Source organism: Chiroxiphia lanceolata, chromosome 30 (genome assembly GCF_009829145.1).
Source record: "Chiroxiphia lanceolata isolate bChiLan1 chromosome 30, bChiLan1.pri, whole genome shotgun sequence".
Lineage (NCBI taxonomy): Eukaryota > Metazoa > Chordata > Aves > Passeriformes > Pipridae > Chiroxiphia > Chiroxiphia lanceolata.
In genome coordinates this window covers 911,403-980,008 of record NC_045666.1, presented here as the reverse complement: position 1 = coordinate 980,008, position 68,606 = coordinate 911,403, and the positions used below count along the sequence as shown (strand labels likewise).

General features: G+C 52.7%; 3 protein-coding genes and 1 long non-coding RNA gene across 5 annotated transcripts; all 4 read left to right on the top strand.

The window, feature by feature from the left end:
• The first annotated feature begins 18,212 nt into the window (after positions 1-18,212).
• HOXC6 (homeobox C6) lies at positions 18,213-19,869 on the top strand. Of its 2 annotated transcripts, none has more exons than XM_032713622.1 (2): positions 18,213-18,748; positions 19,532-19,869. In XM_032713622.1, the coding sequence occupies exons 1-2, from the start codon at positions 18,349-18,351 to the stop codon at positions 19,867-19,869; spliced, it is 738 nt and encodes a 245-aa protein (XP_032569513.1). In that variant the 5' UTR covers positions 18,213-18,348. The 2 variants fall into 2 exon arrangements, with proteins under 2 accessions (XP_032569513.1, XP_032569514.1); XM_032713623.1 differs by having other exon boundaries at positions 18,349-18,748; positions 19,556-19,869.
• A 4,128-nt stretch (positions 19,870-23,997) lies between these two features.
• On the top strand, positions 23,998-25,791 carry HOXC5 (homeobox C5). The gene is made up of 2 exons (XM_032713626.1): positions 23,998-24,457; positions 25,577-25,791. Exons 1-2 carry the CDS (start codon positions 23,998-24,000, stop codon positions 25,789-25,791), a joined length of 675 nt encoding a protein of 224 aa, XP_032569517.1.
• A 5,413-nt stretch (positions 25,792-31,204) lies between these two features.
• LOC116800072 lies at positions 31,205-33,446 on the top strand. The gene is made up of 3 exons (XR_004361171.1): positions 31,205-31,217; positions 33,196-33,254; positions 33,430-33,446. It is a non-coding gene; the product is annotated as an uncharacterized LOC116800072 (long non-coding RNA).
• A 17,266-nt stretch (positions 33,447-50,712) lies between these two features.
• HOXC4 (homeobox C4) lies at positions 50,713-57,349 on the top strand. Its single transcript, XM_032713382.1, is given in 8 exon segments — positions 50,713-50,812; positions 50,815-50,856; positions 50,859-51,104; positions 51,107-51,154; positions 51,842-51,868; positions 51,871-51,950; positions 51,952-52,185; positions 57,290-57,349. Coding segments are annotated over 8 exon segments (837 nt in total).
• The last annotated feature ends 11,257 nt before the right edge of the window (positions 57,350-68,606 follow it).

The following is a 68,606-nucleotide window of genomic DNA, read 5'->3' as shown; positions in this document are numbered from 1 at the left end:
GGAGCGCATCACCTCAGCGCAGGGATGCGGCGGGACTCGGGATGTGGAGCCCGATACCTCGGGGGAGGCTGAGCGGGCTCCGGAGCCTCCTCCGGGGTGGTTCAGACCTTCGGAACCCAAAAAAGCCCCCCCCCCCCGAGTTGAAAGGGTTTAAAACGCCCCAGGGCTCGAAGTCGCTGGACTCTCTGCCCAGGAGGTCTGGGGAAGGGAGAGGAGTTGAAAAAAAATAAGAATTTAAAAAGAGAAAAAGGGGGGGAAACGGCGAAGTTTTGCGGCGCGGGGACTCGAGACTCGGGTGGGCGCCCCCCAAAGCCACTTTTTTTGCCCCTTCCAGCCCCAAATTTGCAGCCCCCTCCTCTGAAACGGGGCTGGGGAGGGGGGCAAGGAGCCGAAAATGGCACGAGCGGGGGCGGCTCCGGCCCGGGGACGAGCGGGCGCAGCTCCCGGGGGTTCCCCACTCCCAAATCCCCAAACCCCCAAATCCCCAAATCCCCAAATCCCCAAATCCCCAACTCCGGGAGGTTTCCCTCGGCTCAGGAGCCGCTCTCGTCCCCGGGAACCCGCCTCAATGTCCCAATAAACGCATAAACCCCGCAGCAATAAGGCTTATTCGAGACTTTTCCGTGTCGAGGGGCAGGCAGGGAAGGTAAGGGGGTTTATTAGTCAGAAACCGCTGCTTTATGCTGAAAAAAGTGTATTGGTTTTTATTTATTTATTTATTTATTTATTTTCTTGGGGGATATTTATGCGGCGTTTCCAACAAGGGATGTTTTCTCCCTCTGGTTTGCCGTCGCAGGAGCGATTCGTGCTCGCTCGTCCCAGAAAAAAAAAAAAAACCCGCAGAAATCAGTGAAAATAAAATATTTGCTGCTCCGTTACTTAAAAAAAAAAAAAAAAAAAAATTAAAAAATAAATGTATATATATATAAAGGTTGGTATAGACAATATCCTCCCAGCGAGGGGGTGAGGAGACGGAGAACTTATCAAAGTGTTTAAAAATAATAATAATAAAACCAGAAGAAGCTGTATCCGCACTCTATCCATCATATTTAAATCCACAAATCTAAGTAGTTTTTATCCCAACGAATATTACGGCGTGACATTTATCTATCAAAAGAGTCTGGAGTTAAATTATTGAAACCACAGCCGCAGCAGTTCGTTTTGGGGTAAATGTTTATGTTCTGTAGTCAACACAAGAGAGTCGCATCTTCAGATGACATCCAGTTATTTCTGTAATCACTCCATCATTTCAGGAGAAAAAGAGAAGAGACCATTTTATGGGGGAAAGTAATTTGAGAGAAGATTCGCTCCTCGCAAAGTGGCTTATTCCGAAATGATCATAGCTTCGGTATTACCGAAATTAGACTCATCTCCCCGCCTGAAGTAAGAAATATCGTCCTATTCCAGGCTTTTTATTAGCCAATCAAATTTCCTTCGGATCTCCGTCCGTGATTTGTGAAAAATATAATTCCTCGAAAAGCTGAGTTCGAGCATATTGCTTATTTTCCCTTAATTTATTATTCTAATCACAGCCGCCGCCGCGCGATAATGCGGCCATTAGGCGAAAAAATTCGTTTAGGTTTTATACTCGGAAATGGGCGCGGGTTCGATTTGGGAGACAACGAATTTCTCGGGCGTTAAATTTTTTGTCGCGCGCGGATCGAGGCGAGGGGAGAGGGGAGGGGAGGAAGATGCGCGGGGGCGGGAAGGGGGGGGGGGGAAACTTTGAGAGCTGGATTTGTTAAAAAAAAAAAAGAAAAAAGAAAAAAAAAAAAGGCGGTTCTGCCCCATTATTTGTTTTAGCTCGTCCTATTCTTTTTTTTCCTTCTCCCAGACTTACCCCCCTCAAATTCGCAGCTCTTTTATCCTCCCCCCCCTCCCTCCCAAAATCCCCTCGCTGAGACGGGGAGGTTTTACAGAGGAGGGAGGGGGACGAGGGTCCGAACCCTCCGCAGCAAACGCGCGCCCAGGTTACTTTTCCTGCCCGCCAGGAGCAAAAATTTCCCCTTTCCCCATTATGGAATTTATTATCTTGTCTGCCCGCTGGAAAACGGGATCTCCATTGTGCTCGGGAAGCTGTTGTGGTCGTAGCTTCCCCCCTCGTAACTTTTAACTACCTGTTATAAAATTTATTGGTGGTTTGTAAAGTGAATAAAGTAATTTCCCTTCCATCCGGTTGTATTGCAACCTTTGTGTCGGTCGGGCCAGCCAGACACGCAGCCAGCCAGGGGCAGGCAAAAATAAATCCGAGAGGGAGCTGCGAGGGAGACCCGACCCCCCCCCCCCCCCCCGCCGCCCTCTCCGCACCCCCACTCGGCTGATTTTCACCCGCTAAAATTAAATTAATGCGCGGAAATACCGGGGGGGGGGGGATAAATAAATAATAAAATTAAATAAATAAATAAATAAATAAAAAATAAAAATAAAAAGAATCGTTCCTGGAAATGTGCGGCCAGAGAGGAAAGTGGACGGGGAAAAAGCCGCCAAAATATTTGACATTTTTACGTGTTTTGTTTTGTTTTCTTTTGGTTTGTTTTTTTTTTTTTTTTCCCCGGTTGTATTTGTTTTGGCGCTCGCGGCCCCGAGAGTTGAGAGTTGGGGTCGAGGTGGGGGGAAAAAAAAAAAAAAAAAATCGAATAAGCGGCCTCGTCTCTGAGGAGACGAGGAGCAGAAAGGCGGCTCCGTTCGGGGTTTGCTGAGGAGGGAACCCGTCCGAGCCGGGCCGGGCTTGGCGGTCGCCTTTTTTTCCCCCGGTTGTGGTTCGTGGGGTGCCGCCGAGCAGGCCTCGACACGGCCAAAAAATGTCCTTCCCTTTCCACATCCCACATTTGCCAGCCCTCTACACGGCCCTCCCCTGGCTGGGGGGAAATAATAATAATAAAAAAAAAAAGGATAGCGAAAGGCTCCGTCATAATAATAATAATAATAGTAATAATAGTAATAATAATAATAATAATTCCGCCTTAAAAGCGTCGCAGCCCCGACTCGGTGCGGGGAAAACAAAAGGCTGGGGGGGGGCTGGGGGAGGTTTGCTGGAGGAAAGAAATGATTTTAAGTGCTTTCCAAACGCGCCCGGGGGTGTCCCGCCAGCAAACCCTGAAGCTGGGGTGGGCTCGGGGAACTCGGGAAAAGGGGGGCGAGAGTTTCTGGGTCAATATCGCGCCTTCGCCTCAAGTTTTGGGCGGAATTTGGGCACTTCCCGGGGGGCTGCGATGGGCAGAGCGGGGCGAGGGGGCGGCCGGGGGGAGTCCGGGGGGGAGAAAAGGTGCGGAGGGACTTTTTTTTTTTTTGACCCTGGGCAGGTTTCATTGGCAGCGGACACACCCTTGGCGGGGTCTGTCTGGCAGGGAATTCCGGGGGGGGGGGGGCTCGGAAAGAACCTTTTTCCTCTATTATTTGGTTGGTTTTTTTTTTTCTCCCCTCGAGCTTATTGTCCTCGACTCTTAATTAAGCGCTTCGAAAATTAACGCGCGCGCGGCGTTTAATGTGTTTATTTTTCGAACCCGCCGCCCTCCGGTTTTACCTCCTCTGCTTTTCCTCCTTCCCACCCCCCCAAAAAATAATTACCAAAACGGAAATTAATAACGACGCTCAAAGGCCAAAGCTCGAGAAACGCCGAGACGATAACGAGCGTCAAATTAAAACCGAATCTACGTTTAAAAGGGAAAAAAAAAACCCAACAAAAAAAAAAATAAAATTAAAACCCACCCTTAGATTAACGCGGAGGCTTAAAAGATTTAAAAATAAAAAAAAAGGGGGGGGAGACAATGGCGGGGGGGGCGCAGGGGGGGGGGAAAATCCTAATATTAGAGCGGAATTGTATAAACATGGCGACAGACGAGAGCATTTGCACTCGTCACAAAAAAATGCAACGCATTCCTGGTTGTTTGCAGAAAATTTACAGCTGAGCAATAAAAGTTTACGACTGAATCACAAGTTGGATTGGCCACAGGAAGTCATGTGGACTCCATCCATGAACGTGAACTTTTTATTGTGGTTTCTCTTATGACTCTTTCGCAGTAGTCTTTCCTTTAACAGTCCAAGCAGTGCCAGGGGTAGGATGGTATTTTTACCCCCCCCCCCTTTCATTATTAGCGTGATGATGATGATTTTTTTTTTTTTTTGCTTTTTCGCTTCAGATTTAAAAAAAAAAATCTCTTTTTTTTTTTTTTTTACCCCCCCCCCCCTTCCCCCCCCCCTCCCGCCTCCTCCTTCCCCGTCTCCTTGGGGTTGGAATTCTTGGTTGCTTTGGGCATTTTGGCATTAATGAGTTTACTGCTGCGTCTGGTTGCCGCCTCCTATTCCCCACCCCTAGGGGCAAAACGCAATGCATTTCCTTTGCAGGATGCGATGATGAGGGGGCACAACCAGTTGTAAATACCTTTTTTTTTTTTTTTTAAGCCCAAAAAAAAAACCCTAGAGAGAGGCAGATTCCTCCTTCAGCTTCCCCCATCCTTTCCCCAACCAGAGAAGAACTGTTTTGCTTTTGTTTCCGTCCTTTTTTTCTTTTTTTTAAATCGTTTTTTTTTTTTTTTTTTTGGCGTCTTTTTTTTTTTTTTTTTTTAATGTTTCTGTGGAGCTGAGCTGCAGCGTCAGTGGATCAGAAAGAGGGAGAGACAGAGAAAAAAGAGAGAGAGAGTGAGAGAGAGGGAGAGGGGGAGACAGGAGCCTCTGGTAAGTGTTCCCTTATTGGTTAAAATGTGTAACTAATGATCCATAGCCCGGGTGTTAAGGATAATGATGCATCGTTGTGCGAGCGAGGGGTGTAGCTTGGATATGAGGGAAAGCTGCTGCGGGGCGGCAGAAACGCGGTTAATTCGGGGTTAAAAAAAAAAAAAACGGCGAAAAAGAGGAGGAAAAAAAAAAAAAGAGAGGGGAAAAAAATCAGATTTGCTGTTGCTGATGTCACATTCGGGGGGCGCGGGGAGGAAGGGTCGGGGGGCGCCGGGGGGGGGGGGGGGGAAAGAGGGAGGGGGGGGTCTCGGGGGCTCGTCGGAGGGAGGGGGAGGAAGGTTAAAAAAAAAAATAAATAAAGGGAAGGTTTAAAGATGGGAAAACGAAGGCGAACTTTTTTCCTCGGAAAATAAATAAATAAGTGGGGGGGGGGACGCGCATGCGCCGAGGGGCGGCCCCGTCGCAGCGCGGGTGGGGCTCCGGCGGGGCCGTAATTAATGAGCTGCGCCGCTAATTGTGTGCGCCGCCATTCGCACGCCCCCTTCCATCCCCCCCCCCTTCCAAATCCGGCATCCTACCCCCCCAACCCATCCCTCTATCCCCCCAACCCATCCCTCTATCCCCCCAATCCCAGCCCCCCAACTCACCCCTCCAGCCCCCCAACCCATCCCTCCATCCCCCCAATTCATCCTTCCATCCCCCCAACCCATCCCTTCAGCCCCCAACCCATCCCTTCATCCCCCCAACTCACCCCTCCATCCCCCCAACCCATCCCTCCATCCCCCCAATCCCAGCCCCCCAACTCACCCCTCCAGCCCCCCAACCCATCCCTCCATCCCCCCAACTCATCTCTCCATCCCCCCAACTCATCTCTCCACCCCCCAACCCATCCCTCCAGCCCCCCAACCCATCCCTCCATCCCCCCAACTCATCTCTCCATCCCCCCAACCCATCCCTCCAGCCCCCCAACCCATCCCTCCATCCCCCCAACTCATCTCTCCATCCCCCCAACCCATCCCTCCATCCCCCCAACTCATCTCTCCATCCCCCCAACCCATCCCTCCATCCCCCCAACTCATCTCTCCAGCCTCCCAACTCATCCCTCCACCCCCAACCCATCCCTCCATCCCCCCAACTCATCCCTCCAGACCCCCAACCCATCCCTCCAGACCCCCAACCCATCCCTCCATCCCCCCAATCCCCCCAATCCATCCCCCCAACTCATCCCTCCATCCCCCCAACCCATCTCTCCATCTCCCCAGTCCCCCCAAATCCATCCCCCAATCCATCCCTCCGTCCCCCCAACCCACCCCTTCATCTCCCCAGTCCATCCCTCCACCCCCCAACCCCCCCAATCCATCCCCCTATCCCCCCATTCCCCCCAATCCATCCCCCCAACCCATCCTTCCATCCCCCCAACCCATCCCTCCATCCTCCCATTCCCCCCAATCCATCCCCCCCTCCACCCCCCTGGGCCGCCGCTCGCGGCCTTTTCCGCGCCTCTTCCCCCCCCCCAGTTAAATAATTAATATTAAACTGATTAACCATCGACTCTTTGCGCCCCAAGGGCTCCTCCTTTCCTACTTTTTTTTTTTTTAATTTTTTTTTTTAATTTATTTTTTTGTGGGGGCAAAAAACCGGGTTGGTAAAATTCCCCAAAAAGGGCAAAGGGGGCTTTTCTCAGATTCTCCCGAGTTTTACACATTTTATTGAGTTTTCTGCAATCGTGTCCCCCCCCCCCTTCTCGCCGAGGGGCGATTGAAACCAGCCCCGCGTCGTAAAAAACCAACACCAATAACAACTTCCAGGAGCTCTCAGCCCTTCCCGCGAGGCGCTTTCCCAGCGGCGTTGCCTTTTTAGATTTTTGTTTGCGTGCCAGTCCCCTCCCCCCCTTTCCCTTTAATTCTATTTTTTAAATTATCATTATTATTATTATTATTATTATTATTATTATTATTATTATTATTATTTTTATTTTTATTATTATTCTCCCCCCTCCCCGCTTTCAGCGACTTTACCTCGGGTTTAAGGGGCGAGATTTAGAGCTGTGCCCCTTCCCCTGTTAACCTCCCGTCTACCTACCCGGCACCTTCCTCCCCACCTCCCCATCCATCACCTGCTCCGAGCCACCTCCCGCCGCCGCGGGAGGGGCGATAGAAATATAGAGAATATACAGAAGGGAGTGACTTCATTTCCTCTCCAAAGGTCGCCTTTCTTTTCCCTTTCCTCGAGCGAATCCGGCGCGTTTTAAAAAAAAAAAAAAAAAGCCGAGTGGTGCTGCGGCCGAGCGAGGCTTTCGCTGCCCGGGGTGTCTCGATATTTAGGGGAGGACATCAAATAAATCCCGGGGGGGGGGGGGGGAGAGGCGGCAGAGGCGATTTTCTGGTTTATTATAAGCGATTTTGGGGGTTCCTCAGTGGAAGGGGGGATTCTGGGGTGAAAATGATGATTTAGAGGCCGAGGTGGGCTGGTGGGGGGTGTCCTGGTTTTCTGCCTCGGTCCTTTTTTTTTTTTTTGTCGCTGCTGTTGTTGTTGTTGTTGTCGTTGTTGTTGTGGGTTTGTGGTGGTTCGAACACAAAACTGGGCCTCCTCCGGTTTGATTTTCCCGAGGGGCGCGAGAGGGAAAGCGGTTTGTGGAATTCTGGGGGGCGGGGAGGGGAGGTGGGGGGCGAGGGGATGTTTCTGGTGGCGCTGTTTTATATTGCATTAAAAGTGGAAAAAAAAAAAAAAAAAAAGAAAAAAAAAGCCCGGGAGGGAGAGGGAAGGAGGAGGAGGGGGGTGGAGGGAAGGAGAAGAAAATAAAAGCCAAGTTTCCAAAGTTCTTTTCCCCTTCGCTTCTGAGAAAATCCGGGAAATCCTCGCGCCGGGCCCTTCGGGGTCGGGAATTATCGGCCGAACAAAACCCGGCTCTGCCCGTTCCCTTCCCCGCCGAAGGGAATTTTAAAATCCCGCCGCTGCCTCGCCGACAACGCGCCCTTCCCCATTTATTGGCATTTTCCGAGCCCGAAATAAATAGAAGGGTTTTGGGGAGGGGATGCGGAGAGGGATGGGGGGGGGGAGTTAAAAAAAAAAAGGGGGAAAGAGTCAGTTTTGCCTCGGTTTTGTTCGCTGGGAAAATCCCGTTGTGTGGAGGCTCCGCCGCAGCGAGTCGTAAAGACATTTTATGAGCAAACAATGAGTGTTTATTGGAACCACATGATTACAGAAATGGGATCTTTTATTGTTTTCAGACTGAAATGCGTCTGCTCTCCCTCCCCGAGCCCCGCTCCCACCACCGCCCGCCCTAAACCTCCCTCCGCCAGGCCCGGAACCCCCCAAAACTCCTTCCAAATATATCGATTTTCTCCTTCGCCTTGACGGGCTGTCATCCCTCAGACACTCGCGATGCTGAGAAACATTTTTAGGATGCAGGGCTGGAATAACGGAATGATTTATGTTCTCCGAGATGTCTTTGGTTTTTTTTTTTTTATTATTTTCTTTTCTTTCTTTCTTTCATTTATTTATTTATTTATTTATTTTTAATCCCGGTCCAAACCAGAGGAAATGAATCGCTGCTCGTGTCTGTAACACCAATTTATAGGAAAATCGCCACGTGTTGGCGACAAGGACTTTCAGGAAAGACCAGATTTTTCTTCGACAGCTCGGGGAGGAAAAAAAAAAAAAAAATCAAATCAAGAACCTACAGAGGGCTTAAAAAAAAAAATGTTTCAGTGGCAACTCCTTAATTTATTTACAGCGGGTTTATTCCGAGGTGTGAAGGGCGTAAATACGATTGTGCAAGGAGAGGATTTACGTTTTTATTGGAGTGCTGTACACGGATAAAGCCGCTCGATACGATCTTCCCCGCGCGTGGGCGTTTATCTCGGCTTCGGTCAAATATATCTGAATACAGAGCGAGAACGTGGGGGGGGTTTTATTATCCCAACTCCGCCGGGGTTGGAAGAGCCCGGAAAAAAAAAAAAAAACCACCCCTGTAACTACAAAGAAGCGATTAGGAAAGAAGCGATTTCCCAACTTGGCGTGTGAAGGAATTTCCGTTCGGGGAGCGAATTAACCAAAGCCACCAGAAATAAGAGATAATATTTATATATATATATATATATATCCGAGCGCGACCGCCACTGGCGTGAGGTGCGAGCGGTGGAGGTGGTGAAGCTCCGAGCGATTTGTGACGCCGGCCCTTATCTTATTTTGGGGGTTATTTCCACCATAAATACGATTTTGTGGGCGCCGTTTCTCTCCCAGGAGCTTTGTGCACCGACGGGGTTCGTTGGGTTCTTTATTTCCTGATTTTATTTTATTTTTATTTTCTTAAATTCCTTCCACCCCCAAGATAGAAATTCCCCCCGAGATGGAAATTCGCAGAACTCGGCGTGTAGAGGAGAAAAAAAACCCCCACAAAACAAAGCAAAAAGCGAGGGGAGATTAAAAAATTAGTCATAGAGGGGGGAATAGAATTTAAAAATTAGTCATAGAGGGGGGAATAGAATTTAAAAATTAGTCATAGAGGGGGGAATAGATTTTTAAAATTAGTCATAGAGGGGGAAATAGGTTTTAAAAATTAGTCATAGAGGGGGAAACACGCTTTGGGGAACGATGATGTGTAACATGGAGGATTAAATGTTTGATTTTTTGGAGGAGGTGGTTGCGGGTCTGGTTGCTGTTGTTGGCGGGGGTTTAATCCCCGCAGCGGGAAAAAAAGAATCAGGAAAAAAAAAAAAAAAGGAGGAAACCCCCCCAGTTTTTCATTGGTGGCGGTGTTTGAGGTCAGGGCTAAAAGCGAGGTTAAATTTAAAATAACGAGGCCTTTCCCAGCCCGCTTTGAGGAGGAGCCGAGGCGTGGACTGGAATAATTCGGGAATAATCCCGAGGAAACGGGGGAAGAAACCCCCTGAACACGGGGAGAAGCGGATTTCTGAGGGGGTGGGGAGCGGCCTGACCTCGGCGGGGGGAGGAAGATGCTGAGGAGGAGGAAGGAGAAAAGCGGCCCCGTCTCTCCCCCCGCCGTCACTGCCCGCGTTCCTCCCCAGACACAAACACAATAAAAGGGCGAAATCGCCGAAATTGCGGGTGTCTGGACACAGTCTGCAGGGGACAGGCTGCTCGGGGCGCCTTTGTCGCATGGGGACACACCTTGGCTGTAAAAGTCTTTGTCCCCGCGACTAAAAGGAGCCCGCGGTTCAATGGGGGGCGGGGAGGAGAGGAAAAAAAAATAATTAAAAAAAAAATAAAAGAAGGATAAAAACAACACACGCACAAAAAAAAAAAAAAAAAAAAAGGACGAGGAGAGAAGGGGGGGGGAGAGCAAGGAAAAAAAAATAAAAGGGAAAAAAAACCCCCCAAAACAACTCAACGACGACAAAACCAAACCCGAACCTCTTCAACTTTCCTGCCCTAAAATCCCGAGCGGGATTTGGGGAAGGGGGGGGGGGGGGGTTGTCCCATAAGTGGAGCCCCCCCCCCCCCCGGCATTGGGAGGGTTGAAATTTGGGCGGGTTTTTGTTTACGTGTTTTGTATACTGCCACCAAGTGACAGAAACTCGCCAGCTTGGCCCGTTTGGGGCCTTTTAGGGCTTTTTTTTTTTTTGCTTTTGGCCTCCCCCCCCCCTCTGCCCGCGTTTTATCGCGACAGAAGGGGGGGGAAAGTTTGAGGAAAGAGGGAGGAAAGAACCAAGAATTGGGGGAGGGAGAAAATTCCGCCCCCCCTCCCTGAGCGCTCAAAGCCCTGAAAAAGCTTCTCCCGCCACTCAAAAAATAATAATAATAATAATAATAATAATAAAATCACTTTCCTCGCCAAAGAAGTTTCAGCAGCTTTAACACGGAGCCCTGGGGCTCCCCCCCGGCCCTGAAACTTTCCCCAAGTTTCCCAAAGCCATTTGTAACTCCTCACTTGCACTTTTCTGCTCGTTCCAGGCGCGGATTTGGGGCTTGTCCTTCTTTCTTTCCATTCTTTTTTTTTTTTTTTTATTTTTATTTTATTATTATTATATCCCTTTCGTTCCGTCTTTACCGGCCCTTAAATCATCCCGCTGTAGGTGAACTCATAAAAATAGATAAGGCGTGTCAGCTCGGCACCGGCATTTCCCCCCCCTCGGAAAATATGAGTGTATTTAAGCAAATCCTGAAATATTAAATTGTTGCTCGATTAAAGGCGCTGTAAATGTATAAATTCACCAAAGCGCTCAAGAGGCTGCCTCCAAATATATAGTTTAATTCTGCCTAAGTGATCGCCCCTAAAAAAAAACCGTCATTAAGGCAACTATTATTGTTTCCTGGATTATATATATATATATATATTTTTTTTTTTCCCTCCCAGCCACCTCTGATTAAATTTCTTTGCCTCCGATCGGCGAAAGGATAAAGGATCAAACCTCTGGTTAATGACGACGATTTTTCACCCCCGAGTTCTCCTCGCAGGGCGGAATAACCCCCCACTCCTGCTCCTTTTTAACCCCAAAACCCCCCAGTTTCAGGGCTCGCACCCCTACACCTACAGATCCCCCCACAGACGCACCCAGAGAGCCCCGGAAAAAACCAAAAAAGTCACTTTTTTGCGAATTTTTTTGCCCCCCCCCCCAAAAAAAAGTCTCGGCCGCGGGGTCCGTGACGTCACGAGCGCCACCGTCACCTTTTCGCCCCTTTGAATTTTCCCGATTTTTTAGGGAACTTTTTCGCTTCGCCGTGACAAGAAAGTCAATTTTAAAGTAAATAAATAAAAAATCTATTTCTTCCGAGCTGGAAGGCAGGTTCTATATTGGTTTTTTGGGTTGGTTTTTTGGGTTGGTTTTTTTTGTTTTGCTGGTTTTTCTCCGGGAAGTTGTTACCTGCCACCTGAGCGGGTTTCGCTCGGGGGAAAAAAAAAAAAACCCCAAACTATTTCCCTGGCACCTCTTAAACAAAAAAACCTCCTCGTATTCATCCCTCCTTTTAGCCCGGCAGCCACCGGGAATTTTTCCCGCAGCCTCCCCTATGGACAAAGCCCCGCTCCGCCGTTTTATAGCCCTGAAAATATTAAATTTTATTTTTTTTTCCGCCCCTCTCGCTTTTTTTTTTTTTTGGGGGGGGCTCCCTTTCCTCGCGCTGCTGAGATTTCTCCCGAAGTGCGTTTAATCAGCGAATTAAATCGAATTGAGGCGGCATCGCGGGGGGAAGGGGGGGAGATTCTCCCCCCGCTTTTTTCGCCGCTCGGAACTTTTTTTTTTTTTCCTTTTTTTTTTTCCTTTTTTTTTTTTTTTTTTTCCCCTCGGTAATTTAAGACCCGGCGAAGTCCCGTTTTTTTTTTTTTTGTTTTTTGGGTTTGGTTTTTTTTTTTTCCTTTCCCGCGGGGAGATTTTCGGCGCTCGCCCTTCTTTTGTTGGGGCCGAGATTTCCCCAATAAATCTGGGGAGGAGAAAAATAATGAAATAAATCACCCCCCCTCACCCTCCCCGTTAAAATATTTGAGAACTCAAAGCCTCGTCGCGGGGGGAAAAGCTCCAAAAATTTAAGAAAAGCGGCTTAAAAGCGGCCGAAACCGCTTCGGAGGCTCGGCAGAAGGAGGAGGGAGAAATTTCAGGAGCAGGACCAGATTCATTTCTCCTCCCCGCGCACCTCCCGCTTTCCTGCTTCGCAGACATGTGTTTTGACAATTGCCAGAATTCCCTTTTTTTTTTTTTTCTTCTTTCCCTTTCCCCCACCCTCCTTCCAACCCCTGGAAATGTTTGCAGCCACCGAGAGGTTGTTTTTTTTTTTTTTATTATTATTTATTTTGTATTTTATTTTTTTTTTTACGAGCGACAGGACCCCCTTTTTCTCTCCCTCCCCCCTTCATTAATATCACGGTGATGATTATTATAATCTATATTTTGGCGCGCCGAGCGTTCCGCAACTTGAAGGGACTCGCCCTAAAACTTTTGCTGCACTTTCTCAAAGCGACTGCCGGCATAAAAATCAAAGTAACAAGAACACGTTTAAGGCCATTTCCCTCCACCACCACGCTGGAGGGAAAGCAAAAAAAAAAAAAAAAAATCAGTAGGAAAAAGCAAAGAAATGACTCGTCTGGGGTGGTAAAAACTCCCCTTTATTCACCTAGGGCGAAAAAAAAAAAAAAAACAAACCATAAAAGGGAGCTGCGGAGAGTTGAAATTTAAAAAAGAAATAAAATCAAACAGCGGGAGCGACGCAGGTTTTGGGGGGTTTTTTTTTGCGGGGGAAAAATGTGCGTTGGGGCGAATTGGGGCTCGGCGCAACTCGGGGCGGAAAAACGCCTTTTAATTAGCAAATAAAAGTGGCAAACAGGCCACCCTCTCGCCACGCGGCGTCTGCAGCGCCGAGAGCAAACTTTAAAGGAGTTTAAAATCGAGCTCGGAACAGAAGTAATTCGGGGGAAGGAGAGGTTTCATCCCTTTTTCTTTCTTTCTTTTTTTTTTTTTTTTAAATTATTATTATCGCTTTATTTTATTTCATTTTTTTAATTAAGAGCTGCTCAGCCTCTGACTCCGGGGTTGTAATTACAGAGAGCGGAGGCGGCTCCAAAACAATGCGGCCACTCCAGGCTTGGGGAGGGGGGAGAGGTAAATAAACCTCCCCCAGCGGGTTGGTTTTCTCCTATAACCCCCCCTTTTGTCTTTTTTTTTGGTGTGCTGTCATCCCCCCTTTATTTTTTTATTCATTTTCCCCAAAGCGTTATTTACAGGGAAAATCATAAAAAAAAAAAAAAATAAAAAAAAATAAAGAAGAGAGCAACACAACGTTTGACCGGGAAAACCCGGCTGGAAAAAGAGCAGGGATAAATTCGCGGTGAAAGCCTCAAATAAATAATTAGGAGCTCACGTGCGCCATAAATGTCAAGTTAGAAAAAAAAAAATAAAAAAAAAAAAAGAGAGAGAGAGAGAGGGGGAAATAAAAAAAAAAATAAATAAAAAAAAAAAAAAGGGAAAAGGGAAGAGCGGGGCGGGAGGAGGGAAAGGCCGAGATCTCAGATAGGAGGTGAAATCAGTTTAAATAAAAAGGCTTTTAATGGCATCGCTCGGATTTACCTCGAAGAGCTGCGAGGATTTAATCAGACGGGAGCGCGCGGGGCGGGGGGGGTGCGGGGGGGGGGGTTGCGCGGGCGCGCGCGCGTGTCCCGCACACGCGGGGGGTGCGCGCGTTTTTGGGGGGGGGGGGGCCCGCGGGGCGATCGCGGGGGTGCCCCCCCCCCGGCAGGATCCCCCCGAAGGGACGTTTTCCAGCAGTTGAGGCCAAAAAAAAAAAAAAACCCCAAACAACCCCTCGTTTTGCTCGGATAATTTGAATTTTAAGCAAAGGGGGGGGGGGGCAAGAAATGGCGCTTCCAGCCCCCCCCCCCGCGGGCTGGGGGGGACCCCCGTGTTTCACCCCGAGTGGGGGGACGGGTGTGGAGGGCAGAGGGACACCCCCGCCCCCCTCCCCTCCCCAAAAATCCTGCGAGGAGCCGGGCCCGGGCTCAGCGTGTCGCCAGTAGCGGGGTGTGCGGGGAGGGAGGGAGGGGCGGGGGGGACACCGATTGGGATTTGTTTCCTTTCAGTAATTACTGAGGGATAGAAAACACATGTGTTGGCATCACATCGCCACTTTTTTTTTTTATTATTATTTATTATCGTTTTTTCCCCCGTCTTTTAGCCTTTTTTATTTATTTTTTTTTTTTTCCCCCCCTCTCCCCTAAATCAGTTCATCAATTCGCTAATTATAGCTGGGAGAGGAAGGGGGGGGGAGGAGGGAAAATCTTCCGACGCGGATTTTTTTTTTTTTTTTTTTTTTTTTGGCCTCTTTCTGTTGGTTTTTCTTATTTATTTTTTTTTTTTTCCCGTCCCCCTCCTCCGTGTGAGCATCGGGGGGTGGGGGGATAAAAAGGGGTTTGGAATATGAGTGGTGAATGTTATTTCAGATTTCTATGGGCGCTTTTCTTTTCTGGGAACAAAGAGCAACTCCTATTAAAGAGCTACTCGAAGACTTGTACATATTTCTGCTGCTGTGTAGCACTTTTAATAAAACATCTGTTCTTGCTTCTGCTGATGAGTTTACATAATTGTTTGCAGACCAATTTAACCAGAAAGCGCCCCACATATTCCCTCGCCGTGTTTTCCTGGGGAGGGGTGGGGGGGGGAGGAAAAAATATAAATACCTTTTGGGTAGTGACATATCTTTGATGAAATACTTTCGAGAAATCCCCAAACTGCTAGAAAATATCAATGGTGGATCCAAAAAAAAAAAAAAAAATAAAACCCACGCGTCCAGCGCATTGAAAACGTGAGGCTGAGGAATTGCGACGAGTAAAACCCGCTTTAATGACGCCTCATTTGTGTTTGCAGGAGCTTTTGGGGTGGTTCTGCTGGATTTTTTTTCCACCCCCTCCTCCTTCTCTCCCCTTTTCTCCCCAGAAACCTGGATTTTAGCGTGGGGAGAGGATTCTATTTTAAGTTTCTTTACGGCAGCTGGTTTCTGTTCACTATAAATCGACCAGACTTTTAAGACTTGCCCTCTGTTTAGAGAAGTAATAAAACACTTAACTTTCTCGACTCCCAGTCACACGGTTATCACACAGGTCTCGATACAACAGCCCCGAGCACCTATACAAAAAAAAAAAAAAAAGACAAGAGTAGGGGGGAAGAAGAAAAAGAAAAAGAAAGAAAAGAAGAGGGAAGCAACAACAACAACAACAACAACAGCAACAAAACCCCCCAACAAAAATAATAACAAAAAAATAATAACAAAAATAACAACAAGGAGAATAACAAGGAGAACAAAAAGGAGAATAACAAGGAGGATAACAAGGAGAATAACAAGGAGAGTAACAATGAGAATAAGAAAAATAATAACAACAAAAATAAAAATAATCAATGCAAGGAAAAATAACCCCCCCGGAAGAAGCCCTTGGAGAAACTCCTCCAAACTTTGGCAAGGTTGGCGGGGTGTAAATGCCCTTCCAGAGGTGCAGCTCCCCCCGCCAATCTGCCCTAGCAAAGGTCCAACCCAGCCAGCTGGAGCTACTTTTAATTTACTCGCCAAATTACAGCGGGCCGTGAGCAATACATGAGGTGGAGACAACACGCCAATAACTGCAGAGCCCTCATCCATCCTGCCTTCCATCCATCCATCCACCCTTCCCTCCATCCATCCTTCCAGCCTCCTCTCCCCGGACCCTTTTTGAATATCTGGGAGCAGCTCTCGTGGTGCCAAAGTCACCCTGGCACGCTTGGCTTTCCCAGGAGGGACGTGTGCCCATGGGCTCCTGGCATTCCCACACTTCCAGCACGTCCCTGGCTCCCCCAAAGCCTCCTCTGCCCGGGCTGGGGGTTCCACATCCCGGCGGGGGGAGAAAATAAAAGAAATCATAAATGTGTTAATAGTATTAAATGTATTAAAGGTATTAAATGTATTTTCTTCCCCCTCCCTCCCAAATATTCGCGCTCTCCTTGATTCCAGAACCAGGAAACGGGGCGAGGGAGAAAAGGGAAACGAAAGCAAAGCGAGGTGTTGGTTTGGTTTTTTTCTTTGGGGGGGGGGGGGGGAGAGCAGGGGGTGGGAAAGGTTGGGGGAAAAATGCCTGGAATTCTTTCCCCATGGCCATGAGTGCGCTGTCCCTGCACCGGGCTGGCTCCAAGTTGGGCAGCCCAAGGTGGGACCCGGGCTCCCCACCCCAAAGGGGGGGGCTCAGCCTAAAGAAGGTGCTGCCCCGGCTCCTTTTCGCTTAGAAACTTTATTTTTTTTTTTTTTTTCTTCCCCCTAGTGACACTCAGGGGAAGCCTGAACGTTATAGAAGATGAATACACGAGGGTTTGGTCGCGTTTTTTTTTTTTTTTTTTTTTTTTTTTCAGTTGTAGTCTCGTTTATGGTTTTATTGCTACCATTGATTACTTTGCTTTGTTACACAGAGGAAAAAGAGCATAAAATCCGTTGGCATCCGGGTTCCTGTTATAGCTGGGGGGAAAAATATACACACGCACACACACACCCCTGCCCTTCTTTGTCAGCTAAAGTCTTTTAGGGATACGTCGCTAAAAAACAAAACAAAACAAAAAATAAGAAGGGATGGAGTCCATTGATGGGGAGCAAGACAAACAAATCCCCTCAGTTTGGAATGCGAGGGTGCACCCCCAGCCCTTCCTTCTCCCCAGGCCCCCGCACCCTTCACGTTTAAAATCCCAGCGTGGACACGACGGAGGTTTAACAAAAACCCACCACACGCAGACACCCAGACACCACGGAGGAGGCCGGGGCTCCCCTGCCATAATGGAATTTTTAAATAGCGAGCCTGATAAAGATGCCTCCCAATATTTACAGATCAGCAGGTATGTTTTACGTTTAAGGGGCAATTTATGGCTCCAGATTGAAATGAAAATGAGATTAGCTGCCTTCGTTTCAATTAGTCCTAGGTGCAATCTGCCCAGAGAAGGCAGAATATAATCCCCCTTCGCATCTGCCTGAATATTCGCAGCAGAAGTTTCCCAATCAGCTGGAAATATCTGCAACTCCAAATTGCTGCAAACACACACACACACACACACACACACACGAGGTTTTGTCCCCAGCTCAGGCTCCCCCTTTACAACCACAAATCTTCTTTTTCCCCCCCCTTCTTTCCTCTCCCCCCTCCCTTTCCTGCTGTTGTTGTAGTTGTTGTTGAAAATGTAAATATCCTCCAGCATTAAAAATTCGCAGGGAAACGTCTGAGGGGGGGGGGGGGGGAGAAATGTCAAACTGGAGGAGAAATCCAACTTCCAGGCTAACGTGAGTTTGCAATGTTGGGTGTTGCTCTGCTGAATGTCCTTTTTTTTTTTCCTTTCCTCCCCCCTCCCCTCCCCAAGACATACTTTGAGAAGGCTCCGAAACACGTTATCAATTCAGAAGTCGCCATGTTTTCCCCCCTCTCTCTTTATGTAATATTTTCTCATCAGGAACACAACCATTTGATTCCAGAATATTGACCAGTGCTACAGGAGAACAAGAAGGGAAGAGGGGGAAGAAAAAAAAAAAAAAAAAGGAAAAAAAAAGAAAAGGAGGGTAATTTATGGCTTAATATTCTGTGGACGTCTGAGATTTATTACTGTGAATTCTGAGCTATTTTACTACGAGATATTAAGCAAACATTTCTTTGAAACAATAATAAAGAAAACATCAACAAGCCAAACACGAGCAGCAGAAAAAAAAAAAAAACAACCCCACGCCAAAGAGCACGGCCGGTGCTCCCAAAGCCCGGCGTCCAGCAGCAGAAAAAAGGGGGTGAGAGCGGGGAAAGGAGGGGAAGGGGAGGGGGGGGGGAAGGAAAAGTTAAGCCTGGCTTAAGAAATTTGCGCCTCTCCAGCCTCCCCCCCCCTCCCCACGCCCTCCAAGAGCCCCCCGGGCAGCACCCCCAGCCCTGCCTCGGGCAGCGCTCCCCTCCCCGCCGCAGCCCCCCCGGCCCCCGGCCCCCCGGGGGTGCCGGGGGGGGGCTTTGGGGGTGCAGGACTTACTTTCCATGCCCACTTAGTTTCAACTAGGGAATCAAGAGAAGCAAAAGCAATTTTTTCCCTTTTTGACACCCGCCTCCCCATTGGCTCCCCCCGGGTCAGCTGACTGTGTCATTCTGTCTGTCCTGGAGCAGAGCCTTCCCTATAACAATCTAGTTCAGACTACAAACTGGAGACAGAAATAAATATTAAAGAAATCACACAGCCAGGTATAGAGGACGATATGAATTCCTATTTTACAAACCCATCTTTATCCTGCCATCTAACCAGTGGCCAAGAGGTGCTTCCCAACGTAGCCCTCAATTCAACTGCCTATGACCCTGTCAGGCATTTTTCTACTTATGGAGCAGCCGTTGCTCAAAACCGGATTTATTCTTCTCCTTTTTATTCACCGCAAGATAATGTTGTGTTTAGCTCCAGCCGAGGACCTTATGACTATGGATCTAATGCTTTTTACCAAGAAAAAGACATGCTTTCTAGCTGCAGGCAAAATTCTATGGGACATAATACACAGACATCAATCGCACAGGATTTTACCAGTGACCAAAACAGGAACACTTCGCAAGAACAAAAAACTAGCATTCAAATATACCCCTGGATGCAGCGTATGAACTCCCACAGTGGTAAGTTTTACAGCTCGGAGATATAAATTAAATAAACTGAACCATCTTTACGACCTTCTCCCTAGCAGAACAGGCTGAGCGACTTTTTATGGCCCCATAAAAACAATAATATAGCTCCTTCACAGTTGCAGCTACAGGCCTTTTATTTGTTAAGTTGTTGCAAGCAAATATGGCTTGTTATGCTCTTTCTAATTAAAAGACTTCGAGAGTGTAAAATATCGATAATAAAGTGCAGCGAGCTCTGCTCGGGACTTAAGCACAAAATATTACCGGGGTAAAAATAAGTTTTAATGACGGGTGCGGGAAGTGCGGTGGCGGCGGGTTCCCCGCACGAACTGGGGCCGGGGGGAAGCTGCCACTTCCCCCCCTCCCTCCTCCTGCGACCCCCGCCGCCCCTCTCCCGGCTCCCCCAGATCCCTCCGGTTGGCAGAAATAATGTGGGAAAAAGAAGTTGGGGCGGCGGTGGGGCTGGAAAGGGGGGGGCGGCGGTGGTGTAGGAAAAGCAGCAGCATCCCGGGAGAAAATGCCCCGGGAGAAAAGGCTGCGAGCAGAGGGTTCATTTAATCACCCAAAAAAAAAAAAAAAAAAAGAAATAGGGCTATTTTAATTTTTTTTTTTTTTTTTCAGTGAGGGGGGTGGTGGGGAGGGGGAGGAAGGCGGCCGGGGGTGGGTGGGGGGAGGAGGAGCGGGGCGGGCGCGGGGTTGCGCGGGGGCGGAGGGGGTTGCGCGGGGCGCGGGTGTTTTCCCCCCCCGCCGCCGTTCTCCGGGGCTGACGATTTTTAGTCTGTTTTGTCTCGGCATCCTTAGGAGTCGGTTACGGGGCCGACCGCCGGCGGGGCCGCCAGATTTATTCCCGTTATCAAACCTTGGAGCTGGAGAAGGAATTTCACTTCAACCGGTACCTGACCCGGCGGAGGCGGATCGAGATCGCCAACGCGCTCTGCCTGACGGAGCGGCAGATTAAAATCTGGTTCCAAAACCGGCGGATGAAATGGAAAAAAGAAAGCAATTTGAGTTCCACGCTCTCCGGGGCGGGAGGGGGGGCGGCCGCCGCCGCCGCCGACAGCTTGGCCAAGGAGGAGAAGCGAGAAGAGACAGAGGAGGAGAAGCAGAAGGAGTGAAGGAGTGACAGCTCGGCGGCAGGACCCCCCCCCCCCCCCCAAAAACACACACACGCGCTCCGACCCCCTCCTTCCCACCCACCCTCCCCCCGTATTTATCACTGGCACAATGTTTGGCTACTTAAAAAAAAAAAAAAAAAAGGAAAAAAAAAGAATAAATGATAATAATAATAATAATAATGAGGGGGGGAGGTGAAACAATAACGTCTGAGGTGGGTGGAAATGTGGACACCCCTCCCCAGCGCTCCACAGACCCCCCACCCCCCTCCCTGCTCTCTCCGGTGACCCCCACCCCGCACACGCATCTCCGCCATCGCCTATTTATCTAACTCGGGCTAAGAACTGTTTCCAGCCGCACACTCCCCCTTCCTTCCTCCCCCATCCCTCCGCCTCCCCCCCACCCCAAATTGGGCAGCCACCCTCCGCTCTGCCGGCTCGGACTCTGCCCAGTCGCTTCTCCTCCTCCTCCTCCCACCCCCCCCCCCCAGCCAGAGCAATTCTTCCTCCCCCCCCCCGGTGGAAAAAAAAAAATAATCTGATTTTCCCTGAGGAAAAAAAAAAAAAAAAAGGCAAAAAAAAAAAAAAAAGCTCCTTCCACCCAAATATCGCCTTTCCAAGAGCGTCCTCCTTGTATTTAAGCAGCTACCTGGGCTCATCACCGCATACTACAAACTGTGACAGTTTCTGTGTGAATATTTTTAACTGTGTTTGTGGTACCTGTATTTATATTTATGTTTAGCACTGTAATGTTCCACGGTATAAAGTGAATGGAGTTCTATAGCGGTAGAAACAAAAGAGGAAAAAAAAAACCTTTAAAAAAAAAAAAAAAAGAAATAAAAAATCTTGTGTTACACCCTCTCATGTATAAAGTCACGTCCAGAGGACTATGTCGAGTATTTAATAAAATCTGAATATTATTTTTAAAAAGTTTATAGAACGGCCTCTGAGCTTCAGTCGAAACCTTTCTCTGTGGTCGAGAACAGCCTGTTAGAAAAGTTCACTTCTCTTCTGTGTGTTGTTCCTGGAAATCAGCTCCCTCTCTCCTTTCCCTCCCTCCTGCTCCTACAAGAGTATTCCAAAAAAAAAAAAAAAAAAAAAAAAAAAATAAAAAGAAAAAAAAAAGGAAAAAAAAAAATGAGAAAAGAAGGAAAGGAAAAAAAAAAAAAGAAAAGGGAGGGGGGAATTACATTTTGCTTTGTCTCCTTGGATTAGTCTTGTTACTGTATTGTTCGGTGGCATCAGGAATCTATGCCATACCTCTCGCTTCATGATTAAAAATGGATTTCCAAAGTGCAAACCAGTATATATTTCTTATTGCTCCCTCCTCGAGCCAAAACCCCCAGGGCAAAGGTTGTGCTTGGATTTTATTTATTTATTTCTTTCTGTATTTGTTTGAAATGAGCCTTCTCGCCACGATTTTTGGTCTCGTTCGAGCTCTTCTCCAGAGCTGAGAATCCCCCGGCTCTGCGGAAGGACCCGTTTCCCCCCCCCCCCCGCCTCTCCCTCACCTCCTCCCCGACTGATTCCAACCCAATAAAACCTTTCCGGGGAATGGGGGGGGGGGGGGAGTCATTTTTTTTTTTTTTTTTTTAATCAAAGAACCTCGTCCTTAGGAGCTCGGAAATCGTGGATATAACGCTGGGAAAGCAAAGCCCGCTGCTGTGGATGGCAGGCTCGGAAAAACCTCTGCAAAGGCTGGATTAAAAAAAAAACCAAAAAAACCCCAAAAAAACCCACGCAAAACCCTGCGTTTTCCTCGTCTCTTTTGTCACTGCTCTGATATTTGCTGGGAATTCCGTAGGTAACACTGAGTCAGGGATGATAAATCCCCGGGAGCGACCCAGTCCCCTTCAAGAGCTTGGAGGAAACAGCCAGGATTCGGTGTTTGAGTGTCTATAACCAGGAAGGACAAAAAAAAGCCCCAACAAAACAGGGAAATAATAACAATTAAAAAAAAAAATAATAATAAAGCAGCCCGGGGAGGGTTTTTTTTTCCGCCCATCCTTTACTCGTCTCCAGCCTGGAAGGCGCAGGCGACTCGTGCAGAGCGCAGGAAAAGACGGCACAAAAATAATAAATCTCTCTTAAAACGAAAGAAAACAAGGCGAGCGACAACCCCGACAGCAAGAAACCACCGGCCAGGAGAAGCCCGAGAGCGTTTGGCCAGGGGGCAACGACCTGGCCGAGGGAGCAGGAGCTGGAAAACGGTTGGAATTTCGCCCCCCAGCCCCCCCCCAAAAAAAGAGGATAAAACCCCACCCCCGGCAAGCGAAAAGCAACCGAATTTCAAAGTATCTCCACCAGCACACAAACAGGAGTCGGCGCCTCTGAGGGAGGTGGAACCCCCGGAGCACTCGGGGCTTTCTCTGGCGGCTCAAAGGAGAAGGAACCGAGGGAGAAACGTGCTCAGGTCCTCTCGGAGCCCGGAGCGGCCCCGGGGGGGGGGGGGGGGGGGGGGATCGGTCCCTCTCCCACCGCCCTCCCGTCCCCCCCCAGCTCGGCGGGGCTGGAAATTGGGATTTTGGGAAGGTATTTATTTCCCCCTCCGCCTCGCCCCTTTGAAGAGCGGGGCTGGTTTGTGCAGCCGGAGGCGGACAAGGAAGATCCAGGCTCCCGCCAGCAATAAATTGCACCAAAAGAGGGAAAAAAAAAAAAACAAACCACCCCCCAAAAAAAAAAAAAAAAGAAGAAGAAAGGCGGAGGTGGGGGGAGAGAAGAAGAAGAAGGTACCAGGAATGTAAACTTTGGCGCATTGGAGGAGCTGCCACGGGAGGAGCAGCCCCCGCAGGAGCTTCCAGCGTGCCCCCCGAAACCCCCTCGGGGAACGCTGCGGGAAAGGAGATTTTTTTTTTTTAACCCCCCTCGCGGCCGGCGGGGAAAAAAAAAAAAAAAAAAAAGGAAAAGAAAAAAAAAGCAAAAGAAAAAAAAAGGAAAAGAAAAAAAAAGGAAAAAAAAAAAAACACCGGGAAAATTCAAAGTGAAATGAGAAAGAAATTTAAAAAAATGTGGCGGAGGCGAGGCGGGGGGCGGGCACACACCCACCGTCAGTCGAAAAACCAACATGTCATTTCTCCTGTCCTGGTTTTTTTTTTTTTTTTGGCGAGCGACGTTTTAATGAATTATTTTAATGACTTATTTTTAGCTTTTATTCTCCCCTCCTCGTGAGGCAGGGGGGAAAGAAGTTAAAAAAAATAAATTAAAAAAAAAATTAAAAAAAAAAATGGAATTATTGCGGGAACCACGAGCCTCTTTCCCCCCCCCCCCCGCGGAGGTTGAAGGGGGCGGAGGGGGGGGGATGTTTTGGGGTGCGGGAGGTTGCGCGGGGGGGTGCGGTGCCGCGGAGGAGCACTAGGTGCCGCTGCCGCCTCGCCGTCCCGCAGCGCGCTCCGCCCGCGCTCCCCCGCGCACCCCCCGCGGGAACCTTCCGCGGGCGCCCATCAATAACCCGGCCCGGGGTCAGCGAGGCAAATTGATGAGTGGCCGGCGCCGTTCACGTGACACCACTTAAATATCCCATATTTGGGCAGGGGGAGGAAAGGGGGAATCAAAAAAAAAAAAAATAAAAAGGGGAGAAGGATCCCCACCTATAAATTCTGCACTTTTAGGAGGGAATAAAATGCTCCCCCCTCCCCTTCCCCTCCTCGCCTCGCGCAGCCCTGAACTTCAAAAGGGCCACAAATCAACCCCCCCCCCCCCTTTAATCAAAGAGGTTTAAAAAAAAAAAAAAAGAAAAAAAAAGGAAAAGGGGAAGGAAAAACAAAACGGCAACGAAAAAAAAAAAAGGGGGGGGGATAAAGGGGAGGAAAAGGGGAAAGAGGGGGGGAAGAGGAAAAAAGAGATAAAAAGAAGAAAAAGAGGAGGATAAAAGCAGGGAGGAAAGAGGAAAAAAGAGGGGGAAAAAGAGGAAAACGGAAGAAAAAAAGGAAGAATAAAGAGGGGGAAAAGAAGAAAAAAGAAGCGGAAAGAGAGGGCAAGAAAGGAAGGGGAAAAGGGGATTAAAAAAAGAGGGGGGAAGGAAAAATATCTCCCTCTCCTAAATTTTCCTACCCCCCTTTTTTTTTCTTCTTTTCGTATTTTCTTCCCCCCTCCCTTGCCCCCCCCCCCCAAACCCCCCCCGGCTCCTCCGCCATGAGTTCTTACGTCGCCAACTCGTTTTACAAGCAAAGTCCCCCCGTTCCTGCCTATTCCATGCAAAGTTATGGAAATTATGGAAGCGCGGCCGCGGTTCCGCCGCCCGGGTGCCGCCGCCGCGGCTCGGATTTGAGCGGCCCCCTCCCCTCGGCCGCCGCGTCCTCCCCGGGCGGCTCGGCGATGTCGGGGACCCCCCGAGCCGAGGCCGAGCCGCCGCCGTGCCCGCTGCTGGGGCCCGCGGGGCATCCTCTGGCCAGGGACGAGCGGCCGGCGGGCCGAAAGCCCGGGATTTACGGCGCCAGGAGCGCGACCGCGCCGCGGGAGGAGAGAGCCAAGAGCGCGGCCGAAATCAAAGCCGAGCCCGCCGCGCCAGCGGCGCAGCAAGGAGCACCCCAACTGCAGCAGCAGCAGCCGCCGCAAATTTACCCCTGGATGACCAAACTGCACATGAGCCATGGTAAAAAAAAAAAACTTTTCGCTTCTCCTTTTTTTTTTTTTTTTTTGTTTGGCGGGATTTTTTTTTCCCCCCACCTTTTTTATTTTTCCCACTTTTTTTCCCCCCACTTTTTTATTTTTCCCACTTTTCCCCCCCCACCTTTTTTATTTTTTTCCCACCTTTTTTCCCCTCACTTTTTTCCCCCTACCTTTTTTTTCCCCCACTTTTTTCCCCCCACCTTTTTTCCCCCCACCTTTTTTTCCCCCACCTTTTTTCCCCCCCTTTTTTTTCCCCTTTTATTTTTTAATCTGGTTTCTTTTTTCCCCTTTTCTTTTTTCCCCTTTTCTTTTTTCCCCTTTTTTTCCCCTTTTTTTCCCTTTTTTTCCCTTTTTTTTTTTTTTTTTTTTTAGCCTTTGGTTTTTATAGGCCATACGGGGCAAATAATAAAAAACCTGAGGTCGTAAATTTTACGACTAAGGCATCAATTGCTCGTAAAACTGTCCACTAAAAGGCTTAGAGGCTATATACGCCCAAATTTATGACGGCATAATTGGATCATAGAAACAAAACGTGTATAAAAGGCAATATTCCATTTTTTTGGGAAGGGGGGGTTAAAAATAACTTGAAATACACATGTTCTTTGAGGGCGAGCTGGGGGAAAAAAAAAAAGACACCGGAGGCGAAGGTGGAGGGAAAACGTGGAGAGATTTTTCCCCCCTCCGCCTTCCCAGGGCTGAGAGGAGAGGGGGAAATAATAAAAAGGACAAGATTCCGCCCGGAAAGGTCTTTGCCTCCTTTGTGCACTTCCTTATTGTCCGAGAGGAAACAGGTTCACTTCTGGCTCAGCTCCATGTGTTTGATCCGGGCTTTGGGAGGGCGGGAAGGGGGAACTCGGGGGCCGAAGGTGTCGGGGAATGAAGGATTTGAGGCTCCTTCGCTCCCCGCGCGCCCAAAGCCCCGGGAAACTTCCGCACCTTCGAGAGCTGTGACGGGTTATTTTGTTCAAAAAAAAGGAAACTAGCGATGGTAATAATATTACTACTAATAAAACCAATCCAAATCCCTCCAGAGCTGCTTTGGCTCTTCGTGCGGTGTGCCTTCCCTTTTTATTGGAATTTATTTTCTTTCCCCCCCTTCCAGAGACGGATGGGAAACGCTCCCGAACCAGCTACACCCGGTACCAAACTCTGGAACTAGAGAAAGAATTTCATTTTAACAGATACCTGACGCGGCGGAGGCGCATTGAGATCGCCAACAACCTCTGCCTGAACGAGAGACAAATCAAAATCTGGTTTCAGAACCGGAGGATGAAGTGGAAGAAAGATTCCAAGTTGAAAAGCAAAGAGGCTCTTTAGGTGGGATTGCAGGAGGTCTGGGGGGGGGGCTCCCCTGCTTTTTTTTGGTTTGTTTTTAATGATTATTAATATTAATTTTTTTTTTAATTTGTATTTTCCGTCGTTTCTGGCGGAAGCGACCTCGAGGAAACTTTGATTTTGGGGTGGGCAGGGAGGGAGCTGCTGGATGGACTCTGGTCCGAACCCTTCACAAATCCCTCAGACAAAGGAAATCTCTTATTAATATGCAAAAAGGAGGGGAAAAAAACCCCCTCAGCAAACCGACAACCCCGCGGGTGTTGGCGCAGAAATTTCGTGTCTCTCTCCTCGGGCTGTTACGAAGTGTCCGAACCTGTGCGCTCTTTGGGGGGAAAACCATCAAGGCAAACAAAAACCAGGGCGGAAAAAAAAAAGGCTTAAAAGAAAAAAAAAAACCCAACCAAACCGGGTCGCGGCACCTCTAAAAATCGCGGTATTCCCAGGAAAAGCGTGAAAAAGGGGCCGGTGAAGAAGGAGGAGAGGGAGGAGGAAAAAAAAAGGGAAATAAAGTGGGGAAAAAAAAAGAAAAAGCGCCCCAAAGCCACTAAGTTTGGGGAAGTCTCAGCCTCGCGCTCCTGATGGGAGACGGGAATTGCTGCTCTGCTTGGCCGGGAATTGCCCCCGGGAAGATGCTCTGGCGCCCAAGGGGGAAAACGTTGCCCCTCTCTGGGGTTCGGGACCCTAAAAACCCCCAAACCCCCGGCGAGGGGTCGGAGTGGCCTCGGGGGTGTTGGGGGGGGGGATATTTTCATGTCTCGCTGCGTAATTTTATTATTATTTGCGTATAAAAGAAGCCGTGGGGAGGGGAGGAGGGGGAGGGCGGCGAACACCCCGTTTTTCGCGCGAATCCTCCCATCAATTTTTTTTTTTTGGGGGGGGGGGGGTCGGAAAGTGCAGCTCGGGAGGGGGAGGGGGAGGGAGAAGTCACCTCTGGGCTCGGTATCATCGCTGTGTATTTATTTGTCGCGTAACTGGTGTGGATTTGCTGAATGCTCGAATGTCTATTAAAGGCAGCCAAGGCGAACCCCAATTTGTACATCTCTGTCTAAATTCGGTCCCTGGCAGTAAATTCTTTCATTTCTCCCCCCCCTCCTTTCCCCCAGCGGTGTCCTCGGTGTATTTATTAGTTGTCGTTTCAGCCGCGAAAAGGGGCCGATGAAACTTCTATTTTGTCACATGGAATAAACAGGAAAATGACCCCAAAGTTGGCGGATATTCCTGTGCTCCTTCCCCGCCTTCGGAGCAGCTCCTGCTCCTCTTGCTACTTCGGCGAAGTATTGATTTATCGGGACGCACCGTTCTTTTTATTTGTGTTCTTAAAAAGCGGGTTTCGGGAGGGAGGAAAGGGATGATCTTAGAGCATCCTTCTCCCTAAACCCTGGAAAAGGTACGTACCGCTTTTCCTATTTCCCAGCGAATGGAAAAAAGAGGGGGAAAGGGCTTTTTTTTTTTTTTTCTCTTTTAAATTTGGTGTGGAAGCTCTGGCTGGGCCCTGAGGAAGGTGAGCTGCTCCCTGGGCCGGTTCGGACTTTTTAATCTTTATTCCTCTCAGGCTTTTCATTCCAGGCTGGTGTCCTCGCCTGGCAGATGGCATTTTAATAGGAATATGGGATTAAAATTACCTTCTCTCTCTCTCTCTCTCTCTCTGTTTCTCTCTCCTCCCCCCTCCCGTCTCCCCAACGTATACTCGGGATAAAATGGTTTTTGCCCCCAAAATCTCGGGACCGTCGCCTCTCGCTGCAGGTCGGACGTGGGAAGGAGGTCCCAGTGCCCGACTGGAGGTGACTGGGATGGGGATGGGGGCTCGGGGGGGGCTCTCGGGGGAAGTGGGGGCCCTGAGGAACCCCCTTCTCCAGAGGGGAGCGGCCCCTGGAGCGGGATGGGGGGGGAGAGGCTGCGGGGAAGGGGAGGGGCTGCGCTTCCCTCCTTGATTTTGATATGTATATTTATTTATTTATTTAAAGAAAAACAGGTTTTCTTGTCTGTCTGGGCCTAACGTGGAACACATGGGGGGGGTGGAACGCGCCTTCCATGAGGTGTCTGTCCGTCCGTCCATCCCTCCATCCCTCCCTCCATCCCCCCACCCCCCCACCCACCCATCCCGGGGGCCACCGCTCGGCTCCAGATGGACCCTCCACCACATGGAGGAGGCGCGGGGGGGGGCTCAACAAACCCCCATCGCGCCCCCTCCCCACGCAGGCGACCCCCCCCCACCCCTCCCGGGTCCTTCCCCTCCCGAACCCACTCGTGGGCAACCCGGGGGGGGCCCCGCGCCGCGTCCAAACGGTGCCGGCGGGATTTGCATAAAGGGGCTTTAAAACCTCTATTTTTGTTTTTTTTTTTTGTTGTTCCCTCCTCCCGCACCCAGACGCGCACACGCGGGGCGGCCCCGCCCGGGGGTCCTGCCGTGCTCTTTTATTTTTTTTTTTTTTTTCACAAAACAAACGCCGGGAGAGAGCCAATAAGCTCCATAAAACTTTATAGGATTTCCTTTGACACGGGGGAAAACAAGGGAACAATTTCCTGAACCTGCAAAACAAAAGTTTCCTCCTCCGGCACCTCGGGCTGCCTTGAGGGGGGGGGAGGGGGGAAATTACCTCGGGGAGGGGGGGGAGAGTTCAAATGGGGGCGGCTCCTCCTCCCCCCCGAGGGCTTTTCTTTTAATTCTTATTATTTTATTTGCTTGGCTGCCGCTCGTGGGTTGTTCCACCCGGTTATTTGGCGAGCGGCGGAGATATTTAATTTTATTGGCGTGTAACACTCGGCGGATAAAAATCCTCTTTTATTCGCCTCTCTTTCTGGCGTCTCGCCTGTCATTTCCCCGTCGGTTTGGGGTGAAATACTGCAAAGCCAAGCCGGGCTCGCCTCGCCTCGCACATTTATCTGCTGCCTCTCTCCGAGTGGCTCCCCCACTCGTGGGGCCTGCGGTGACGGCTCGGGAGCGATCGCAATCATCTCTTTTCCCTATTTCCCCCCTTTCCCTTTTCCCGGTTTTTATTCTTTCCCCACGCTGCGTAAATCTATTGACTGGTTACTCAGGCACGAAACCCTCTCGGCGTGTGCTGGTAATTGCTCGTTATTCCGTTCAATTTTCTCTTAAGCAACGTCTTCCCCTCTCTCTCACCGGGGTTATTGCGGCGTCTCCGGGTTATTCTTTTTTATTCCGATCTCATTTCGCACTCCAACAACACTTCCCCCCCCCCCCTTTTCTCTCCTCTTTAGCTGTGAAAACTGTCAGGGCAGGTCGGGCAAGGCGAGGGTTAACCCGCTCCCGGCCCACGCGCGTTTCAGCTGCCACAGCAGGAAAAAAACCACCACAACAACCCCAAACGAACTCAGAACTTCCCCCCCCCCCAAACCCCTCTTTAAATATCAAACTTTCGCCTTTCCACCCCGCGGAGCCGAGCGCGGCTACTTGTGATTAATTATCGGCGTCTCCTGCCCCGGGGAGGGGGGGAGAGGAGGGTCGGGGGGGTCTCCGCACCCCTCACCCCTCTCTTTAAGGGGCATTTTTCTGCCTCTTGGGTGGGTGTTGCTGCTGCTGCTGCTGCCGCCTGGAAGAGATTTGCCTCTTTCATTCCCCTCTCGGCCGCTCGACCCCTTCCCAAAGAACTCAAGAAGGAAATAAAAAGGACTTACCTTGCCCCGCCAGCCGTGTCAGCCCCGTGAGAACTTAAAACGGCCCAGAAACAACAAACAACCCAAAGTTCCTGGTTTGGTTTTGTTTTTTTTTTTTTTTTCCTCTCCTCCCTTTTTATATATATCTCTTAATCCAGGGCGACTTTGGCTTTGTTTAAAGAAAAAAAAAAAAAAAACAACAAACACCAAAAAAACCCAAAACCTCAAACCAAACTAAAACCAAACCAAAAAAAAAAAAAAAAAAAAAATAAAAGCAAAGCCCTTTTAGTTTCACCGCGAACATTAGGCAGAAAATACTCATGGCTTCTATGCGATTTTAGTAGTTTAAAACTTTTGAAGGTTATTTATGTGGATGGCCCTAAGCAAAAGCCCTGAATGGCTCTCAGGGAGCACGTGATGTCATTAAACTAAGTTTTATGGTTTGGGGGAGCTGACAAACCCACAATATATTTACATCATATATAATGTTAACTGTCCACCACCGCAGCTGCTCGAGCTGTTTAACGCCGGGACAGCGGGACAGGAGCTTTAGTGCGGAGCGCGGCGGCCGCGGGGCTCCCGGAGCGGCTCCGACCCGGCCACCCCAGTAAGTTTTTTGGGTTTTTTTTTTTCCTCCTCCCTCGTTGCTCTTTTCTCCTCGCGAATCTGGTTTTTGTTGGGTTTTGTTTTGGTTTTTTTTTTTTGTTTGTTTGTTTGGGTTTTTTTTTTGGCGGCTCGGGAATGGCGAAAGGGTGGGGTTTTTTTTTTATAAAACCTTTTCCCCCCCTTCCCCGGTGTCGGCGTGGGAAAAGGGGCGCTTCGTGCGCGCGCGGGGATGAGCTGGAATGTGAGTTTTCTGCAGGCGAAGGATCTTATCGGGAAGGAATCTTCCCCCCCCCTCCTCCTCTCCCGCCCCCTTTCCATCCCCGGGGCTGCCGGAGAGGAGATAAGGCCAAGGAAAGTCTCTTTATTACCGGTTCGGCAGCAAAACTCCCCCCCCAACCCCCCTTAACCCCCCCCCCAGGGGATGGACTTAAAGTTTCCCGCCCCCCCCTCAAAGGTTATTCTTTTTTGGGGAGGGGTCTGGGGGGGTTTAATTGGTGTTGGGAAAGAAGAGGTGAAAGGGAAGGAAGTAAAGGGAAAGAAAAAAGGAGGGGGGGGATCTCGGTGTGCGCTGGGAGGGGCGGGAGGGGGGCGGGGGGGGACGGGCGGGGTCGCGGCAGGTGAGAGGAGGAGGGAGGGAGGGTCCCTGCGTGACCCCACGGCACTTTTGGGGGGGGGGACACCCCACGCCGGGGGGAAAGAGGGGTTGGGAGGGGGGGGCTTTGAACCCCCCACCCCCTCCCAGGGGGTGTTTGGTGATGGGGGGGTCACGCGTGGGGGGGGAGGGATCTCCCCGGTCTTGGGGGAGCATTATGGGGGACACCACCCCCCCCCCCGGGGACGCCTCCGGGCCGTATTTTGGGGTCACAGCGAGGAGAGATGGTTGGGGTGGGACAAAGGGGGTCCAAAAAGGGGGGGGAGAGAGGTGGGCTCACTCCCACCCTGGGGTGCCCCCCCTCCCCCCCACGAGCGGTGGGTCCCGCGGGAAACAACGGGGTGCCCCCTCCCCACCCTCTCCAGGCAGTAACCGGCCCCCCCTTGTTCGCCGAGGGTGAGGAGGGGGGTGTTACTCGGCTTTAGGGGACCCCCCCTCCCCGACAAGATCCATCCTGGAGATATCCCAGGCCTGGAGTTTCGGGGGGGCCACGTCCTCGGGGGAGAGGGCGAGGGGGGGACACGTGTGTTGTGTTGGGAGGGGCAGAGGCTGCGGGTGACACGAGGGGTCTGGGGGCGTTTTGCACCCGGAGGGGGGGTATAAGGGCACCTACGCACCCCCATATACACCCCCCCCAACCCTCCCAACCCCTTCATGTACACCCCACACATGCACCCACAGACCCTCCCATACACCCACAGACCCCCTCATACACACCCATACACCCACAACCCCCCCCCACCCACATAAAACCCCACAGACCCCCCCATACACCCACAGACCCCCCCACACCCACATAAAACCCCACAGACCCCCCATACACCCACAGACCCCCCCACACCCACATAAAACCCCACAGACCCCCCATACACCCACAGACCCCCCCACACCCACATAAAACCCCACAGACCCCCCATACACTCACAGACCCCCTCATACACACCCATACACCCACAAACTCCCACCATACACCCCCAAACACCCCCAGACCCCCCATACACCCACCTACACCCACAACCCCCCATAAACCCACATAAAACCCCACAGACCCCCCCCAAACATCCCCCATATACACATAGGACCCCCTCCCCACCCATACACCCACAGACCCCCCCATACACCCACAGACCCCCCCATACACCCACAGACCACCCAATAAACCCACAGACTCCCCAATACACCCACAGACCCCCCCATACACCCACAGACCCCCCCAGTACACCTACAGACCCCCCCATACACCCACAGACCCCCCAATACACCCACAGACCCCCCCCATACACCCACAGACCACCCAATACACCCACAGACCCCCCCCATACACCCACAGACCCCCCAATACAGTCACAGACCCCCCCATACACCCACAGACCCCCTCCATACACCCACAGACCACCCAATACACCCACAGACCCCCCAATACACCCAAAGACCCCCCCCATACACCCACAGACCCCCCCATACACCCACAGACCCCCTCCATACACCCACAGACCACCCCATACACCCACAGACCCCCCAATACACCCACAGACCCCCCCATACACCCACAGACCCCCCCATACACCCACAGACCCCCCAATACACCCACAGACCCCCCCATACACCCACAGACCCCCCCATACACCCACAGACCCCCCCAATACACCCACAGACCCCTCAATACACCCACAGACCCCCCATACATCCACATACACCCACAGACCACCCCAATACACCCACAGACCCCTCAATACACCCACACCCCCCCCAATACAGCCACATACACCCCATAGATTCCCCACAGACCCCCCAATACACCCACAGACCACCCCCCATACACCCACACACCTCTCAATACAGTCACAGGCCCCCCCACACACACCCACAGACCCCCCCATACACCCACAGACCCCTCAATACTCCCACAGACCCCCCCAATACACCCACAGACCCCCCCATACACCCACAGACCACCCAATACACCCACAGACCCCCACAGACCCCCCCAATACACCCACAGACCCCTCAATACACCCACAGACCCCCCCATACACCCACAGACCCCCTCATACACCCACAGACTCCCCCAATACACCCACAGACCCCCCCAATACACCCACAGACCCCCCCATACACCCACAGACCCCTCAATACTCCCACAGACCCCCCCAATACACACACAGACACCCCAATACACCCACAGACCCCCCCATACACCCACAGACCCCTCAATACACCCACAGACCCCCCCATACACCCACAGACCACCCAATACCCCCACATACACCCCACCGACCCCCCCACAGACCCCCCAATAAACCCACAGACCCCCCAATATACCCACAGACACCCCACAGACCCCCCCTACACCCACAGACCCCCCCCGACCCCTCCACGTAGCCCCGCCCCACACCTACACCCACCCCCACGCCCCCCAGTGCCCCTCACACACCCCCACAGCCACAGACAACCCCCCAACACCCCCAGAGCCCCCCCAGCCCCTCAAAGCCCCCCAAAGTCTCCCCGAGGGCAGCTGCACACGTGTTTGGGGCTGTACACGTGTGTTTGGGGCTGTACACGTGTGTATGTGACTGTACATGTGTGTGTGTGCTGTACATGTGTGTGTTTGGGCTGTACATGTGTGTTTGGGATGGTACATGTATGTTTGGGGCCATACACATGTGTGTGTGTCTGTACACGTGTGAGGGGGGCTGTACATGTGGGGGGGTTGTACATGTGTGTGGGGCTGTACAGATGTGGAGGGGCTGTACACGTGTGTGGGGCTGTACACGTGTGGGGGAGGCTGTACATGTGTGTGGGGCTGTACACATGTGTTTGAGGCTGTACACGTGTGTGTGTGGCTATACACCTGTGTTTGGGGCTGTACACGTGTGTTTGAGGCTGTACATGTGTGTGTGTGGCTGTACACGTGTGTGTATGGGCTGTACACGTGTGTATGTGGCTGTACATGTGTGTTTGGGCTATACACGTGTGTTTGGGTTGTACATGTGTGTTTGGGACGGTACATGTATGTTTGAGGCTGTACACGTGTGTGTGTGGGCTGTACATGTGGGGGGGCTGTACACATGTGTGTGGTTGTACACGTGTGTGTGTGGCTGTACATGTGTGTGTGTGGCTGTACACATGTGTGTTTGGGCTGTACATGTGTGTTTGGGGCTGTACACATGTGTTTGGGGCTGTACACGTGTATGTGTGGCTGTACACGTGTGGGGAAGGCTGTACACGTGTGAGGGGAGGCTGTACCCGTGTTGGGGGCTGTACACATGTATGTGTGGCTGTGCACATGTGTTTGGGGCTGTACACGTGTGTGGGGGGCTGTACACTTGTGTTTGGGGCTGTACACGTGTGTGTGGGGCTGTACACGTGTGTGTGGGGGGGTGCTGTACATGTGGGGGGGGCTGTATACGTGTGGGGGGGGGGCTGTACCTGTGGGGGGGCTGTACACATGTGTGTGTGCGACCCGTGTGCACTTGCCCCTGCCCGGCTGTGTGTGCCAGCCCAGCCGTGCCTGCGTGTACACGCGTGTTCATGTGAGTTCACGTGTGTTCATGTGAGTTCATGCGTGTTCACGCCCGTGCAAGTGTGTTTGCCCAGCTGCCTGTGAGCACACGTGTGTGTGTGTGTGTGTGTGATTGGGGGGGTCTGCGTGGGGTGTATGCGGGGGGGGGTCCTGGGTGTTCGGGGGGTCTCTGTGTGGTCTGGGGGCTCTGTGGGTGCCGAAGAGGGTCTGTGGGTGCTGGGGGGGCTCTGTGTGTTCTGGGGGGCTCTGTGGGTACCGGGGGGGCTCTGTGTGTTCTGGGGGGCTCTGTGGGTACCGGGGGGGCTCTGTGTGTTCTGGGGGGCTCTGTGAGTACCGGGGGGGCTCTGTGTGTTCTGGAGGACTCTGTGGGTGCTGGGGGGGGGGGGTTCTGTGTGTTCTGGAGGACTCTGTGGGTGCTGGGGGGGGGGCTCTGTGTGTTCTAGGGGGCTCTGTGTGTTCTGGGGGGCTCTGTGTGTTCTGGGGGGCTCTGTGGGTGCTGGGGGGGCTCTGTGTGTTCTAGGGGGCTCTGTGTGTTCTGGGGGGCTCTGTGGGTGCTGGGGGGGGCACTGGGGCTGCTGGGGGGGCTCTGTGGGTGCTGAGAGGTCTCTGTGTTTCAGGGGTCTCTGTGGGTGCTGGGGAGGCTCTGAAGGTGCTGGGGGGGCTCTGTGGGTGCCCAAGAGGCTCTGTGGGTGCTGGGGGGGCTCTGTGTGTTCCGGGGGTCTCTGCGGGTGCTGGAGGGACTCTGTGGGTGTTGTAGATGCTCTGTGGGTGCTGAGGGGTCTCTGTGTGTTCTGGGGGTCTGTGTGGATGCTGAGGAGGCTCTGAGGGTGCTGGGGGGGGCTCTGTGGGCATTGAGGGGGCTCTCTGTGTTCTGAGGGGCTCTGTGGGTGCCCAAGAGGCTCTGTGGATGTTGAGAGGGCTCCGTGTGTTCTGGGGGTCTCTGTGAGTGTCAAGGGGGGTCTGTGGGCACTGTGGAGGCTCCGTGTGTTCTGAGGGGCTCTGGGGATGCTGGAGGGGTTCTGTGGGTGCTGGGGGGGCTCTGTGGGCGCTAGGGGTGCTCTGTGTGTTCTGGGGGGCTTTGTGTGTTCTGGGGGTCTCTGTGGGTGCTGGGGGGGCATTGGGGCTGCTGGGGGGACTCTATGGGTGATGGGGGGTCTCTGTGTGTTCTGAGGGGCTCTGTGTCTGCTGGGGGGGTCTCTGTGTGATCTGGGGAGCTCTGTGGGGTCTCTGTGTGTTCTGAGGGGCTCTGTGGGCGCTGCGGGGTCTCTGCGTGTTCTGGGGGGCTCTGTGAGTGCTGGGGAGGCTCTGTGTGTTCTGGGGGGCTCTGTGGGTGCCAAAGAGGCTCTGTGAGTGCTTAGGGGGGGGTCTCTGTGGGTGCTGGGGGGGTCTCTGTGTGTTCTGAGGGGCTCTGTGGGTGCTGAGAGGGGCTCTGTGGGTGCTGGGGGGGGGGCTCTGTGTGTTCCGGGGGTCTCTGTCAGTGCTGAATGGTTTCTGTATGTTCAGAAGGTCTCTATGAGTGGGGGGGGGGGGGGGGGCTCGGTGGCTGCTGAAGAAGCTCTGTGGGCATTGAGGGGGCTCTGTGTGATCTGGGGGTCTCTGTGGGTGCCCAGGGAGCTCTGTGGGTGCTGAGGGGGGGGCTCTGTGTGTTCCGAGGGTCTCTGTAGTTGCTGGGGGAGCTCCGTTGATGCTGAGGGGGCTCTGTGTGATCTGGGGGGCTCTGTGGGTGCTGAAGAGGCTCTGAGGGTGCTGGGGGGGCTCTGTGGGCATTGAGGGGTCTCTGTGTGTTCTGGAGGGTCTCTGTGATTGCTGGGGGGACTCTGTGTGTTCTGGGGGGTTCTGTGGGTGCCAAGGAGGCTCTGTGAGTGCTTGGGGGGGGTCTCTGTGGGTACTGGGGAAGTCTCTGTGTGTTCTGAGGGGCTCTGTGGGTGCTGGGGGGGGCTCTGTGTGTTCTGAGGGGTCTCTGTGTGTTCTGAGGGGCTCTGTGGGTGCTGGAGGGGGGGCTCTGTGTGTTCCGGGGGTCTCTGTCAGTGCTGAGTGGCTTCTGTATGTTCAGAAGGTCTCTATGAGTGCAGGGGGGGGGGGCTCTGTGGCTGCTGAAGAAGCTCTGTGGGCATTGAGGGGGCTCTGTGTGATCTGGGGGTCTCTGTGGGTGCCCAGGGAGCTCTGTGGGTGCTGAGGGGGGGGCTCTGTGTGTTCCGAGGGTCTCTGTAGTTGCTGGGGGAGCTCCGTTGATGCTGAGGGGGCTCTGTGTGATCTGGGGGGCTCTGTGGGTGCTGAAGAGGCTCTGAGGGTGCTGGGGGGGCTCTGTGGGCATTGAGGGGTCTCTGTGTGTTCTGGAGGGTCTCTGTGATTGCTGGGGAGTCTCTGTGTGTTCTGAGGGTCTCTGTGATTGCTGGGGGGACTCTGTGTGTTCTGGGGGGTTCTGTGGGTGCCAAAGAGGCTCTGTGAGTGCTTGGGGGGGGGTCTCTGTGGGTACTGGGGAAGTCTCTGTGTGTTCTGAGGGGCTCTGTGAGTGCTGGGGGGGCTCTGTGTGTTCTGGGGGTCTCTGTGGATGCCAAAGAGGCTCTGTGCGTGCTTGGGGGGGGTCTCTGAGGGTGCTGGGGGGGCTCTGTAGGCATTGAGGGGGCTCCGTGTGTTCTGGGAGTCTCTGTGGGTGCTGGGGGGGGCTCTATGTGTTCGGGGGGGGGGGGCTCTGTGTGTTCTGGGGGGTCTCTGTGATTGCTGGGGGGTCTCTGTGTGTTCTGAGGGTCTCTGTGATTGCTGGGGAGGCTCTGTGTGTTCTGGGGGGCTCTGTGGGTGCCAAAGAGGCTCTGTCAGTGCTTGGGGGGGGTGTCTCTGTGGGTGCTGGGGGGTCTCTGTGTGTTCTGAGGGGCTCTGTGGGTGCTGGGGGGTCTCTGTGTGTTCTGAGGGGCTCTGTGGGTGCTGGGGGGGGCTCTGTGGGCATTGAGGGGGCTCCGTGTGTTCTGGGAGTCTCTGTGGGTGCTGGGGGGGCTCTATGTGTTCGGGGGGGGGGCTCTGTGTGTTCTGGGGGGTCTCTGTGATTGCTGGGGGGTCTCTGTGTGTTCTGAGGGTCTCTGTGATTGCTGGGGAGGCTCTGTGTGTTCTGGAGGGTTCTGTGGGTGCCAAAGAGGCTCTGTCAGTGCTTGGGGGGGGTCTCTGTGGGTACTGGGGGGTCTCTGTGTGTTCTGAGGGGCTCTGTGGGTGCTGGGGGGTCTCTGTGTGTTCTGAGGGGCTCTGTGGGTGCTGGGGGGGGCTCTGTGTGTTCTGAGGGGTCTCTGTGTGTTCTGAGGGGTCTCTGTGGGTGCTGGGGGGGGGCTCTGTGTGTTCCGGGGGTCTCTGTCAGTGCTGAGTGGCTTCTCTATGTTCAGAAGGTCTCTATGAGTGCGGGATGGGGAGGGTTCTGTGGGTGTCAAAGAAGCTCTGTGGGCATTGAGGGGGCTCTGTGTGATCTGGGGGTCTCTGTGGGTGCCCAGGGAGCTCTGTGGGTGCTGGGGGTGTGTGTGACTCTGTGTGTTCTGAGGGTCTCTGTGAATGCTGGGGGGGCTCTGTGTGTTCTGGGGGGCTCTATGGGTGCTGAGCGGGGCTCTGTGTGATCTGGGGGTCTCAGTGGGTCTTAGGGGGTGCTCTGTGGGTGTTGAGGAGGCTCTGTGTGATCTAGGGGGCTCTGTGGGTGCTGGGGGGTCTCTGTGGGTGCTTGGGGGGGTCTCTGTATGTTCTGGAGGACTCTGTGTGTTCGGGGTGGGGTTGTAACTCTGTGGGTGCTGAGGATCCCGCAGTAGCTTCCCTGTAGGGGTGGGGACCCCCTTCCATCCAGGGCTAAACCCCCCTCAGCCCCCCGGGGACGCTGCTCCCCCCCGAAGGGGGGACGGGGCTGCCCCCACCCCGGGGACCCCCACCCTGCAGGTACAACCTTGGGGGCCAGAGGCAGGGACACGGGGAGCCCCAAACCATTCCTTCTCCGGAGTCCTGGGGGGGGCTCAAGCCCCCCCAAAAAGCAGGAGCAGCCCTGGAACAGCCCCCTGGGGCCCGGGATCCTTTTGGGGACAGCCGGGGGTGGGGGGGATTTGAAGCCCCTTTTCTAAGTCCCTTATCCAGGGTCCCTAATCTGGGGGGGTCCAGCGGGGGCTGAGTCCTCCCGGGGGGAGCAGTTCACTGGCCCAGGAGGGTCTTGCTGAGTTCCCGGGGGGCGTTTTAGCGATTCTTTGGGGGGGGGGTCTCCTCTTCTGCGGAGCCCTTGGGAGCCCCCCCAGCCCTCGCTGCCCCCTCTTTGCACCCCCCCTTCCCACCAGGGCCGGGGACCACCCGGACCAACGCCGAGGGGGATTTTGGGGTCGAGTTTTAATCTCCGTGATGGAGATGGAGATGAATTCCCACCCTGGATCCCACTGGAAAGGTGGAGCTCCCCCCCTCCTCCTCGGGTAGACGCAGCTCCCTAAGCCCCCCCCCCCGGCAGTGGGGACCTATAGGGGTCTATAGATCACCTATAGATGTCCCTTTGGGGGCAGGTGTGACCCCAACACGTCACCGGCGAGGATTTATCAAAATCCAGCGCCTGAAATAAGCAGCGTTTTCTTTCCATCCCCTCCCCCGAGCAGCGAGATGGTCCCACGGGGGGTGGGACAAAGGTCCCTCAGGGCTTTTCCAGGGGGGTCCCTGGGGTCCCCCCCGACCCCCACCCCGGGACGGTTCAGGTGCTGCAGGCTCGGAAAAGTCCAAAAAATGCTCCAAATCGGAGTTATTCCCTTTATCGAGCCGTCGTTAAAAGCGGGGAAAGGCACCAGAAAATTAAGAAGGTGCCAAAAATAAGCTCCAAGCCTGGGGAGGTGGGAAAACTCAGCCCCCGCGGGAGCCCCCCTGGTCCCCCCTCCATCACCCCAAAACCCCCCGGGAAGTCCTCGAGAGGCTCGTTTTGAAAAGGCGCTTTTGGGGGTAACCCGAGATCCCCCCAAACCTGGGAGCATCCAGGGGGGGAATCCAGGGACGGAATCCCAGGGGATTTGGGAGGAGCTCCCGCTTTTCAGGGACCACCAGAGCTTTTTTGGGGGGGAGAAAGGGGGACGTTTTCCCGCTCCTGTCGCGACAGGTCGGGACAGAAACACGGAGGGGCCAAGATCTGGGGAGAAAGATGAAAGTTTTTTTGCGTCTGAGGCGAAACTCGGCTCTTTTTTATTTCCCCCTTTCCTCATTTCCCGACCTCTTCCTCTGGGTGATGGACGGGGAGGGGGGCGGTCATTAAAAATAAATGCCGGCTCGGAGACATTTCTTCCGGATATTTCGGATTGTCGCTTAATTTCGAATTAATTCGCGTTTAATTGGAGCTCGAGAGCTGCTTCTCCTCTGCGCGTGAGAGCGGGAGAGGGTCCACTCGTCTGGGGGGGCGTGTGGGTGTGAATTACGGGACCCAAACAATAAGAAATCTCCCTTTGTAACAAGAAGCGAAATAAATTTCGGCGTAATTGGACAGGAGGGAAAAAATAAATAAATAAATAAATAAATAAATAAATAAATAAATAAATAAAGCGCCCGGAGAATGACTCCGGGAAATAAAATTTCCTCGTGTCCGGGGGGAAAAAAAAAAATAATAAATGAGTTATTGGAGGGTGGATGGAAAGAGGGAGGAAATCCGGCTGGAAGAGGGGCAGCAGCGCGTCCTCTGGGTGCGGGTTTTTTTTTTTGTCCCCCGAGGTGAAGGAGAGAGTTTCTAAACATCATTTTCCATCCTCCCCCACCCCGTTGCCGGGCCCCGCGCAGCCTATTGATGGATTGATTTTATTGATTTATTATCCGCTCCTCGGAGCGCGTTTCTATCAAATGAGGTTTTGATCCGGGTTTTCCCCGGTCAAGAGTTGAATCTCGAATTATCGATTTCTATTTTTATCCCTCCCCGCCCCCCCCCCCACCTTTTTCCCTTTTTTTTTTTTTACTTGGCTGGGGGGGAGAACCCGCCGCGATTTTTCTCTCTCTCTCTCCTGGCAAGACACGACGCCTTTCCCCGGCAGGGTCCGGGAATATCCATCCTCCCCGGCCGCTTTCCCTGCTTTTAGGAAGGAAAGGCTTGAAAGGGAAACAAACGCACGATTCCACTCGCAAATGGAATTATCCCGACTTTCCTCCTCCTTACTGGGGGGAAAAAAGACCCCAAAAAACAGCAACAAAAAAAGGACCAAAGCATCACGAATAAATCCCACCTTTATTCCGGCTTATACACAATTAATTCATCATTTTCTCCCCGCTCGGGCGGTGTCTGTGTCCATATTTATATTACAGGCAGCGGGACGCTGCGTATTTATGGATATACATGGATATACCAGGATATATGTGGATAAATCCGGGCATCCATAGCTGGGGGGGTGCGCACAGACACAGCGGTGTCAACAGCCGCGGAAATATTGGAATGTTTTCTTGGCACTTGGCGGATTCCTGTGATTCTCTCGGCAGTAAAATAATCACCAGCCGAGGCAGAGCGGCTCCCGTTGACCTCTGGGATTTATCCGCGGCCGGGGAGGGATTTTTATAGAGTTTGGGGGAGTTCGGGCAAGAGGAGCCGCTTTCAAAAAGCGAAACTTTGTTTCCTGTAGCGTTAAGATAAATAAATAATTAGAACTCGGAGGGAGTCAGCAGTCGGTAATACTGATCATCTTCTTCTTCCCCTCCTTCTCCTTGTCTTCTCCTTCTCCTTCTCCTTCTCCTTCTCCTTCTCCTTCTCCTTCTCCTTCTCCTTCTCCTTCTCCTTCTCCTTCTCCTTCTCCTTCTCCTTCTCCTTCTCCTTCTCCTTCTCCTTCTCCTTTTTCTCCTTCTCCTTCTCCTTCTCTTCCTTCTCCTTCATTTTAATGTTGTTTTCAAGACACCGGTTTCCCTCTCCCTCCATCCCGTGTCCCACCCTGGGACCCCCCCCGGCCCTCCAGCCCCCCCAAATCCCGGTAATTCCCGGGATCCCTTCTACCAGACTTGGGGGGTTGGCGAAGACTCTCAATCCCTTCCTTCCTTCCTCCCTCCCTCCCTCCTTTCCTTCCTTCCTTCCTTCCCTCCCTTCCCTCCCTACTTTCCATCCTTCTTTCCTTCCTCCCTCCTTTCCTTCCTTCCCTTCCTTCCTTCCCTCCCTTCCCTCCCTGCCTTCCTTCCTTCCTTCCTTCCCTTCCTTCCTTCTTTCCTTCCTCCCTCCCTGCTTTCCTTCCTTCTTTTCTTCCTCCCTCTCTCCCTCCCTCCCTTTCTTCCTTCCCTTCTTCCCTCCCATCCCTTCTTTCCCTCCCTTCCCTCCCTTCCTTTCCTCTTTCCTTCCTTTCCCTCCATTCCCTCCCTCCCTCCCTTCCTTCTCTCCTTTCCTTCCTTCCCTCCCTCCCTCCCTTTATCTCCACCACTTCCCCTTCCCATATTTCTCTCTCTCTCCCTTCCCACACATCCCACCTTCCTTCCCACCTTCTCCCTCTTCCCTTCCACCCCTTTTCCACCCCAAACCGCATCCGCTCCCCCGGGAGAACCCCCCAAAACCCCCCCCGAGCCCCCCTTTGGCAAGAACCAGCCCCTGGGGGGGTTTTCCCTCCCTGTCCCTCCCCGTTCTCTCCTTCCCGTGTTGATTTTCAGGCCTTTCCCCCCTCACTCGCCCATTCCCGACCCTCCAGCGGGTCCCTCCCGGGTACGGAAAGGGGGGGACGAAGCTTGGGGGGTGACACCCTTCTATTTTGGGGGGCTGGGGGGGGGGTCACCCCTCTGCTCAAGCCCATTAAGGGTTTTCAGGCTGAGCTTGATGAGGGTCTGTAATTAATAATGACCCCCCTCGGTGTCACCCCCCCCCCGCTCCAGCCCCCGACCCGCTTCAAAACACCCCCCGAAATTTGGGATTTGAACAAATCCCCCTCCCCAAAAGCGTCCAACACCCTCCTCCGGCGCTGAGAGAGATTTTGGGGGATCGCTGGAGGGTTTCCCTGCTGGAAGGGGGTGCTGAGCGTCTCCCCCCCTCCCTTTACCCCTTTTGAGGGGGGGGGGTTCTTCTTCTGGAGCCCACGGGGGGGATTTTGGGGAGCGGGAGAAAGGCCACGTCCGAAAAAACCGCAAAAATTCCCTCTTTCCTGCTCTTTTTCCTGCTCTTTTCCCTTCCTTGCCGAGGCAGAACAAACCCCTTTTATAGGCCGGGCGAGGGGGAAGGATTCCCCCGCAGACTCGAGCTGACACTTTACATCTGTGTCGGCTCCTCTTCGCTCGCTGCCTCTTGTCGGAATTAATTCCCTGGAATATCGCGGTGAAAGAGGAAGATTTAAAAACCGGGCCGGGCCGTGTGTGAGGGGGGAAGCGGAGGGTGAACAAACCGATATTTCACGGGAGGCTCCCAGCGAGCTGCGCCTCATCCTTCACTTCAACCCCCGGCGCGAGGTTTCCAGGCAGAGCCGGGGCTCAAAAGCAGATTTTTGGGGAGCTGCCGTCGGCAAAAAAACCCTCCCAGGCAGATCCGGGGCTCAAAAGCAGATTTTTGGGGGGCTGCCGATGGCAAAAAAAAAACCCTCCCAGGCTGCTCCTCGCAGCGACCCTCGCCGCGTCCTCCGGCTGCTTTCCTCTTTTATCCCTTTTTTCCCCCTTCCCCCCCGAAAAGAACCAGCATCACACCTTTCCCTGCCTTCCTAAAGGGTGGGAGCGTCTTTAAAGTTGACAAAAAGGCGAGTTTCCCCCCCCCCCAAACCCTCTCTACGGCCCAGCCAAGTGGGAGATTCTTCATCGTCTTTTATTTATTTTATTTATTTATTTATTTTATTTATTTAATTTTTTTCTCCTTCCCTTTTTTAAAAATATATATTTTTCTTTATTCTCTTCCCCTTTTTTTTTTTTCTTTTATTTTTTTTTTCTTCCTGTTTTTTTCCCCCCTTATTTTTTCCCCCTCCTTTTTTTTTTTCCCCTTTTTTTTTCCTTTCTTTTCTTTTTTTTTTTTTTTTTTTTTTCCCCCTCAAGGAAGCAGCCGATTTCTTATCAGGTCGGGATTGATGCTGGCGGCCTGTTTCTCTCTATCATCCCCGCGGCTCCTCTTGTTGCAGCCCGGCTCCCTTTGCTCCCGGGGGCCGTGAGTGATGGTTCCCGCAGCTCCCAACGCCTCTGGAATCCTAATGGCCCCACCGAGGCCCGGGGGGACCCTCTCCCCTCCTTTCCCCAGCCAGAAATTTTTAGGGAGACCCCTCCCCAAAATAAAAACCCCCAAAACCCACGCGGGGCTCGCCCTTCCCCGGCCCCTGTTGCTGGAGGCCCCCGCGGAAGCCACGCAACGGTTTTTATTAAAAGCTTTTGATGGATTCGCCTTGGGGATTAACTAAGATAATAGTTTATTGCGCCGCGAAAGATTAAACTGAGAGTACCCTGGTGCAAAAAAAAATAAAATAATAAACATTAAGGGAGCGGGGAGAGCCTTTTCCTCGCCTTAAATCCCGGCTTTCCCACCCCTAACAAGGGTCCCCGGGGTGTCCGCGCCGCCTTCCCGGGGCGGCATTAGTACCATTATTATCATTATTGGTTCGTTTAATTACGATCGAGCGCTTGGCGTTAATATTTAAATACAGGCGAGGGCTCGGCCGGGCTGGGGGCGCCCAGGGCGCGTCCCACCCCCCGTTCGGGAGCAGAATTCCCGCCGGGAGAGCCGTGGGCGCTGGGGGGGTCGAGCGGGGTTTGAGGAGGGCGAGAAGGGTTTTAAACCTCGAGGTTTGAAAAGGCGACAAACCCGGGGCTTTAAACCACGCGGCCCTTCATCCCTTCGCCCCCCAAACCCACCCGGGTCACCCCCCGCGCGTGTCACCCGCGCGTCCTCGCCCCTCAGCCCCCTTTTCCCGGGGGATTTAAACCCCGAGGGGTTTGATGCCAGCGGGGCCGAGGGTCCAGCGGCCTCCAGGGGGGACGGGAGGGGGGAAACGGGGGTCTCGGGGTGCTTCCGCTCAGAGCAACCGTTTTGAACGCCCAGGAGGGGGGAAAAAAAGAGCATTTTCGACGTGGGTTTTGGGGCGGTTTTGGCTTAAATCGTGCTGGGTGGTGTCCGCAAGGGCAGCGACCCCCCCGCCCCGGGGCTAAAAGGAGCTGGTGAAGCTTCGTCTCCGCTTGGCAGGACTCGAGTGGTACCTAAAAGAGGGATTTTCCCCCCTTATTTGTCCCCCTCCAGCCCGTTTTGGTGCCGGGCCGGGGGCTCTGCGTCCCCTCCAGTGAGGGTTGAGCCATCCCTGCAGCAAGATTCCCCATCCCCTCCCGAAATTCCCGGGTATAATCCCCCGCCAGCTGCTGCGGGATTCATTTCTAGGGGAAAAAAAAAGGCAGAAAAACCCCAAACAAACCAAACCCCCCAAAAAAACCACTTCAGTTTTTGTCTCCTGTCCTCACACACAAACTTCTCCCACCGCCTCGTCCCCGGGCCGAGCCTTGGGGGGCTCGGGATTAAGGAGCCCAGAAAAGCGGAGCCGGCCCGAGGGGGGGGTCTGGGGGAGGAGGAGGAGGCCGAGGAGGTTTTGGGAGGGGGGGGAACCGATGTTAATTATTAATACGGACATCCCGGAGGAAGGCTGGCAGGGGCTGAGAGCGGTTAAGTGCCACTCGAGCGGGAGCTCTTTTCCAGGAGGGATCAGCCTGGAGTTTGTGTACGTTCCCATCCCATAAAATAACATCTCCGGGGCCGCTAATGGGCTCTCGGTGGCCACTTTCTCCTCCGACTTTCCCTTTCTCCCCCTTCTGAACACGCCCTTTTCCCCCCCAAAACGAGCCCAGTGTTTTCTTTTCAACTTAACCCCGGGTTCAGCGATTATCTGGTGGGTCAGTGGAAGCCGCCCGGGCGGAGGAAAAGTCAAGGAGAAATCTCGGCTCCCGTAAATAATCCCAATTAAAAATCCCCCTCCACTTCTGCCCTTCGGACCCCCCAACCCCAACAACCCCAAATAAATATCTGAAGCCTCCGAGAAAATGGATCTGGAGGAGAAAACCCTCCCTGAGGCCACCAAGCCGGGGAAGGGCCCAGCTGCGGTCACATGAACTCGGGCGACCCAGCGGACAAATAAAAACCCCGAGCGCGAGGTTATTGCTCAGCTCCGGCTCCGGGCGGCTCGTTAAGGGGGTGATTTGCGGGAAAAGTGGAGCCGCGGCACAAATCTGGGGCTGCCCGGCCCCCGAGGAGAGGTTGGGGATTGGTCTGACCCGGTTATGGGGGGTTTGGGTTTGTTTAGAGCGAGAGGTTCGCAAAAAAAAGCCAAAAAAAACCCCCCAAAAAACCCCCAAAAAATAAAAATCTCAGGAGTGGAAAGGGAAAAAAAAAGAGGAAAAAAAGGTAAAGGGGGGAAAAAAGGGAGAGAAAAACAAAGGGGGAAAAAAAGAGAGAAGAAAGGAAGAGGAAAAGGAGGGAGAAAGAGAAAAGAGCGAAAAGGAAAAAGAAGAAGAGAGGAAAACGGGGGAATAAAGAGGGGGGGAAAGGGGAAAAAAAGGTAAAAACCTACCAAAAAAATAAAAATACAAAGGAATTGAGGAGTCTGTCGCCTGCCAAGCAGCAAGTTTGACTCTTGCTGGGGCTCCCCCGCTCCGCCGAGTCCCGAGGAGTTCCCGGGCGGAGGGGCCTGTGCCAGTTAAATTCGAAATAAACCAGCGAATATTTCCAAACCTCGCCTCGCAGGGGGCTTATTTTAAATTTTATTTTATTTTATCTTATCTTATTTTATTTTATTTTATTCCCCCCCTCTTTTCCCCCCCTCCGTTTTGGGGGAGCGGAGCGGGGAGAGGCGAGAGGGGGACAAAAACCAACAATTTCTCCCGGCATAAAATGAAACCTCAAATTAGTTTGCCTCTGGGCTTCATTTTTCCCCTTCTACATTATAACTAGTTATTGAACTCGCTAGAAGATCTAAAGGCCATTTGTGAGGAGAGAAATTTCAATGGAGTTCCCCCATCATAACTCCTTGGCAGTGACCTATTGGATCAAGTCAAACAGTTGAGGTGAAATTCAGGTCACGCTGTCTAAACCAATATTAAAATGCGCCCACTTTTTAAAAAGCCACTTTCACGAGATTTGAAGAAAATTGAATTCCTGGGTGGGGTGAGAAGGGGTGGGGGTCGGTTGGGGCTGAGGGGGGGGGGGAAGGGAGGGGATGAAGACGCTGCTTTGCATATTTTATTTCGAGCCCTTTCGCGCGGGGGGTTCGCCGAAAGGGAAGGGGATAAATATTTACGTTATTAGGGTTTTTTTTTTTTTTCTCTCGGAGGGAAGAAGAGGCTCCAAAAAGCAAAGCGAAAAAAAAAAAAAAAAAACCGCGGAGGTTGGGGCGAGGGGTGACGGGCTCCGCTTATTAAAATCGTTTTAGGCCGATTCATTACTTTGGCTGACAACAGATTTAAAGGAGAGGAAGGGGAGGGGGGGGGGAGGAAGAAAAAAAAAATCAATTAAACATTTGCATATTTCTTTGCATAAATTAGACCTCGTGGATTTGCATCAGGACGGGACAAAAAAAAAAAAAAAAAGGAAAAGAAAAGGGTTTTTTTTCGCCAGCTCTGCCTGCAAGTTGGAGGCAAATAAAAAAAATATATATAAAGAAAGAAATTAATTAATTGCGTGTCATTGCCTGTGGCGGGGAGAGCCCAATAGTAAAAAAAAAAAAAAAAAAAAAAAAAAAAAAATAAACACCATAAAAATATCTCTATTTATAGGCGGTTTTTGAGCTGGAAAACGAGCCGGGAATCCAAACCCGCTCCCCAAAGGATTCCCACCTCCCGCATCCCGAGGAGGCGGAGGCAGAGTTCACCCTCCGCCAGCTTTTTTTCGCCCCGCTTTCCCCCCTCCCCGCAGAAAGGTACTTCATTTTTTCCTGGGAAGCACAGCTTGCTAATGGGCCGCGGGACAGGTTACGGCCCGGTCAGTATGGAAATGCCGCGCACAATGAATCCGCCGAGACAATGCCGCGGATTTTTTCTTCCCCGCGCTGTCAAAAAGCCGCTTTGTACTTAAAAAAAAACCCCAACAAAACCCAAAACCCATCCCCGCCGTCCTCCCCGGGTCCATATTCCGCGGCCCTCAGCCCGACTAGGAGTGAAATATCCCTTAAATAACGCCCTAAATGGGATTATTTGGATTTTTTCGCCTTATTTCTCTCCCCCCCCCCGGTTTTTTCTCGCTTTTTCCTCTGGGGGGGTTTTGTCCCCCCCCGAGTGTTTTCTCGCCGCGGTTGTGGGGGCCGAGGGCTGGAGAGCGTGGAGGGCGGCTTTATAGACAAAGAACCAGATTCTTGCACAACTATTCTTCACACGTTCCCCGCAGACTTATTTTACAGAGGGTGGGGGAAAGGGGAAAAAAAAAAAAAAGGAGGGGGGGATTAAATAAATAGGAAATAAAAACCCTTCAGGAGAGGGGCACAGCCCAGAACTCCGCGGAAAAAGCCGGAGGGAGGGGGGAGGATGTGAATCCCCCGGCCATAAAAAGGGGGAAATTGGATTTTTTGGGGCTGTGTCGGCAAGAAATCCTGGGGATTTCTTTCTTTTTAAAAAAAAAAAAATAATGTGGTTGTCAGAAATCCGGACAGCCCCCCCCTAAGAAGAGAGAGGGGGTGAGGGAGATGGGGAAGAGAAGCGAGTCCTCCGAAGGAGATTTTGGGTGGCACCGGGGCTGGGGGGGATGAGGACGGTGCCAGCAAAGTTGCGTTTGCCCCCTGAGAAAGAGAGAGAGAGAGAGAGAGCGCCCAGTTTGTGACCTTCACGCCTTGATTTATTTATTTCTTTTGCTGCTTTGATTCCCGCCTGGTTGGGTCGCGCTTTATTTCCCTTTTATTATTATTATTATTATTATTATTATTATTTTATTTTTTTAATTTTTAATTTTTATCTTTTAAACCTCCAGCGCCCTTCAGAGAAACTCATCCCATCCATCCTTAAGGGAACTACCTGTGGATATTTATTTATCCTGCTGCTGCTTATTGAGCCATCTATTGAGGCAGGGGAAGGGAGGGGGGGGGGGAATGTGCGTAGGTAAAAATTACTTATTAACTCTCCATCTTTATTCATATTCCCTCAGCCTTGAAGTAAAGTTGGTGCATCAGTCTGAACTATAAATGTCAAAGCCCACCGAATGAGGCTGAGGTGTTCGGGCAGGATGAAGTAATCGCTGGAGAAAAGGAATTTATTGGATATATTTAAATCAATGGTTTGGGTTCCGGATACGTTTCTGTCCGGTGTATTTTTATTTTTTTTTTTTTTTTTTTGGTGGTGGTTGTTGCTGTGTTTTTCTCCCCGTCCCCCTTCGCTCCCTCACCCCCGAACCCCCGAGGGGGGAGAACGAGGATTTCGCCTCCCGTCGGTTGCATCCAGAGGCGTCTTCTCCCGGGAATTCCGGGGATTTACAACTTTCGGAAGGGGCGGGGCGGCTTCTGCCGGGGCGGCGGGGGCGTGCCAGCAATTATCCAAGCCCCGCGAATCACCCGCCAATAAACCCTCCCCCCCCCCTCTCCACTCCTCCCCAAAAAATCCCAATAAAGGAGGGGAAAAAAAGCCTCGCCCCGTGTCCCCGGTGCCCAAGAGACGCGGAGCCGTGTGAGCGGGGGGGGCTGAGCCCCCCCAAAACCCTCCCCGTCGCCTATATGTACCCTGTAGACTCGAATTTGTGTGAGCTTCCCCAGTCACAAATTCGTCTCTAGGGGGAATATATGGGCGATGCCAGAGCCTTGGAAAGTTCTGCTTTCCTTAATTGCAGCGTTCCCCTAATTAAACCCTCCGACCCCGCTGATGTCATTTGCTTAAGAGGTGCTTTTATTTCAACCGCGGGGAAGCGGCGTTCGCGCTTTGCCAGGGCTTGTTAATAATAATTAAATTAAAAAAAAAAAAAAAGAGGAGAGAGAGGAAACAGAGAGAGAGGGAGAGAGGCGAGGAGTAGAAACCTCCGCGATGATCGTGGAGGGTGTGTGCGCGCGTGGGGGGGGGGGGTGTGTGATAATAATCAAAATAAAATCCCATTATTACTTTTCGTCTCCAGAAGAAACAGCAGCCACCGCAAACACAACTCTGAGCCAAGAGCACAAAGAGCCCCGACCATTTCGCGGTGACTGATTTATGGCGTTTTACAACCCCATAAAAAGCTGTAACAACCAGCCAAAAGCCTTCGACACCGCTGGCACATTTAGTCTAATAAATAAAACATAAACAGTTAACTTTATGTTCACTTTTATTGTTATCAAGTAAATATGGCAATGCCCTGCGAGCTATGATTTCAGCTATAATTGTTATCAAGCACGAGGAGGGAATACCCCCAGCCGCCCTCCTCTGCCCGCTCTTCGGGCAGAGGTGGAGAGGGGAAAGAATAAAAAAAAAAAACAACCCAACAAACCCCAACAACCTCTTCAGTCGAGGGGGTTCCGAGCCCTCCCAAAAAAAACGTCGACACCCTTTGGGGGGCCCCGACCCCGCGCCGGGGGGAGGTGGGAGCCATTTTAACGCCTCCCTCCGGTTTTGCCCCCAAAATCCCGCGTGGATCCGCGTCTCTGGAGCGGAGGGAAGGGCAGGGCTTTAACCCCGGGCCCGGGGGTGAGGGAGGGCCCCGGGGCTGCCACTCGGGAGCGTGTTGTTGTTGTTGTCCCCCCCCCTCCGTGGGGCCGAGGGAAGGGGGGTGTTTTTCCCCCCCCCAAAAAAAAAAAACAACCACCCCCACACCCCCCAAAGGCCGCGGGGGGGTTGGGGTGGCAAAAAGGGGGGTCCACCCCCCCGTCTGGGTGGGGGGGGCAGTGCCACCCTCACCCTCGTGACGCTTGGTTGTTGTGTCCCCCCCCCCCCCCCCCACGGTTGGGATTTTAAGGCGGGGGGCAGAAAAAGGATCTTCCTGCCCCCCACCACCAAAAAAAAGGTGGGGACGGTGTTTAACCCTCTCCCTCTGGGATGGGGGGGGCTGGCTGAGGAAAGGGGGGGATGAACCCCCTGAGGGGGGTCCCCAACCTGCCCCACCCCCTCCCCCAGCCTCGAGAGGGCGGGGAAGGGGAAATGGGGGGTTGAGTTTGGGGTGGGGGGGTCTGAGGGCTCAGTGGAGCTGGACACCCTCACCCAAGGCCGGGGGGGGGGGGGCTCGGCTGGCCAGGGGAGGGGTACCCGCTGCCGCCCCCAACCCCCAACCCCCCCACCACCCCTCCCCCTCCTTCCTCCCCCTCCCCCCTTCCTCCCCCCACCCCAGAGGGGGGGTCCCCCATTGTGTGCCTGCCTGTGTCCCCCCCTCTTTCCAGCAGCCCCCCCCGGGGGGGCGATTCCCCCCTCGGGCACCCACCCCCCACCCCCCACCCCCTCCCCTCTCCGGAGCGCGTCTTCCCCGCGCCCCCGCTCCACATTTCTCTCTCCCCCATCCCTCCCCATCCCCCCCCCCCGCAATTTGGGTACATTTTGCAGAGCTTTTGGTTCCTTATCCGGGGACTGGGCTGGCCCGTGTGATTGGCCGCGGATGTCACATGGTGAAAGTAACTGTACGGGGTCGCAGCTAGTAGGAGGGCTTTATGGAGCAGAAAAACGACAAAGCGAGAAAAATTATTTTCCACTCCAGAAATTAATGATCATGAGCTCTTATTTGATGGACTCTAACTACATCGATCCGAAATTTCCTCCATGCGAGGAATATTCGCAAAATAATTACATCCCAGACCACAGTCCGGATATTATAGCCGGACCAGGGAGTCCAGCTACCAGCATCACCACCCGAGCTGTACCCCGTGCCACGACCCTCCTTCCCGACCGCCCGTTCAGCTGCGGGGGGCTCCCGGCCTCCCGGCAACCCGGCGGCGCTCCAAAGGGGACACGGGCAAACTCCAGGAGGCCAACACCTCTCAGAGAAAGCACAGCAGCTCTGCGAGCAGGCTGCTCTGTCCACCTCCTCCACCACTCCTTCCCCAGCCCCTCCAGCCTGCAACCAGCCAAACCCCGACCATCCCACCAGCACAGCTTCCAACAGCCCATAGTCTATCCCTGGATGAAAAAAATCCACGTCAGTACTGGTATGCAACTTTTATTTTCCTCTTCTGTCTCTCTCCGCTCTCTTATTTTCACACCGTGCTCGCTCCCCTCTCGCCTCTCAGCTCCCTCTCTCTCGCTCTGTCTCTCTCTCTTTTTTTTATTTCCTTCCCTTCCATGAGAGCCTTTGGGTTAGCACAATTGAACTGGATTTACGACTCCGAATGGTAATTACACCCACCATAAATTTTATAGCCGAGCTACTGTGGGCAGCCGTAGCCATGTGCTCGGGCTGTTATGTATGTGTGAAACTCCGAAGCTTGTGTAGGGGTGCATAAATAATTCAGTCTTTTGAGCCAGGGAAACCCATTCCTATTAGAATAGAAACTCTTGAGCTGCCCAAAGTTCTTTATTACCTATTTAGCCTATTACTTTTTTTTTTTTTTTTTCTTCTCCCCCGCTCCTCCAGTCGCCTCTCCCGACCCTCTCTCCATCCACGCTGATTTTCCTTGGGTGTTGTTCTTTTTTTTTTTTTTAATTTTATTTTCGGGTGCCTTTTATTTTTTTTTGGTTCGTTTGTCTTTTTTGTTGTTGTTGTTGTTGTTTTTCCTCCTTTCCTTTCTTTTTTTTTTTAATTTTTTTTTTATTTTATTTTTTGTTTCGTTCCGTTCGTTTGGTTTGCGTTTTTTTTTTTTGTTTTTTTTTTTTTGTTTCCTTCCCCTCCTTTCCAGTGAATCCCAATTACAATGGAGGCGAACCCAGCGATCCAGGACAGCCTACACCAGGCAGCAGGTTTTGGAGCTGGAGAAGGAGTTTCACTATAACAGGTACCTGACCGCCGGCGCGCCGCATCGAGAGCGCGCACTCGCTTTGCCTCTCGGAGCGACAGATCAAAATCTGGTTTCAGAACAGGAGGATGAAATGGAAAAAAGACCACAGGCTGCCCAACACCAAGGTGCGGGCAGCGGCCGCCGTGCCCAGCGCGCCCACCCCCCCGCGCCCCGGCGAGCTCGGCCGCGGGCGAGGAGCTGCCCCCGGTGCCCACCCCGGACCCCCGCTCCGAGGATATCCACAGGTTATAAACCCCCCCCAGCCCGCGCTCCAGGGACTCGCCTTATTTATAGAATCTAATATATATAGATATATCTATATTTTGGTTCTTTTCCCCCTTCCCTCCCCTCCTTCCCCTCCTCTCGTAGTTATTGTTTTTTTTGTTATTCTAATAACGATAATTATTATTATTATTATTATTATTTTTTCCTCCCTCCCCCTGTGAGTATATATTAAAAAAAAAAAACCACAAAAAGAAACGACGGCCCTTTAGATGCATGTCAGATAGCATGAGGCCAGGTGTCTGCACCTGCAGGGTGGGTTTTTTTCCTTTTAACGCCGTTTCAGGGGTTTATTTATTTTTTAAAGCCGGAGGTGGGGAGGGGGGGATGGGGAGGGAGGGTAGAGTAGGGGGGGGGAGGAAGAGGGAAATGTTCTCTTCGGGGCGAATTTAATGAAGAAACGCCGATAATCTTGACGGCGGAAAACGAGCAAATAACAACAATAAAATAAAAGAAAAAGGCGAATGTAGGTGGTTTTTTCCCCCCCTCTCCGCGTCGCAAATGCACGACGAGCGTGGAGCCCCGAAGTTCTTTGTAGCGGCGCGGAGAGGGGGAAAACAACCTTAAAAATCAGGATTGGGGGGGTGGGAAGGCGAACAAAAAGCAGCTACGAGACCAGCGCAGGGGGGGGGGACGAGTCTGTGCCGAGGAACCGAGAACTAAAAGGGGAGCGAGAGAGGGGAGAGAGAGAAAGAGAGACCTATTTAAAAATTAAAAAAAACCACAAGCGGCAGAAGGTTTTCAAAAGTCCTCCGTAGTTTAGGGTTTTTTGTCGTGGTTATTTGTGTTCTTGACTGATTTTTCCCCCCCCTGCTCATTGTAAACTTGCAATAATAAGAGTTTTAGTGTGTCTGTGACGGTCCCAGTGTTCAATAAACGGTCAGTGTGAATTAGTTTACTTTTACGTCTGGTGCCTTATTTTATCCTCCCTCCCCCCCCCCCCTCCACCCCTTCTCTCCCTCCCAACCCGCCCCAAATTAATAATAATAATGATAATAATGATAATAATATAATAATCCGGATAAGAAAATGCTGGGACAATGTGCAGCGGGAACCATGTGCCCCGGCTGCTGCTGGAGTTCAGTTTAAGCCGAGCTTAAAGAGAACTCCCAGCTCCAGATTTTTGTGACATCACAGCGCCTTTAAACCTCGGACCCTCCCAACCTGTAAATATGGGGCTAAAAAAAAAAAACCCGACCCCAAACCGACCCAAATAAAAGGGGAAATCCGGGCTTTCAGGCCGGAGTATTTTCCAGTCCTGTGCCTCTTTTTTTTTAAATTTATTTTATTTTCCACCCCGCGGGAAATTCCCCCGGGTTTGGCTCCTCTCCCTGCTCGGAACGTTTGGCCTCGTGGTGTTTTTAGGGGTGTTATTATTAACGATAATTAATAATAATAATGATGATGATGGCTGTGAGTTTTGCCCTCGCTGTCGCGGCCGCGAGGCCCCGATTGAATTTTGCCGGGCGATGAAAAGGCTGTTAAATAATAATAATAATATAATAACAATACTAGTACTAATAACAATAACAATAATGGCAATAATAAGGGCGGTAATGGCGCTAATAACTGTAATTCATCGCTCCCGCCTTTGGAGGCAGCAAATTGGCAGCAGAGGGGGGGGATTTAGGGGGGGAAAAAATCTGTGTTTCTCCCCTTTCCCCAAAAAAATTGGGGTCTGGGCTTCCCTGGCCGGGCAGGGAAAGGGGGGCCGCGATGAGGGGATGGGACTGAGCCCGGCTTGCTTTTTATTCTTCATTTTAGGCCTGGCTTTGGGCAAGTTTGGGGCTGGAATCTAGCGCTGGGAGAGGGAGGGAGGCCTTGCTGGAAGCGCCCCCCCCTTTCCCGAGCCCGGGGTTCCCGTGGAGGCTTCGCCGGCGCCTCGATTTGGGGTTTATTCTCTTTATTTATGGTTTTACCTCCCCGCCAGCGTCGATTTAAAGCTGCCATTACACAAATCACCGGCCTCGACCCCCTTTGTGAGAGCCGGGGAGAAGGGAGCGGGTTCTCCTTTCTCCTGGGGGGGGGTTAGGGATTCCGCTCATCAGCTTTTGGCTTTATTATCATGATTTTTACTCCCCCTCCCCTCCTTTCACGTCCCCTTCAGTGATCCAATACAAAGGCGAGGCCGGAGAGATCAACGGAACCGGGGACCACGTTTCCCTTCTCCCGGTGAAACATTTCCCTCCCGGAGCAGGAAAGATGTCGGGAGCCAGCCGCGGGATGTGGGGTTTTTTCCGAGCCCTCGAACAGCTGAAGTGGGGAGGGAAATAAAAACCCCCTGCCCTAAAAACAGGAAAAAAAAAAATTAACTAGAAAATATAAATAGGAGCAGAAACGGCCCCCAGCGCGCAGGGGAGGAGGGTGGAGTTTTTAAACCCTCTTTTATGGGCAAGAAACTCAAGGGAAAAGGGAGGAAATAAGGGTGGGAAAAAAAGGCGCCAGGGAGGGGAGAAATTCAGGTTTAACGTGGGGGGAAAAAGGAGGAAAGTGGGGAAAAAGCGGGAAAATGGGGGAAAACAAAGCAGGATAAAGGGGGAAAAAAAGCAGGAAAGAGGGAAAAAAGCAGGAAGAGGGGAAAAAAAGCAGGAAATGGGGGAAAAAAGCAGGAAGGCACAGCCCCAGGTGCTGGGATGGGGGTGAGGAAGGGCAGCCCCCCCAAAATGTCCTCGGGGCTGGGCCGGAGCCAGAGGAGGAGGAGGAGGAGGAGGGTGGGGAGGAAGGAGCAGAGCCCCAGGGTGGGTTTCTCCCTGTGTTTTTTGGGGGGATTTGGGGGTTGGGAGTTGGGATGGGGGTTTTTTGGTTGTTGGGGGGGCCGTGTCTCCCTTTTTTCCCTTCCTAAGACGAGGGGGAGGTGGAATTGGGGGGTGGGGCTGGGAGACCCTCCTCTTCCTCAGGCCTGGTCGTGATTCCAGGGGGAATTCGGGGGGAGAGGGGAAATGTGGGAGAGAGGCAGGGAAGGGGGAAAATGGGGAGGGGAAAAGGAGATGAAAGGGGAGAAAAAGCAAAATAAAGGGGGAGGAAAAGGAAATAAAGGTGGAAATGGGGGGGGACATAAAGGGGGAAAGGGGAAATAAGGGGGGAAGAGGGAAGTAAAAGGTGAAGGGAAATAAGGAGGGGAATAAAGGAGGGGAAGGGGAATAAAAGGGGAGGAGAAATAAGGGTGGAATAAAGGGGGAAGGGGAATAAAAGGGGAGATAAATAAGGGGGGATAAAGGGGGGAAGGGAAAATAAGGTGGGGAAATAGGAAAATAAAGAGGGAAGGGAAATCAAGGGGGGGAGGAAAATAAGAGGGGAATAGAAGAAATAAAGAGGGGAGGGAAATTGGGGGGAGAGAAATAAGGAGGGAAATAGGGTAATAACGGGGGGAGGGAATAAAGGGGGAGAAAATAAGGGGGGAATAGGGAAATAAGGGGGAAGGGAGTATGGGGGAGAGAAATAAGGGGGAAATAGGGGAATAAAGGGGGCAAGGGAGATTGGTGGAGAGAAATAAGGGGGGAAATACGAGGGAAAGGGAAATCAAGGGGGGAGGAGGGAATAAGGGGGAAATATCGAAATAAAAGGAGAGGGGAAATATAAAAGGGGGGGAAAAAAATGAAAGCAGAGGGCGGGAAAAAAGGAAGGCGAAGGGAAGGGGAAAAAAAAAAAAAAAAACAGAGAAATTTAAAAAAAAATAAATAACAACCGGAGATGAAACCGGAGAGGGGAGGGAAAGGGGGGGGAGAACAAAAATGTCTGTCCCTGCCGCAAAGCAGCCCCAAAGCCGGGCCCTTTTTTTTTTTTTTTTTTTTTCTTCTCAGCCTCTTGACGCCTCCGCGTAGAGAGGGAGGCTGAAAGAAAAGTTTATTGAAGTTCGGGTAAACGGCGAAAGCGGGTTCACGGAAAGGGCAACTTTTTCTGCGGCAGCGGCTCCGCTGGAGGCGGCGAAAGTGACCCGAGCCCTCCTGACCCGCGGCCGGGACGCCCTCGGTGGCCGCGGCCGCGCAGTCGGAGGCCGCGGAGCTGCTCGGGGGCTTTGGGGTGTTTTGGCGGAGCCGTGGGGGGTGTCCTGGGAGAAAAAGGGGGGGGACGGGGGAGGGAAAAAAAAGGGAGGGGAGCTGGGGGCAGATGCGCTGCGTGCGCCGGTATTGTCCGCCCGGCCAAAATACCCCCCGGAGGAAAAACAAAAAAAAAAAAAAGGGGGAGAGGGAGAAGGGGTGAAGTGGCGGCCAAACTCTCCTCTTTCCCCCTTCTTTTCCTCTCGGAGATGCCTCGACCTCGCGGCCGGTCCAGGAGTGAGCTGCTCCCCCCTGGCACGTGAGTAAAATTCCCAGGGCAGGATTAAAATAAATAAATAAAATAAAATAAAATAAAAATTAAAAATTTAGAGGCCGGGCGTAACTTTTTTTTTTTTTTAATTTAAAAAAATTATGATTTTTTTTTAAAAAAAGGGTTAATACTCGAAAATAAAATCATACATAATGATGACAATGATAATAATGATGATACTACTACTACTACTAATAATAATAAAAGGGGTTAAAGCAGAGCCAAAAAAAAACAAAAAAGGAGCCCCTGAAAGTTTCTGGAGGGGAAAATCGGGATGCAAATGGGAGCGGGGTGGTTGTGGCGAGGGGGCAGCGATGTTAAAGATAACCCGGGTGTGTCCGGCGGGGACAGACGGACGGACAGGGCCAGAGGCAGCTCCGGGGGGGTGGATGGGGGCAGGAAATGCTGCCCCGGGGGCAGCGGAGGTTCCTCATCCCCGGGCTCCGCTCCCAGCCCGGCCCCGGCACCCCCAGAGCGGCCCCCCCCATTGTTCAGGGCTCGGATAATTCGCTTGACTTGATTATTGGGCTATAAAACTCCCTCAACAACGTGTTTCTGGAGGCTCGAATTAACATCTGAGGCCGGGGGCTGCTTTTTTATCTCCTCTTTATGTCCTTCGAGTCCAATTTGTTTTGAAGTTCCCCCTGATAAGTTGTTGTGTTTTTTTTTTTTTTTTTTGCCGGGTCCTTTTCGCAGCTCGGGCTCGATTTGATGTGATTTCGCCTTTTTTTTTTCCTTCCTCCCCCTCTTCTCTTTAAGCCCTTCGCCGAGGACTCGGGGTTTCAGGGGGCGGCCAAAGTGGTTTCGCGGAGGGTTTAAACGGCAATAAAAAAGGGAAAGAAAGGGAAAAAAAACCCCAAACAACCCCAACCGACCCAGCGCACAAGCGCGAGGAAAGTCTTGTATCCGGAGGCTCCAAGGAATGGCAACTCCTCTTAAATTTACATCAGCAGGGCTGCGAAATGAGCTTCCTGTATTGCCTGTTAGGAAGGAAAACACACACAAAAAACCCACAAAAAAAGGGGAAACAACAGCTTCCAGAGCCGCTCTGGGGAGATAACAGCGGCCTCGGCTTGATGAGAACTTTTTATGGCGTTTTTTAATGCGCTGGAAATACGTTTCCCCTGCCCCCTTCCCCGTCCCCGTCCCCTTTTTCTTGTCGCTGTCCGCGGTTGTTTGTCGCCCCGGGCTCCCCTGTTGAGCTCGGGGGGTTTCGGCTCCTTCCCCCCGTTTCCTCGCGGGTTCCGAGCGTTCCTCTCTCCGCTGTTAATTGGAATTAAAAGCCGAAACACGCGCCCGGGTTAACCGAGTGAGTTACGGGCTCGCCCCGGCCCTGACAGCACCTCCGCGGCGCAACTTTTATTTATTGTCCTCTCCTAATCATTATCCAGAGTTTTATGCACTTCCTAATCCGTCGCCGTGATTAATTTGGATGGGCAAGGTACCAAGCTAAACATTTTGGGATTTATTATTATATTATTATCAATTTATTTAATTTTTATTTTTTTTTTCAAGGGGAAAGACTCGGGTTTCCTTTAACAAGCGGAGGGTGCTGGTGGCAATTTTTAAATATCACCTTTTATTGCTTTTTTCCTCTCCCGGTTTGTTTGGGTGTTTCTTCGGCGCGTTCGGGTCCCTGTTTTATTTTGAGGGAGGGTGGAAAAGGCGTCTCGGGGGCGTTTTGGGGCGGATTTTCCCTCTTTCCTGGAAAGCTGGGACGCGCTCCAGGCTGGCGGAGTGAGCGGAAAAATAAATAATGGGCGAAGAAATAAATCATCCCTTCTCTGCGGAGGGAATTAAACCCCGCTTTGGAAACGATGAACTTTTTCCTCCCGTGTCTTAATTAAAGGCTTTGCCGTGCTCTCTGATCCAACAAACGCATCGCCAAAATTCCCGAGCCCTGTCGTGGATCAACCGGGATCCAACTGGGAGGGAGAGGGGGGGGACACCTCCCTGCCCCCTCCCCGCCTCCCAAAAGGGACATTTGACCGCATCTCCCGAAGAAAGTTGGATTTTCGCTTTTCTCTGGCTTTCCCCCCTTTATTTCCCAGGATTTTCCTGCCCTGGTGACACCTTTTAATCCTTCGTTTTTCCTCCCAGGGTGATGAGGTTCCCCCCCCCTCACCCCGCTCAGGGAAAACCCATCGTCCTGCGGGCCGGGAAGTTTTATTTCTCCACCGGGAACGTCAGGAGCGCTTTGGGGCGAAGGATTTCGCCCAAATTCCACTTCTTTTATTAATTTTTGATGGCCTTTATCCCTCCCGCCCGGGCTGCTCTGACAGCCTGCCGCTCAACCCCAGCCCTGCCAGGTTTGGGGGGCTCCTGCCGCCCCTTCCCCGCCTGATTCGGGGGGGATTAAGGGCAAAAAAAGAGGCAAAACCCCCTTTTCTTGGCAGAACCCCTCGATTTTTGGGGGGAGGAGAACAACAAAACACCCCCTTGAAGGGTTATTTTGGAGCGACCCCTCCAACAAACGAGCGGTCGGGACCAAACCCAGCCCTGAGCCCACAAAATACCGATTTTTAGCCCCGAAAAGGCTCCTGGAAAGTGGGAAACGAGAGGTAATTTCTGGCCCGGGCACCCCCTCAAATGTTTCTCCCCTCGCCCAGAAGCTGCTGCCACTTCCCCTTCACCCCCGAGCCCCGGCCCTGTTTCATTTATTCCCAATTAATTCCTGATTGGGCCATCGGAAGCTTGAACAAGCCGGAAGGGCGAGCCGGGAATTCGTGGGGATTCCATTATTATTATTATTATTATTATATTATTATATTATTATTATATTATTATTATTAGAATAAACCTGCGGATTAAAGCCTCCCAATCCCCTCCACCTTCCCGGGTATAAAACGGGCAGAAGAGGCGGATTTCTCCAAAAAAGCCACATTTATTCCTTCCCCGAGCGGGGGCTTTTGACCCCAAATCGTGTTTCTGCGGGTGCGTTTTCCCCCGTGGAGCCGCTCCGGGCGCGGAGAGACCCCGCGAGCTGCGCTTTTTAATGATCCTTTCTAATTACGCCCCGGTTTTATGGGGACAATTAAGAGGCAGAGCCCCGCAGGCGGAGGGATAAAGGGGGGACAGTCACGCGTGTCCCAGGTACCCCCCAAAAACACGAGATTGACCCCCCCAGTTTTATATTTATTATTATTATATTTAAATACCTCCCCGCTGCTTCACCCTCGCTTTAAACCCCACGAAACCCCCGCGTTTATACCCGACCCCCCCCCGCTTTTATTCCTATTTTACTCTTATTTTTACTCCTGTTTTCTCCTTCTTTTATTGGTGTTTATTCCCGGTTCATCCCCATTTTATCCCCTGTTTCATCCTTATTTCATTCTCCTTTTATTTCCTCTCATATTCTTATTTTATCCCCGTTGAATCCTTGCTTTCCTCCCGCGTTATCCCAGTTTTTTCTCCCTATTTCTCCCCATCCCCGCGCAGGGGGGAGGAGGAGGAGGAGATAAAAAACCGAGATAAAAAAAAACCCCTCCCCAACCCTCTAAACCCCCTTCAAATGCCCTGAAATCCTCCCCGATCCCATCCCGGGTTCCTTGGAAGCGCCTCCAAATATTTGCAGAAGGGCCCGGGAAGTGTTGACGTCCAGGTTGGCTCCGGGTCGTGACCCCGCCTCGGACACGGGGACAAACGCGACTTTTTTGGGGGGGAAGGGGGGAAAAAAGGGGGCTCTGGGTGGTCTCAACCTCCGGGAGCTGACGGGGTGACCCCAAAAAAGGCGGAGGAAGGGGGGGGGGGCGCGATTTAAGCGGCGCTTGGGGTTTGTTATGACGCTGTAAAATGATTTTTAATGGGTTTTTAATTCCATTTTTGGCTTCTGCTCTGCCGTAAGGGGGTGGAATCAGCCCCGAGCTGCTCCTGGGAGGCTGAAAAAATTCCAGACCCCTCGATTTCGCCCCCAAAAAAACTCATTTCGGAGGGGAAAGGGCTGGGAGGGGGCGTGATAAACCCCCTCCCCCTCTGCGATTAAAAATCCCCCCCCCTTCCTTTTTTAACTTCATTTTCCACCTCGATGTTTTTGGCAAATTTATCTTGGGGAGGCGACGGTTTGAGGCGGGAAAAGGTTTATTTAAGCCTGGGTTGGGGTCTGGATTCGGAATAATAATAATAATAATAATAGTAATAATAAAATAATATAATAAATAATATAATAATAAATAATAATTTTAATGCCTGGGAAGAAGGGGGGGGGGAGACACGGCCCCCGTTTTCCCGATTTGGGGTTAAAATGAAAACCGCCACAGCCCTTCAGGAGCACCTTTAATTATTAGAGATTTATTAGCACCAATCCGCGGGGCATTTCCCGCTAATGGGCCCCACTAATTGCGCGGGGACTTAATTAGAGGCGCGTTTTTGGCACCCACGCGGCTCTAAAGACACTTTTGGGGCCGTGCCCGGGGCGGGGATGTCGCGATAGGCGCCGATATATTTTTATATATATATATCTCCGGAAAGAAACTTTTCTCCTCCATTGCCCTCCCCCGCATCCAAGTGGAGGGGAGAGGGGAGGGAAATATTCGGGAATTCCCACGTATGGGGGGCAAAAAGAAAAGAAATCCGCGAGTTTATCACTTTTTTCACCCCCCAAAAAAAGCTCCCGGCCTTAAAAACCATCCCGAGAGGTTGGAAATGGGGAAAAAAAAAAAGAGGGGGGGAAGGAGGAGAAGGAGTTGAAGGGAGGGAGGGAGGGAGGGAGGGAAGGGGTTTTCCCAATCCCTCTGCAAATTTCGGGATCAGGAAGATAAAGGGGGGGCGGGAAAGGCCGTAAAAACCCCCCCCCGTTTTGTTTTTTTGGGGGTTTGGGTTTTTGGGGCGCTGTGATCCCGATAACTCCGCTTCTTCCCGGGGGAAAAGGGGGGGGTTTCCTCCTGATCTGGGGAGATCGGAGCGGGAATATCCCCCCCCCCAAAAAAGGGGGGAGCGGAGGGAGGGCGAAAAGGGGGGGGAGGGATACGGGGGGAGGGGTCCAGGAGGGCGCTGGGGTGGCCAGATGTGGGGGGACACCCAGGTGGAGGGGGACACTCAGGTGTGGGGGGGGGACACCCAGATGTGGGGTCCTGACAGGGGGGTGCATCCAGATGTGGGGGCTGTCATGGGGTGACGCCCGGATGTGGGGGGACACCCAGATGTGGGGGGACACCCAAATTTGGGGTCCTGACAAGAGGATGCATTCAGATGTGGGGGCTGTCATGGGTGACGCCCAGATGTGGGGTCCTGACAAGGGGGTGCCTCCAGATGTCTCAGGTGCTGCCATGGGAGGGGGCCCAGCTGTGGGGAGACACCCAGGTGAGAGGTGACATCCAGATGTGGGGGCTGCCAGGGGGGAGGGGGTGCTCAGGTGTGTGAGGGGGCCCAGATGTGTGTGTGGGGCTGCCATGGGAGGGGGTCCAGGTGTGGGGAGACACCCAGATGTGTGTGGGGGTCACCCTGAGACACTCCGGGGGGTCACCATGGCAGGGGGGTGTCCAGCTGTGGGGTGTCACTGTAGGATGTTGTCCAGATGTGTGGATGTCACTGCAGGACGCTGTGCAGGCGTTGGGGGTCACCTCGGGGTGCTGCCCAGATGTGGCAGGTGTCAGCTTAGGATACTCTCCAGATGTGTGGAGTCACCACAGCACGCACTCCAGATGTGGGGTGTCACTATAGGATGCACTCCAGATGTGGGGTGTCACTGTAGGATGCACTCCAGATGTGGGGTGTCACTGTAGGACGCACTCCAGATGTGGGGTGTCACTGTAGGATGCACTCCAGATGTGGGGTGTCACTGTAGGGCACTGCCCAGGTGCTGGGGGTCACCTCGGGGTGCTGCCCAGATGTGTGGGTGCCACCTTGGGTACTGTCCAGATGTGGGGTGCCACTGTAGGGCACGGTCCAGTTGTTGGGAGTCACCTCAGGGTCCTGCCCAGGTGTGGGGGTGCCACACTGGGTGCTGTCCAGATGTGAGGTGACACTGTGGGACGCTATCCAAGTGTTGGGAGTCAGCTTAGGGTACTACCCAGATGTGGGGTGTCACTGCAGGATGCTCTCCAGATGTGTGGTGTCACTGCAGGATGCCCTCCAGATGTGGGGTGTCACTGCAGGATGCACTCCAGATGTGGGGTGCCACTGTGGGATACTGTCCAGATGTGGGGTGCTAATGCAGGATGTTGTCCAGTTGTTGGGGTCACCCTAGGGTGCTGCCCAGATGTGGGGATGCCACCATTGGACACACTCCAGCTGTGGGGTACCACTGTAGGATGTTCTCCAGATGGGAGTGCCACTGTAGGACGCTGTCCAGTTGTTGGGGGTCACCTCAGGGGATGCCACACTGGCTGCTGCCCAGATGGGGTGACACCATGGGATGCTGTCCAAGTGTTGGGAGTCAGCTTAGGATGCTCTCCAGATGTGTGGAGTCGCCACAGCACGCAATCCAGATGTGGGGGGTCACTGTAGGATGCTCTCCAGATGTTGGGTGTCACTGTAGGGCACTGCCCAGTTGTTGGGGGTCACCTTAGAGTGCCACCCAGATGTGTGGGTGCCACCTTGGATGCTGCTCAGATGTGGGGGTGCCACTATAGGATGTTGTCCAGATGTGGGGATGCCACTGCAGGATGCTCTCCAGATGTGTGGTGCCACTGTAGGATGTTATCAGATGTGTGGTGCCACTGAGGATGCTCTCCAGATGTGTAGTACCACTGCAGGGTGCTCTCCATGGGGGGCATCACTGTGGGATACTGTCCAGATGTGGGGTGTCACTGTAGGATGTTGTCCAGATGTGGAGGTGCCACTCCAGGATTCTCTCCAGATGTGTGGTGCCCTGGATTCTTCCGATGTGGGGGTGCCCTCTAGGATGCCCTCAGTGTGTGGTGCCACCCTAGAGCGCTGCCCAGATGTTGGGGGTCACCTCCGGCCGTGCCCCGCCCTGGGGGTGCCCCCTCGGGTGCCCCTTGGCTCTGGGGTGTCCCCTCCCTGGGGTGCCCTCCACGTGCAGCCTCCAGCAGCTGCCGGCACATTCCCTGCCTTTTCCTGCTGGAAACCAGGGAATTCCTGGGAATTCTTTGGAAAAACCCCTCCCAGCTCTGAGCTGGAAAATCCCACCCGCCTTCCGACCCCGGCAGATGTTCCAGAGCCCGTTTTTTCTCTCCTTTTCTCCCCCTCCTCCCCCCTCCCCCCCCAGGCCCTTCTCCCCTCCCCAATCCCGAATTTTCCCGCTCTAAATCCCTCTGGATTCGGCGCCGAAGGGGGAAAAACTCCCCAGGGAGGCGCTGGATGGGAGAAAACTCCCAGGAGGGGCAGGAAGGGCGGGAATTCCCAGCAACAGGCACCTCCAGACCCTCTTTTCTTCTTGGAAACACCCCCCGGGGGAATATTCCTCCTCTCTTTTCCCCTGGAAAACGGGGGGGGGAAAAAAAGGAGAGATTTTTGCTCCGGGTGGAAAATCCCTGGAAATCCTCGAGGGGGAAGGAAAATTGTTGCCAAATCCTGGATTTGTCCTTTTTTTTAGGGGGAGGGAGGTTTGGGAGGGGGGGTTTGGAGGAGGTTTAGGGGAGGTTGGAGGAGATTTGGGAAGTTTGGGGGAATTTTGGGGAGATTTGGAAGGTTCGGGGGAGGTTTCTGAGCAGGTTTGGGGAGGTTGGAGGAGATTTGGGAAATTTGGGGGGAGTTTTGGGGAGATCTGGAAGGTTTGGGGAGGTTTCTGAACAGGTTTGGGGGAGGTTGGAGGAGATTGGGAAGTTTGGGGAAGTTTGGGCAGATTTCAAAGGTTTGGGAAGGATTTCTGAGCAGTTTGGGGGAGGTTGAGGAGATTTGGGAAGTTTAAGGGAATTTTGGGAGATCTGGAAGGTTCAGGGGAGGTTTCTGAGCAGGTTTGGGGAGGTTGGAGGAGATTTGGGAAATTTGGGGGGAGTTTTGGGGAGATTTGGAAGGTTTGGGGGAGGTTTCTGAACAGGTTTGGGGGAGGTTGGAGGAGATTTGGGAAGTTTGGGGGAGGTTTGGGGAGCCTCGAGGAGGTTTTTGGGGAGACTGAGGAGGTCGGGGAGGTCTGAGGAGGATTTTTAGGAGCTTTGGGATGGTCTGGGGAGGTTTGAGGAGGTTTTTTAGGAGGTCTGGGGAGGTTTGAGGGTGTTTAGGGGAGATTTGAGCAGTTTGGGGAGGTCTGGGGAGGTTGAGGAGATTTTTAGGAGGTTGGGGAGATTTGAGGGTGTTTAGGGAGGTTTAAGGACTTTTTTTGGAGGTCTGGGGAGGTTTGAGGAGGTCTGGGGAGATCTGAAGAGGTTTTTTGGAGGTCTGGGGAAGTTTGAGGGTGTTTAGGGGAGGCTTAAGGACTTTTTTAGGAGGTCTGGGGAGATGAAGAGGGTTTTTAGGAGCTCTGGGGAGGTTTGAGGAGGTTTTTTTTTAGGTCTGGGGATGTTTCTTCAGAGATCTGAAGAGGTTTGAGGAAGTCTGGGGAACGTTTACAGAGGTCTGGGGAGACCAGGGAGGTTTTTTAGGCGGTCTGGAGAGGTTCGAGGGTGTTTTATAGGAGGTCTGGGGAGATTTGAGAGGGGATTTTCGGAGGTCTGGGAGGTTGAGGAGGTTTTTGGAGGTTTGGGGAGGTTTGAGGAGTTTTTTTCAGAGGTTTGAGGAAGTTTTCGGAGGTCTGGGGAGGTTTGAGGAGTTTCCTTCAGAGGGTTGAGGAGGTTTGAGGAGGTCTGGGGAGGCTTGAAGAGGTTTTTTGGAGGTTTGAGGAGGTTTTTTCAGAGGTCTGAGGAGGTTTGAGGAGTTTTTTTCGAAGGTTTTTCAGAGGCTTTTGGAGGTCTGGAGAGGTTTGAGGTTTCTTTTTTTCAGAGGTTTCCTTCAGAGGTTTGAGGAGGTTTTTCGGAGGTTTGAGGAGGTTTTTTTAGGGGGTTGAGGAGGTTTTTTCAGGGGTTTGAGGAGGTTTTTTCAGGGGGTTGAGGAGGTTTTTTCAGGGGGTTGAGGAGTTTTTTTCGGAGGTTTGAGGAGGTTTTTTCGGTGGTCTGGGAGGTTTGAGGAGGTTCGAGGAGGTTTCTCGGAGGTCTGTGGAGGTTTGAGGAGGTTTTTTCGGAGGTTTGAGGAGTTTTTTTCGGAGGTTTGAGGAGTTTTTTTCGGAGGTTTGAGGAGTTTTTTTCGGAGGTTTGAGGAGGTTTTTTCGGAGGTTTGAGGAGGTTTTTTCGGAGGTCTGCGGGGGTTTGAAGAGGTTTTTTCGGAGGTTTGGGGATGTTTTTCCTGCGGTCTGGGGGGGTTTTGGGACCCGGCTGCTGCTCCCAGCCCAGGTAACCATGGCAATGAGGGGCTGGAGCATCCCGAGCTGCATCTCCTCGTTAGCGGAGCCCGCCGCGCTCCCGCCGCGCCAACGAGATTTATCTTGATTAGCCCGAGCCTCTCACCCGCCACATCGCGCTGCCGCTGCACCGGAGCACGTTCGGGCTCCGCTTTTATCCCTGGATACAACTCCAGGGGGAAACAATTCCCTCCCGTCCCCTCCCCGCACCCCGAGGTGACACCCCCCCCCCCCCCAGATCTCCTGGGAAGCGGCATTAATGAGCGGACGCTCTTAATTAAGGATTTAAATATTTTATTTTTTTTTTTTTTCCCGCTCGAAACGAAGGTGATTCGGGAGCCAAAATACGGTGGGAATATTCGGGAATATCAGGGGAGCACCGGGTTTGGGCGAGACGCCCGCGGTTTTAGGGTGAAATAAAGCAGAAAAGGTAATTTTTGGGAGGGTTTCGCGACATCCCCGCCCCGCCCCGCCCATTCCCGCGGAGACTTTGGAACGGGAAGTTGGATTTTTGGGGCCACCGCGTCCCTCTGTCACCTGCTCTGGGGGGGGGGGGGGGGGGGAGCGAGGAGGGACAGGACCCGCCCTTCGCTTTAATTGTCCCCCCTAATTGGGTTTGGGGGTGCTGGGGGGGCGTTGTGCAGAGTCGGGGGTCGGGTTTGGGGTGGGGAGGGCAGAGACCCCCTGGTTGAGGAGCGGGGGTGGGGCAGAGACCCCCTGGCTGGGGTCGGGGGTGGGGCAGAGATCCCTGGCTGGGGGTCGGGATTTAGGGTGGTGGGGGAGTGAGAAGAGCACCCCTGGCTTGGGGTCGATGTTTTGGGGTGGGAGGGGTCAGAGCCCCCCTGACCGGGGGTCGGGATTTAGGGTGTAGCGGAGTGAGAAGAGCACCCCTGGCTTGGGGTCGATGTTTTGGGGTGAGAGGGGTCAGAGCCCCCCTGGCCGGGGGTCGATGTTTTGGGGTGGAAGGGGTCAGAGCCCCCCTGACCGGGGGTCGGGATTAGGGTGTAGGGGAGTGAGAAGAGCACCCCTGGCCTGGGGTCGATGTTTTGGGGTGGGAGGGGTCAGAGCCCCCCTGGCCGGGGTCGATGTTTTGGGGTGGGAGGGGTAAGAGCCTCCCTGTCTTGGGGTCGGGATTTGGGGTGAGGTAGAGACTCCCCGGTTGTGGGTCGGGATTTAGGATGTAGGGAAGGGGGTAGAGCCCCCCTGAGGGGAGGTCGGGGTTTTGGGGTGGGAGGGGTCAGATCCTCTCTAGGGATCGGGATTTAGGGTGTAGGGGAGTGGGTAGAGACCCCCTGGCTGGGGGTCGGGGTTTTGGGGTAGAATGGGTCAGAGACCCCCTGGTTGGGGGTCGGGATTTAGGGTGTAGGGGAGTGGGTAGAACCCCCCTATCTGGGAGTCGGGGTTTTGGGATGGGAGGAGTCAGAACCCCCCTTGGCTTGGGGTCGGGATTTAGGGTGTAGGGGAGTGGGCAGAGCCCCCCTGACCAGGGATCGGGGTTTTGGGTGTGGGGAGGCAGAACCCCCCTGGCTGGGGGTCGGGATTTAGGGTGTAGGGGAGCGGGTAGAGCCCCTCTGATTGGAGGTCGATGTTTTGGGGTGGGAGGAGGCAGAGATTCCCTGGCTGGGGATCGGGATTTAGGGTGTAGGGGAGTGGGTAGTGCCCCGTTCACTGGGGATCGATGTTTTGGGGTGGGAAGGGGCAGAATTCCCCTCGCTGGGGATCAGGGTTTGGGGGGGGGGAGAGGGCAGAAACCCCCCCGGTTGTGGGTTGGGATTTAGGGTGTAGGGGAGGGGGCAGAACCCCTCTGGCTGGGGGTCGGGGTTTTGGGGTGGGAAGGACAGAGCCCCTCTGTCTGGGGGTCGGGGTTTGGGGATGGGATGAGTCAGAACCCCCTTGGCTGGGGGTCGGGATTTGGGGTATAGGGGATGACCAGAGCCCCCCTTGCTGGGGGTCGATGTTTGGGGTGGGAGGGGGCAGAGACCCCTCACTGGGGATCAGGGTTTAGGGAGGGTGGGAGGGGGCAGAGACCCCCCCGGTTGTGGGTCAGGATTTAGGGTGTAGGGGACAGGGTAGAGCCCCTCTGGCTGAGGGTCAGGGCTTTGGGGTGGGAGGGATCAGAGCACCCCTGGCTGGTGGTCGGGATTTAGGGTGTAGGGGAGGGGGCAGAGCCCCTCTGGCTGGGGGTCGGGGTTTTGGGTGGGAGGCAGAGCCCCCCTGCGAGTAGGTCGATGTTTTGGGGTGGGAGGGGGCAGAGCCCCCCTCAGTGGGCGGGGTGTTTCGGGGTGAGAGGGATCAGGACTGGGTTGCTGAAAGTGTCACAGAGCTAAGGGAGGACAACGGGGGGGGGGGGGTACCAGTGCACACACCTGTGAGATATGGGGGGGAGATCTGCACCGGAGGTGACACCTTCACACGGGTGTGTTTTGATGGGTGTGACACCTTCACACAGGTGTGTTTGATGGGGTGTGACACCTTCACACGGGTGTGTTTGATGGGTGTGACACCTTCACACGGGTGTGTTTGACAGGGTGTGACACCTTCACACGGGTGTGTTTGATGGAGTGTGACACCTTCACACGGGTGTGTTTGACAGGGTGTGACACCTTCACACGGGTGTGTTTGATGGGTGTGGACACCTTCACATGGGTGTGTTTGATGGGGTGTGACACCTTCACACAGGTGTGTTTGATGGGGTGTGACACCTTCACACGGGTGTGTTTGATGGGGTGTGACACCTTCACACGGGTGTGTTTGCACAGGGTGTGACACCTTCACACTGGTGTGTTTGATGGGTGTGACACCTTC

Coding starts and splice junctions, on each gene's coding strand:
- HOXC6 (XM_032713622.1), top strand. CDS start 18,349: ATGAATTCCTATTTTACAAACCCATCTTTATCCTGCCATCTAACCAGT. Junction 18,749..19,531: donor GCGTATGAACTCCCACAGTG/GTAAGTTTTACA, acceptor GACGATTTTTAG/TCTGTTTTGTCTCGGCATCC.
- HOXC5 (XM_032713626.1), top strand. CDS start 23,998: ATGAGTTCTTACGTCGCCAACTCGTTTTACAAGCAAAGTCCCCCCGTT. Junction 24,458..25,576: donor CAAACTGCACATGAGCCATG/GTAAAAAAAAAA, acceptor CCCCCCTTCCAG/AGACGGATGGGAAACGCTCC.